The sequence below is a fragment of the Tauraco erythrolophus genome, chromosome Z (assembly GCF_009769465.1).
Source record: "Tauraco erythrolophus isolate bTauEry1 chromosome Z, bTauEry1.pri, whole genome shotgun sequence".
Lineage (NCBI taxonomy): Eukaryota > Metazoa > Chordata > Aves > Musophagiformes > Musophagidae > Tauraco > Tauraco erythrolophus.
The window spans coordinates 72,780,956-72,853,044 of record NC_141496.1 but is presented as its reverse complement, the minus strand read 5'-3'; the positions used below and the strand labels follow the sequence as shown (position 1 = coordinate 72,853,044).

General features: G+C 39.4%; 1 protein-coding gene across 2 annotated transcripts; it reads right to left on the bottom strand.

Annotated features, from left to right (window-relative positions):
- Window positions 1-22,666: 22,666 nt before the first annotated feature.
- SPTLC1 (serine palmitoyltransferase long chain base subunit 1) lies at window positions 22,667-63,887 on the bottom strand. 2 transcript variants are annotated; one of them, XM_086628735.1, is made up of 15 exons: window positions 63,819-63,887; window positions 61,746-61,853; window positions 50,267-50,361; window positions 46,203-46,296; window positions 45,667-45,739; window positions 41,106-41,238; window positions 39,225-39,354; window positions 37,297-37,386; window positions 36,446-36,553; window positions 34,932-35,027; window positions 34,534-34,630; window positions 33,289-33,343; window positions 26,652-26,769; window positions 25,714-25,787; window positions 22,667-25,234 (listed from the first exon to the last, which is right to left on the bottom strand). In XM_086628735.1, the coding sequence occupies exons 1-15, from the start codon at window positions 63,885-63,887 to the stop codon at window positions 25,141-25,143; spliced, it is 1,434 nt and encodes a 477-aa protein (XP_086484861.1). In that variant the 3' UTR covers window positions 22,667-25,140. The 2 variants fall into 2 exon arrangements, with proteins under 2 accessions (XP_086484861.1, XP_086484862.1); XM_086628736.1 differs by lacking the exon at window positions 34,932-35,027 and having other exon boundaries at window positions 63,819-63,877.
- Between the last annotated feature and the right edge of the window lie 8,202 nt (window positions 63,888-72,089).

The following is a 72,089-nucleotide window of genomic DNA, read 5'->3' as shown; positions in this document are numbered from 1 at the left end:
AATATTTTTTCCTGCCCCTCACTCCCTGCATTTTTGGCAGGCTGATTTCATCTTTCTCAAAATGGGTGGGTCGAGCTCTGTTTAGTATTGGAGAAGCTTTCTTGTAATTTCCTTTCTCTGCTGAAAAGACTAACTGATACATCCTGATGATTACAGCATCTTTCCAGCTACAGATATTCTATGAGGCATTAGAAAATCTACATCCTCTCTTTCTTCATCATTTCCAGCATATACCTAACAGCAGAGAACTGCATCAAAATTCTATATGTCTGGCCGCACAAATCCCTTCCCCTGTTTTTTTGTATCTCAAGTCATGAAGACCAGTTCTTTCTGTAAGATATCCCTGCTCCATCTTTTATGAAGAAAACCTCTTGGGTCTGCATCAGCAAAAAATTTGGCTGCACACTAATAACGTGTCCTAAGGCTTTTGTGAATACATTAAATCTATATTAAATATCAACAGTGAAGAGCGTCCCTCCACCTAATAGTTTGCAATTCAAAATTTCTCATTTTCCTCTCTTCTGCAGGCTCATCATCCACCTCACAGTCTATCGAGGAATCCCCATAAGCTCCATCTGAACTCGTAACTTCCCATATGGACATGTATCAAATGTTCAACTGAAGTTCAGGTGAGTGAGATCTCATATGTCTTTTGTTTTGAAAATCACTGAAAGGAAGATATTGAAGTCACCCGACATGGTATCTCTTTAGAAAGTTTTATTCTGTTAACTTCCATGAAGTTATTTTTTCTTCCAAACTCTGTTCCAGAGCGTTGTAAATTCCTGAGGCCAAACCAGTAGATCTGTAGGTATCTGGATGACTTTTTCTCACTCTTCATAAATATCATCTACAGAGCTGAACGCAGCCTTGATCTCTAGGGAAATGGGCAAGATCACATAGCCACATAACATGATACAGGAAGCATATGCAGCACATGAGCTAAGGATAACAAAAAGACTATATGTTCTTCTGCCTCTCTCCAAAACAAAGCTGTTACTTGCCACTGGCTATGTGTTTTTAACTTCCCAGCTACACGATAGTACACCTCCTTCAGAAGATTACATGGGAGCAGGAAAGGGAAAAAAAATGTAATGAGGCCTGCAGTTGCATGTATTCCTTCTCCTTTCTCCCATTTTTATTTTATTCCATAATTCTGGCAAGGTCTGCTGTCTTTTGTGATGATAAGCACACTTCTTATTAGGTATGGGATTAGTTTTCTAATGCAGGACAACAGATGAACTCAGTTTCAAGAACTGTGCCCAAGAAACTAAAGCAGAAACAGTGCTGTGACTTTTACAACAAAGTTAATTGGTTTAAACCTGTCACAGTTAGCTGCCTAAAGCCTTACAAGCTCTATGTTCCTCTGGAGCTTATGATTGTTCATCTGAGTTTCTTACCTTTCCAACATAATAGAGGAAAAAATTGCCTGCATAAATTAGTCTACATTTTGCACAGCCCTCCCAAGAAATAATATTTTGCTTTTTTTCTCTTATGGTCTCAAAAAATCTCACAAAATAACTAGGATATGGATGCGAATAATTTTTGCATTTGGGAATAAATTAGCATTTGATAGAAACTTCAGTTGTGAATTATTTTTCTGACTTAACAGGGGAAACTGGTCATGTTATGAAGGCTAAATGACTAGACCAAGTTAGCTATTGAGAATTTAAGTCTCTTTCATAGCCACACATGCTTTTGTTCACTGACCACAAAAATTGCCATTTCATATTTCACATTTGCAGGGAGAACCACTTGGCAGGACTGAGGTGAAGTCACTACAGTGAATAAACCGCAGTACAAATTCTTGTTCCGTATTGTAGAAAAATATGTCCAGCAGGCAAAGAAGCATGGACAACTGCACACTCGTGAGTTGGTTCACCCTACTCGTGTGAGCCATTAGAGCACTCATTTGTGTTCTGCAGCATAAGGTTCCAAACTGTTTTGTCACTATTTGACAAAGAAAAAAGCTGTGTGTGTATTTGTTTGCATGACCACACGGTACATGCTTGATAGGAGTAGTTGAGAGCAATGGGCAAAGCCAGAATACAGCCTGAACTTGCCTGGAAATCCCTGACAGAATTTGGATGGATTCCTTTTGCCATGTGCGTCTGCTTTCATAATAAATATAACAAAAGAAACTTTAAAGAAAATGTAAGACCAGATGTGGTTCAAACTTCAAGGTCTCAGTGTTCCTACAACCATTCTACAAACTTAGACTTTAATTGGTGCACTATCTTTATTCAAAAACTTTATTCCACATGTGATATTTCTATTCCTATGATGAAAGCAGCACAAAAAAAAACGTTATTTCAAACATTACCTACACACTTCCCACATGCAGCGTCAACTCTTGGGCTTTCTTCTACAATGGTAAAGTACGTCCCACAGAATACTGCTGTGGGCCAAAACTGAAAAAAGGATTTAGGCATCTAAAATAGGATTCAGACAGGCTTCGGACATCCAAGTCCAAATTTGTAACCCAAAAATATACCTGTTTAATTTTGAATGTCTCATTAGGTGTCTCCTGTTTGGTGAGAACATTCCTTGTATGCCCAGGCATTTATACATCCGTGATGGGTTTACCTGGTGGGGGTTTGGTAGCAGGGGAGGGGCTACAGGGTTGGCCTCTGTAAGAAGCTGCTAGAAGCTTCCCTGGCTCCAAGGTGGACTCATCTCTGGCCGGGGCTGAGGCAATCAGCACCTCTGTGAATAAACGTATTTAAGAAGGGACAAAGAAACTTGTGCCATGCAGAACCTTCAGTGGAGAGGGGGAGAAGGTGCAGGCAGCTGTCTGCTCTGGGCTGTCCCCCACCCCTCACCTTGCAGGGCTAGGAGGGTGGTGGCCATGGCTTGGAGCGCTCTGAAGCTCCCTACTCCCAGGGCGCCTGCTGGGCAGAACTTACCCTGCTGGGACAGCCAGAGTTTGTTGGGCCAGGCCCGGCTGCTGCAGAGAGAAGTGGGATGTAAGAGAAACAGCTATGCAGACACCAAGGTCAGGGAAGATGGTGCAGGAGGAGGTGTGCTGGAGCAGAGGTGCCCCTGCAGCCTGTGGAGATTAATGATGGAGTAGTCCATGCCAGAGCAGGTGGCTACACCTGAAGAAGCTGTGCCTCCGTGGGAAGCCCACACTGGGGCAATCAGTTGCTGAAGAACTGCAGCCCATTGGAAGGACTCATGTCAGAGAAGTTCATGGAGAAATGTCTGCCGTGGGAAGGGACCTCACACTGGAGCAGGAGATGAGTGTGAAAAGTCCTCCCCCTGAAGTGGAAGGAGTGGCAGAAACAGCGTGTGATGAGCTGACCTGCAGTCCTCCTGCGCCACTGGGGAGGAGGCGGAGCTGGGAAGAAGGGAGGGGTGAGGGAAGATGTTTTTAAAATCTGGCTTTGTTTCTCATTATCCTCTCTGAAGTGATTGGTAATGAATTAAATTGATTTGTCCCCAGATAGAATCTGTTTTGCCTGTGACCATAATTGGTGAGTGATCCCTCCCTGTCCTTGTCTCGACTCACAAGCCCTTTGCTATATTTACTCCTCTTCATCCCATCGGGGGAGAGGAGTGAGCGAGCGGCTGCGTGGTGCCTAGTTGTCAGCTGGGCTAAACCATGACTTTGCCAGAACTGCCCCAGCTATAGCAACCGAATGCCCAGTTCCACTGAGGTCCAGAAACTTTCCCAGTATGATGCTTGAGGCTCTTCACAACCTGTGCCTGATTCTGACCACCCAAACAGTTTTAGCTGCTGTCTTCTGAAAAGCACAGCTTGGAGGGAAACTGTCGTGATGGTACTCACTGTTATGCATTGGTCAGGCAAAGACCAGCCTAACATACGAAGAGCTGGGCTCTTGACTCTTCTCAACAATTAGGCCCTCAGGGAAAGACTCAGCCATAAGACACTATGCAGAAGAGCAGGACACATTCTGTCCCTCTTACTGAAGCTGTGCCATTGTATGTAAAGAAACATGAGAGTCTTGGGATGGGAATGAGAAGGCACAAGGGGAAGCCCAGCTGTATGTCTTGGGCACTGAGCAAGGTGTAGGACTGGTCAACCTGGTAAATGTTACTGTTAGTGAATCACTGAATAAAATAAAAAGTAGTTTTGGAGCAGCCACTCAAATTTAACTGTGTGTTCACAATCTACCTGCACATTTCTGATCTTTTTTTAATGAAACTTGTAACTATCAAACTAAAAAGCAAGTTAAAAACACTCATCAGAAAACCTTTTCCTCTACAGGAAGCAAAAATAGTATCAGGTTTTGATGCACGCTTTTAGATGATTATTTAAAATGCTTTAAATATACATGCTATTGAGATACATATATGTATATTAAAATAGCCACAATGAATATTTTGAAGGAAATATTTTACCTCCAGAAGGTAAAGCCCATTTCTAAATGTGCTCAGGAGTTATCTCCCTTCTTGCTTTCATTTCAGCTCTACACGTATGAACATATCAAGCAGTATTGCCACAGAAACCAGCTCACCACAGAATAAACAGATCTGACAAGTATTCATATCATCAACACCCTTTTTAAAAGAGGATCAGCAAGGGTATTTCTCATGCCTAGAGCCACAGGAAACAATAAACACAGCTTTTCATTTATTGCTAAAGTTAGGATGCAGACAACACCCACAAAAATAGAGCTGATTCCCCTAACTTGTAAGAATATACTCACTTGATGGCCTGAACAACATTCAGTGTCTTAAGACAGATGCCTTCTCAATCCTCTCAGTCATGGGGGAGAAAGCTGCATCTCTTTTCTCTGTCCATTATTCCTACAGGTAAAACAACTAGAGAATGACTTATGGAAGATCAGAATATGACTAGAGAATGAGATTTAGGTTTCCATTATACAAATAAAACAAGAACATGAATGTCTGAATTAATTAAATTTAGAGCTGAACTATTCCATGAAACTGTTAGGATTACACTAAACAGTGATCTTGGCATTTAGTCTCTCATACTCCAAAAAATAAAATTGAGGTTCTTTTTTCATGTAATTTTCATTATCATTTTTTGTTTGCTGTACTGAAATACCTATGTGTATTTATTTTAATTGTCTGTTTGTGTCAGCCAGGCACTAGAATGCTACAGTTTTGTAAACAACATGTGAACAAGTAACATTCTAACTATTTAACTTATCTAAACTCCAAAACAAGTTCTGGCTGTCAAACTGGGGCACCAACATTCAGACACTTGATGGATTTCAAAGTAAAAAAAAAAAGGTATCTATCTATCTATCTTAGCCCTTAACACTCTAAGTAACTTGCTGAGTTCATGCAGAACTATAAATCCATTACCCAAGATCTAGGCAGTGCTAGGATACCATGTTAAGTACTGCAGTTTACAAGACAACACCAAAAATACAACATTCCCTCAGTGAGGCAGAGAGAACAGTGCCAGTGGTGCTAGACACCAGAGAATGGTACACTATGCAGGATAAAAATATAGTTCAGTTTCAAAATGATCAGATCTTTGCAAGTGACCACAAAATTTTATATTGTTTCAGTCTGAAGGGTCATCATCTGGACATGAAGGTGTCAGACAAACAACCGAATGAAGAGTTTAAAAGCCAGCACCCAAGGGGTATTGACAACAGAGAGTGCTCTTTTGAGAGCATAAAGGACAGCTGTGGGGGAAGTTAGGAGAGGGGACAGAGGAGAAGGTGAAGATTTTTTGGTGTAGTTTGGGGTTTTTTGTTTTGTTTTGGATTAGGTTTTTAGTGGGGTTCGTTGTTGTTTTGTTTTTTAAAGCTAGCCTTAGCTAGAGAACAGGCAGTATTCAACATTGTCACGTGCAGGTTCAGGGCCACAAACAGGAATCAGAAGTTGTCTGCTCCATTCCCAAGAGAATTTAAGAGTACTCCAGATGGGAGACATCTCATTACAAGCTTGTCAAAAGTGCATCAAAGAATGCCTTGGATTTGGGAAAAAAAAAAAGAAAAAAGATGGATATACTTGAGAAAGAGGTGAAATCTGGGAGAAAACTAGAAGCAGTCAGCACAAGCTATTATTTCTTGTGCCACAGACATCAAGTTTCTTGTAACTCCTCTGCCTTTGCAGTCACAAAGAAGCCCCCAAATGGACAATAAATGCAGTTTAGCAGAGGCCAGCTAAAGACAATGCAATCTTGCACCAGGGATCTGTCATGTGGCAAAATTAAATTCCTCTCCTTCCCTCTTCTGCCCCTAAACTCAGGAGTATATATGGCATACACACATAAGGGAGCAAGAGCGAACAGGGGAAGAACTTCAAAGACAACACACAAACAGTAATGGGAACGTGAATACAACTAAAATCATTCAGCGCTGTTGTGTTCTGTGGCATGGAGCAGATGAATGCTGCCAATAGCAGTACTCTCAGTATATGTTCCCCAGTGTTTTCCCTTTGGTCTACAACAGAGGAAGATGGACTGCCACATTTTTCCTTTCTCTCACCCACAGTCTGAACTTTGAGACTTACGAAAAGAAAATTCATTGTATTGATGAATATTAAAATATTTGGGATACCACAAGCTAATAATGTATTCTACAGCGTTCACAGACCATAGTGCTTGAAGAATGGGAACTGAGAGAGTGACATGGACTTGAATAGATGTACAAGGATGAATAAAACAGCTTAACACACACTAGTCAACAGCATAGATATCAGAGACTTCACAATGATATACACTAAAGAAGATGTGATCACATTAGATTCTACTTTTGAAACATTTTAAAGACTACACAAAACCTTTTCTCTCTGGACAGATTTTCAAAGTCAATCAGTTGGAAAGAAAACAACCACTGGGTCTCCAAATCCCACATGGATCATTGAGGTTCTCTTCTATTAAAAGCAGCATAGTGCTAACAAGTAAAATTATTTTTTAAAAGACTATTTTTTGTTATATATAATTACAAGGTTGCCCTGTGTTTGGATGGGCTATCAAATGGTTTTGATCTTGCAGTGCTATTACTTGTTATGTAGTATTTTTTCCTTCATTGTTTACCTTCTCTTTGTCTGTGCACCAGTCCCACAAATACATAGTTTACAAAAAATAGAAAAGTGAGATACTTCTGTTCACTTAAAGAGGTTCTCTACCTCTTCTCATTACTTTTAATGGAATTGGAACAATCTGAACAGTTATTTGCTACACAACTACAAAAAGGAGTCTGCGTCTTTTTTGTCCCTCTTCTAGAAATTCTTCATTTTTATTTAAGTGGATTTTTAAATACCTAATTATCCCATCTCTTCTGTGCAGTTATGTTCTTTAAATTCTACAAGTAGAAAAACATTTTCTAAATATATTTTTCCCTTCAAAATCTTATTATCATCTTTTGTACATTCTATGTCTTTCATTCACAAAAAAAAAAAAGACACAACAAGATTGGAGACTAGCAATAATTAGAAAAATGATTCATGTTTTGTCTTAGGTTTAAGTTGCAAGCTCAGTCTGATCTGCCAAGGGAGATAGGTAGTTGCCTCAACCTATAGGCAGATTAGATAACTCTCCAGAATGAAAAGGTATTATCTCCATACAAAACACAGCGAGAAGAAAAAAGACTGAAGGCAAGTAAATTGTTTTACTTTTTATTAGGGAATCAAAGTTTTTGTACCTGGTCAGCTACTTTGGTGGCACCATGTCCTCTTTCACTTCAGGAATAGTTGAGAATATACTTCCTGGTTTGAGTCTCATTTATGCAGCTGAATTTTTGCCTAATCTGAGGCTCTGCTTACAGGGATCAGCACTCCTCGTCCGGCATCAGTCAACATTCCCCACTTGGAGCAAACAGGCAAGGATGGATTATCAGATCAGTCACTGCTGTTAGCCCCTAACAGCCACAATGTGACCAAGATCAAACAGGAGAGAAAACTTACTTTGGTTCCTGTATTGTTCAGAAATTGCTGAGCCACAGGTTTTGATGGAGGTTTACGTCACTTGCAGTAACATCAGCTGCTGCGCTACACAAGCATCTACCTGCCTTACGTGAAAGCCTCTTAAATGAACACTTCTTGATGTCTTTCTTTCCCAACCAACCATAGCAGTGGCAGCAATCATCTTCTTACAACAAATCTGTAATTAAATCAAATAGCACAGTTAAATTAGACTCAGATGTTCTGAGCTATTGCATAGAGTTGATGATATCTCTGAGACACCAGTGTCATTTTTGTGGAGAAGAGTTCATCTAAAAGGCCCCAGTTGCTGCCTTGTGCAACAGCTAATGTTACGCAATGTTGGCCCAGTGAAACTCAGACCCTGAGCACAACTGTCAGGTTCTCAGCAACTACTAAGCAGTAGGCAGTGCTGGGAATCAACCCAGATAAGAAAAATAGGAAGTGAAGAAAAGGGAGGGACAGCTTGTTTCCAACTCCGAGCTGGAGCCCTCTGGGAACGTCAAGGATAAATGGGGAAAGACTGAACAGCACTTTTTCTCTTGCCTTTAAGTTGTGGATAATAGGGAAAGCAAGACAATGGAAGATAGTAATATTTCTCTCTGTGGTTGGTTCTGAAGTACGCAATATTTAATAGCAGTTAAGTCAGACAAGAAGGCATAGACTGATTTGGCAGAAGAGCTGCTGTTTAGTCTGTAAAATAAAACATAAGAAGGTGGTCTGTTTAAACTTAGCATTTCTACACTTGCATAGCTTTTATTTCAACAAGAAAGGGGACAAGACAGCATAGATAACTGTACTTTTGAGAGGTTATGAAAGGAATCAGGAGACTTTTGATATACAGTGACAGGGCTGCTCGCACTTAAATGAACCCAAATGGAGAAGACTGCTTCTGAGCCACATGCAGCGCTACAAATAAAAACAACTACATAAATACATCTGGGTGGAAGGAACCATGACAAATAATTTTTATCACTGTAAAATGGGGAGGAAACTGGAATATTTTTTAGCAGAACTGTTGCTAGTGGGGCTGAATGTGAAACCTGTAGCTTGCCATGGATTCTAAATTCACTGAGGAAGTTTGTTTGTGAACAAGACCTTGAGTTCCTAGAACATGGAGGCTGTATATTAATGATACCACAGATGTGGCTTTATACTGATGTGTGTATATTATTGAAATAAAGAACCTTACAAGATCTCCTAATGCACCCAGCCACCAGTATCCAAACCCCACATTTCTTTTCCTTTTTGATCAAATCCTTTGGAAACAATGATATTAAAGTAAAATGAAGAAGACAGAATTAACAGTGCAATAAGAAGATAACTTAAAACAGAGTTCTGCATATATTCATTATACTTCCAGTTTCTGTTTACATTTGCAATTTCATAAAATAATCTGTTATTGTATTTTCAGACAGTAAAATGCCAACAAAAATTTAGCCAAAACACAAATATATTCCTCATATACATCATGACTGACTCAACGCTAACACTACTTTTTGAAATTTAATCTTTGCAGTTTACTTTTAGTTTACACCTTCAATATTTTAAAAAGCAGAAAAGAAGAAACTGCTGCTAAGAACTCCAGGCCAAAGCCTAATCAAAAAAATCTTGTCTTTAGCATTGATAAAAACATTGAATGACTGTGATGTTTAAGACCTTAAAGTTACCCTTCCTATTACCTGCAATAAACTCCACAGGGTTCATTTTGTTTATTTAGTGGTATATAAGGTCAAGGTAACTTCTAGGACTACTTGAAGCCATAGCTTTTTCAATTTTCACTAGCATTAGTGGGAACCACATACATGCATCTGTGGCAGGATAAACTCTGAAAGAATTAGTTTTTAAACCAAAAGGTAAATTTAAAGATAGATTTCTATCAGTGCCTTTTACATTACTATGCAAGGATTTTGATGTGATCTACACTCAGCAGGGGTGCCTGTTATTTAAACCATGTGGTATCCGCTTGGTATGCAGGGTATAATACTGCTGCTGTCAGCATTTGCTTTAAAATCTGATGCAATATATTACAAAGAAGATTTGAACAATCATAACTAAAATTTGTTGGGAAGACTTGAAACAAAAGGATTGAATGAAGTTGAAAACTTATGGAAACAATAAAATCTGAAATGTTATAAAAAGAAACTTAGTATCCACATGGGAACTATTCTACAACTTTCTTGGCAAATTTTAATCAGACATGCCTAACAAAAGTAATATAACTAACTTCTACATATACAAAAACATGCATACCTTCCAACAAAGGGATTAAACATTACAGTTAACATTTTTTAGGACTACCATATATAGGAATACTTGGTGCGATCTGATGGCACTGAACTTACAGAAAAATGCATAGCCAATTAGCAAAATAATTTCCTATACATACCTGTATATCAGGTCATCTTTCACTATTTTCCACTTGAAGACCATATTTACATTAACATTCATACAATGTAATTCTACCAGTTTTGTTCTATCTAGCTTTATTTGGTCTTATTAAAACTTAGGAGAGAGTTTTCTGTCCAAAACACATGCACTGATAACCATAACCTTCATAACTTGCCATATTTAAGCTTATTTAAAGTTTTACTATCAACGTTGCTGCAATTTGTTATTTAGACAAGTCTGTCAGATGTCATGAAGGACTTCAGATGAAACAGTTGTTTCCCAAAGCTTTGCTCTAAATTGCACAGCACAGAGGCTGAAGACATAAGACTTGAAAATAAGAGATTCATCTCATAATAAATGCTTTGTACTACACAACTTACCAGTTCAGAAGTTTTCAAGTCTTACAGAAACAGGAATATATGCAAACCAAAGTTAAAGGAGCTATGTTAACAACTTTTTAGAGGTGAAGAAACTAAAACAATAGGGAAATTGACCAAAATGTTATAGAAATTGTGACAGTGTGAGTAATAAAACCTGCCTCTTACATGATGATATGAAAACTCATATCACTTCGACTTTCAGTCTGTGCTTCAGAATACTCGCCTTCATCTACATGAAAAAACCCTTCCTTCTCAACTCAAGCAGTGAAATCTTCTCTGTCAAAATTTACTTGCATTACTTCTAACATCTTGAGAGCTAAAAAGTGATGTGGAAGCATAAAAGCACACTTTAATGTACAACATACAATGTTTCCAAACATTGAAGGAACTACAAGAAGGATATTTCAGATAGTATAGTGTATTTTGCATTATTCATAGTGACGTTAAGTAAAGAAAATGAGACCAGCACTACAGGATTTGTCTATTAAAGTTGCCTAGTGTTGAGTCCTTTTGCACATTTAAGATGATCAAGATCCTAAGAAACAGAAAGTATAATCTTAACTGAGGTAAAGCCATCTTTCTTACAGGTGTTCTCTAGTCTGCTGTAGACAGCAATCTGGTTACAAGTTCCTGGGCAGACAGGCCTTGATCCAGTATTGTTAGCCTTTTATTAACTGCAAGACTCAATTCTACCATCAGCTATTGATTTCATCTTGATTCTGCTTCAGAACAGATTACAGGGCCTTTTGAGCTCCTTTCAAAAATATTTCTTTTTTAAAGACAGCAAGATGGGTATTGTTGTTAATACAGAAAGTATTAAAAAACCACTGTGACCACAACAAAACATTAAGTTCTACCACAACAGACAAGTATGTTTCACTGACAAACACTGAAGTATCCAAACTTGTTTACGAAGATGAACATAATGAAGGTGAGACTTAACTGAGACATACACAGACATAGTATTTTGCTGTTACAAGTTATAGTCAGTACTATTTTTCAGAGTAAAGATTCTATCACAAATCATGACAATCACTTTTTTTAAGGGACATGTTAGTATTAACCAAGGATAAAGGTTCTGATGACAGTATGCTCCATTGTTCTGCTGGCAGAAGAAAAATGTATCCGAATCGTGCTTTTGTCACTTTATCTATCCTACTGATTGTCATGCACTTACTTACTTCTTCTTCTTTCTGGCTTCACCATAGCCACTTGTACTTGCCAAGTCTGTGGTGTTACCCTATAAAGATGTACACAAAAGGAATAAATTGAAATAGAAAACTCAAATATTTTCTTCAGTTTAACCAATGACAAAGATTCTACAGAAACTTTTCCATTCCAGTTTTCAACTCTTTCCCTTTTAAGAAACAAAAAGATGGTTTATTAAAAAATAATGATGGAGCAACAATAAGAAAACAACAATGTATTAAGAATATCAACTGTGCTTTATTCAATGCCTCATTCTCAGCTCAGGAAGCCAACTTCCAAGGCACAAAAGGACCAGCAAGATACAGCGATTTTGGACTTTCTTTTAAGAAATACTTCTCCCATCTATTGTATATCTGGACCACTTATGTAACACAGCAGACCTTTATTTTTGTGTTAGACAGATGAATGGTGGTATTAAAGTACAATGTTTCTTAAAAAGCAATGTTATAGGGACTTTATTGATCACAAAACACAGAACTAACCATCACACACGGTGCCAGAACGCATAGGTTACACGTGTTTCTGGCACTAGCTGTCTAGTCTATTTGACTACTGACCAACTCACCACCATACAGTAAGAAAGGTGTCCAAATTGTTCTTTCCGTAAGACAATACGTGCAAAAGTAGCCACTGAATTTAATGATATAGCATCCATAAGCAGCCATTACTATCTAGAACTACAAGCCAGTCAAACACTACAAAGAATATTTTTATTATATGAAAAGAGTATTCCTAAAAGATGTGGAACTTACCTCATCTCAGTTATCCATTCTGCACCAGTAACACACTTTCTCTCATTTCCTTACCTTAATTGACCTATGCCATCAGTTTTATCCCTAATACATGCCACCTTGTATTTCAATACATCATTCTTTATTTCATTGTCATTTCTGATGACTGCACTAAATCACCTAGGGGTAAGAATTGTGCCCATAGGAGGACAAAATTTGAGATCCGATTTCAAAGTCTATTAAGTATTTCAGAATATCAGTTTGATGAGCTGAGAAGGGAGTTCAGGCAGGAGAGACTTATATCCAGAGAGATTCTGAAGGTACGTGCGGCAGACTGGTTGAATCTCCAGCTTAGCAATACTCCACACTCAGATAGATACTGTACATTCCCAAACGCTACCACCAAACACAAATCCCTGAACAAGTGTAGAAGTTAGTATTAAGCACACTTTGTCTACTAATGTGATCTATGTACATCTCAATGCTGTCATAATATCATTTTTACCATTACAGATCTTCTTTCAATTCAGGGCCCTCAGAAGCTGAAGGGATGGTGGTAGAAGTGGTTCTTTAGGGAGTGGGTTTTTTTTTAAATCACAAGCACTGGGAAAAAACTACAATTGAAGCCATAGTTTAGGTATAAATAATGACTCAGACAAGTGGTTTTTATTTTCATTTTTGTTTTCACTGACTGAGAATGTAAATTGAACTTTAGTGCTATTGTGCTTTGTTCTCCCACTCTGTGAAAATGTGTTCTGCATTAAATTGCATGGATAAACTAGAACAGCTCCAAATATCACCCTTCAGCTTTTGTATAACACAAGAGCCAAGAAAAGATAGAGAATGTGGTTTTATGATCAACAGATGGTGTAATTGGTATCATAGATGTTTTTATGTCAGGGGGTCGTAGGTTCAGCCTCCATCTGGAGCCTTCTCAGATCTGCTGTGCAGCTAAATGATTAAAGAAGCTATATTGGGTCAAAAACACAACCACCTGCCTGAGGGTAAAAGTATTGCTTTCTTGATCTAGCTGGTATACTACAGTTGCCTCCTGTATTAGAGATCTCAAGCCAACCCGTGCAGCAGTTAATACCAACAGGATTCAACCAAATATTCAACTCCAATTTGCTCATACCCTTCAAGATTCTCAGTAACTTTTGATGAATCTCATAAAAGTAAGCCTAGTTTTGCTTACTTGAGTGAAAAGCTGTACTAGCTCAGACTGATAAATAATTGCAACAGGCCAAAACCCAAGGAAAAGGAAACAAGTACGATGGGTAGATCTTTAGCGATCCAGCACTGGCCAGTTGGCCAAGATGGCTCACATCTCCTAATCAGAATTAGGCATGTTTTTATTCTGATAGTAAAAAGCAACATTAATACTCAACACAATTGGTCTTAGCAACAGTTTCTGGATTAGGATCAGAATATCAACAGAAATGCTCTAATACTACAGTATTAGGGTTAACTACAGTATTAGGGTTATATATGGTCTAGCTGGATAAAAGGGTGTACAGACAGATCAAAATCAATAATCTATGAACACAACGAGGTCATCAGTTTACTTCCTTTACACGACGAGTATTAGCAGTAATAAACGCACAAAATCAGTGAAACCATCACTTCAGTGGAAACCAATATTCTCACTTCCATGAGGCAGAGATTCTACATACTCTTAGTATTATCATTACATGGTACACCAAACTTGCCTGGGATACCTCATGATTTAAGTGCTCTCAATAGTATTGATGCTAGAGAGCTTACCTGGCTAACACTGGAAACAAGTAAAATATTTCTGTCTGGTTAAAAAAAAAACCCAACATTAAAATTACTATACTTTCTTGCAGTTCTGCCACAAAGCATCCTATCACTTTCTGCAAACTCTGGAGAGCAGTACTTCTATGCCAGACAGAAACGGTGGTCCAAGATGTGAATTTTAAAGATAACAACACAGGTATGAGTCAAATGCTTTCCATTATCTCATCTCATTTCATGTGCTTGTACATAAAAGAACAGTAAAGTCAAAACTCCCTTTCAAAATGTCGAAACACTCCCTTAAATTGTGTTTTAAGGATTCTCTCATGCTAATGAAAAACTGGGTATTTATTAGTACTTTAGAGTAAGTTTTAACACAAATTAACAGCTAATGTTAAATAGACTGGTTTATTTTCAAAATTTAAACGCAAACTCTATAATTTTAAGTGAATGTTAAGTACGATAAAAACAACATATGATCCCATTACTAACTTCGAAAGTTTCTCTTTCTCCGTATGGCTGAACTGACAGGATGCTAGATCTCTGCAATCACTTGCTGAAGATTTCTCCAGCAAACTCACATAGCTGAGGTCGAGCTTCAACATAAGAAATTTCAGATGTTCATAACATGCAAGATTATGTGCTATTTGCAGATCTCTAAACAAAATATACATATACGTATACATATACATATGTCTTCATAAAACAGTTCCTTAGTAATGGCAGGCGAAGTTTTAACCAGACTTTCTTCAATGCTAAACATGCTTTTACATAGGGGATCATTTGTATTATATGTCCCTGTATCAGAAAAACTTGAGATACAAGCGAGGTAAAAAAAGATGTATTTTCTCTTTCACATACACAAAAATTACACATTTCTATTTATTTTCACTTACCAGAAACAGTGAAATATTTTCCTTTAACAAAGGAAACATATTCTGTCTGTTGCAGAGCACTTTTCCTACTTGGCTGTACTATGGGAAAGATAACAAACACCATATCAAAGTAATAAAATATATTTCCATTCCAGTAATCTCTGAATAGTTGAGACATTTCAAGCGGATGCAGGATTTCTGAAAATGAGTAATTTTAGCTGACCACACCAAAATATTTATACTAAGTGCCAAACGTATTGCCTAGAGATTTGAGTGCCTCTAAGTGGGAAACATCATCAACATAGTTATTCAGCACCTAAGAAAACAAGTCTGTTAATTTAAGTACTTCTATGTGAATTCATGTAGCCTGTCTTCATGGGTATAGTTTGTCCCTTGATTACTGCTCAGGAACATCCCACAATTTCACGTGTTCTTGGAAAAAAACCATATTGAAAACACTTTACAAAAATAAATAGGCAGAGAACTGCAAATAATAAGGAGGTCATACATCCTGAAACTGTTGTGAAACACAGCATGATGCTCCTATGCTATCTGAGAAATCCAGCTTGCTCTTGCCTGAACTTCAGAATCATTTCATAATGTCAAGGCAGTGGACCATTTCACAGGAAAAGTGATAATAAGAAGAAAAGACTCACACCTAGATCTTCCTAGAAAACCTGAAAACTAACCCCCTTTCACCTCTAGGTTTTTAGGTAAACACATGAACACTTAAAGTTATCCATTCGTCTAGAATTTGCTCTTCCAGTGTCATCTGTAACACAGATGTTTCAAACCTCTCTTTGCCATTAAGGCCTGGCAACAGCAATACTGTCATATCTGTGAAGAGTAAGAGGGCAGGACTAACCAGTGGCCCTTTGGGCTATGTTCTGTTGAATGGAGACACAGCACCTAGAGCAGAGTCTGCTTCCACAGCCAGATGCTCTTCCTCCACTTGACTCCTCAAATCCATTAAGATTATCCTTAAGGGACCATAAACAAACACACAAATGTGTGTACTAGCAGCCTAAGACTCTTCTGAGGCTACTCGTGTTTTCTGGAAGTAAAGGGCTGTGTCAATTCCTTCAGTAACCAAATAAGATACTCAAATGCTATAAACAGATTGGGCACTGTCCAAGTTTCATGCTACCCATCAACGGTTCCACAGTAAACTATCCCAAAGGCAAACATTGCTGCCATTTTTCCATTTGTGACAATAAGTACTCCTTCACCCATGAGTTAGTTTACTGCACCTTCCTTCTGCCCTGCTGGCTGCACAAAGAATCTCTGTGGCCAAAGCAGTACACATATCCTGAACCTTTTTTTTTTATCATTTTAAGATTTGAAGTAACCAAAACTTGTTCAAACCTTGTCATTTGATACCATCTCTGAGCTCTGATCAAAACTATTTAGAGGTTATTTTTTTTCACCTAGCTGTTTTCAACTCTCCTTAGCCTAGCATAACAAGCTCACCATGAGCCGGCAGTGCACTCATGCGGCCCAGAAGGCCAACCGCATCCTGGGATGTATCAAGAGAAGCGTGGTCAGCAGGTCAAGAAAGGTGATTCTCCCCCTTTACTCTGCTCTTGTGAGACCCCACCTCGAATACCGTGTCCAGTTCTGGTGTCCCCACCATAAGAGAGACATAGATCTGTTGGAGAGTGTTCAGAGGAGGGCCACAAACATGATCCAGGGGCTGGAGCACCTTTGCTACGAGGACGAGTTGCGGGAGCTGGGATTGGTCAGCCTTGAAAAGAGAAGACTTTGGGGGGACCTAATAGCTGCCTTCCAATACCTGAAGGGAACCTACAGGAAGGCTGGGGAGGGACTTTTTACAAGAGTGTCCACTGATAGGACAAGGGGAAATGGGTTTAAGTTGAAGGAGAACAGATTTAGATTAGATCTTAGGAAGAAATTCTTCAGTACAAGGGTGGTGAGACTTTGGAATAGATTGCCCAGAGAGGTTGTGGATGCCCCTCCCTGGAGGTGTTCAAGGCCAGGCTGGACAGAGCCTTGAGTAGCCTGGTCTAGTTGAGAGGCGTCCCTGCCCATGACAGGGAGGTTGGATTAGATGATCTCTAAGGTTTCTTCCAGCCTATGCCATTCTATGATTCTATGATTTATAGAAAGATGTGTGTACACATAATAAATTCCCTTTGTTATCACACATTGAACTCTTGCCCCAGGTTGCAAAGGGTATATACAACTTCATTCATTTCTCTGGAGATTCATTCTCTTCTCTGGAAATGTTCAAAACCCGCCTGGATGCGTTCTTGTGTGATCTGATCTAGGTGGTCCTGCTCCGGCAGGGGGATTGGACTAGATGATCCTTTGAGGTCCCTTCCAACCCCTAACATTCTGTGATTCTGTGATTTGCTAGTTTCTATGTGATTTCAAAGTTGCATCTGATTTTGCTGTGAGGTGAGTCACTACTGCTATTCTTTCTTGCAAACACAATTTCTGATATGCGACAATTTCCAGTACTCAGAACAAAGCCCATTCTCGAATGTGCATTGTTACTCCCCAGGCTTGGGTCGACCATCGATGGCTAAGTAACAATTCTGGTGACAATTACATTCTGTAACCTAGTCTTATTACCCATGATAGCTAAGATCCTGCTGTCCATTTTCTACAATGCATCACCACTGCAGCACTTTGCGTTCTTGTATCTTATTACTGGCAACCAGCACTTAAGGAGCACTTTGTGATTCTATGTTGAAACTCAGGGCCCCTCAAATAATACCAAATTCCACCTTTTAAAAAATGTCACTATCTTGCTGTCTCCTCATAGCATTCAAAAACTGTTTCAATTTTTGACCTGTAACTCCAGCATGTCTGATACTGCAGCTGTGATATCTTACCCACACTTAATTCTATGGTTTCAAACAGTAAAAAGTTACTAAAATGCCAAAAAACTGGCCTTTTGTACTTAGAAGTGATCACTGACACGTGAACCATTATGCATTTCTACAGATTTCAACTTATGTTTCAAACCTCAAATATGTGTGTATTGTAAATTGCACAGCATTCACCAGCACTGTGCACCAATCACAAACGAGCACTGGAACTAGACTGAAACTGAGTCATTACGTTTTCATTGGAATCATCACTTAATAAATCCAATACATTTGTACCATCATATTAACACCACACCACACCCACCCCCCACCCCCCACCCCCCGCCTCCGATTTAATGCAAGTTTCTGCACATCTTTTGCCTCCCACCAGACAACAGCAGTATGTCTCTGCATTTAGGAAATGTGGACATAATCACTAAAACAAGGTCTACTGTATACCAAACACTTTCGCAGCTTAAATGTGTTGTTACATTGTTTAAAAATTACTTATTTTTGGTGGCTATCCTGGAAAATGAAGGGAAAAAAGCAGGAAGATGATTGGAAAACAAAGGTGTAAGTAATAGACAAAGCTTCAAGAAACAAGAAAGCAACTTATTTAAAAGTTCTGACCTTTTAATATCCATAAACATTTTAACATTCTTATTCTCAAGATAGCAATTCAGGTATAAGCAATTAAAGTATTTAAAAATTTGCTTGTTAATGAAGTTTGAAAATCAGTACATTTCATTAAAATTGCATACTATCATCCCTATTGGTTTAACTTCTTCTGTGTAATTCTTTTACACATGAAAAAGTCAGGAAATTATTGCAAATGCTGATTACTTTTTGCTAGCAATTCTTTGTGTGTAGCTTGACCATGGAAGTGTAAAGATAGATCAAACTTAGATCCATAGTCTTTCACCAATAAAATATTCTGTCTGAACAGTCATAAATAGGAATTTTGTTACCATCCAATATTCCATAATATCAGCTACTTTAAAGGCCTCTTAAATACTCCCAGATTTTAAACCTAAATGGTGCATACAGAGGTGAGGGGTATCATAGTCTGTTTAGATTCTGTAACTAAAGTTCACATTCACCATTGACACCATGTCAAAACTTTGCTCAGTACAAACACGATAAACACGACTGAAGCTAGCTTAAAAAAAAGATACTATCTTGGATAAAGTTAAAACAAAGAACAGCCATTTCATTATCTTGTTATGTGAAAGAACAGAAAAAGTCTACACCACTGAAAATAATGATAGGAAGCCAAAACTACCTCTCAGATTATCATAAAACGCTAGTGTTACTTCACATTTTTTATCCTCTCTCTTCAGCATCAGTCTAACTTCTACTTACTGTAACACAACAAGTTTAAATTCTTTCTCTTGCATTTCCCCCATCACTTATTCCTACTGTGACATTCTTTGGTAATTAGCAGAGGAATTGCTCCAAAAGAAACCCAATTTTGAATAGTGCAAGTGTCAAAAATTATTGCCACTTCATCTCGAGTCATAATCATGCAACCAGAGAATCACAGAAGAGCCCAGGTTGGAAGGCACCTCAAAAGGTTGTCTGATCCAATCTTTCACAGGAAAGGGAGCCTAGATGAGATTACCCAGCACCCTGTCTGGTTGCATCTTGAAAACCTCCAGTGACAGGGACTCCACCATATCCTTGGGGAGGTTGTTTTCCAGTAAATTACTGTTCTTCTTACTGTGAAAACTTTCTTTATGTAAAGATGAAGCCTCTCCCAGTGCAACTCATTATCTATTGCCCCTTCTCTTGTCCATGTGGCTCCTTATGAAGAGAGAGCCTCTGTCCTCTTTGTAGATGCCCTTTAAGTAGTGGAGAACTGTGATGCGGTCCCTCCCTAAGCTTCTTCTTCAGGGTGAAGAGACCTGAATCCTTCAGTCTTTCCTCACAGGGCAGGTTCTCCAGCCCTTTGGTCATCTTCGTGGCCCTCCTTTGGACCTTCTCCAGTCTGTCCTTGTCTTTCTTAAACTGTGGGGACCGGAAATGGACACAGTACTCCAAGAGCAGTCTGACAAGTGCTCAGTAGAATGGGATGATCATGTCTCTTATCTCTGTTAGTAAGGCTCCAAAGTGTTCTCATCTTTGGCCTGCATCAAATATAAGTTAACTAGTGGATTATACACTTCCAGTTCTACTTAAGTTTTTCCTCTGATTTCAACACTTTCTGGGTTTTTTGCCAACACTGGATCCCTTGTTGGGAAACGCAGCTGTTATCAAAAGAGCGTGCAAAATCAAGTGGTAACACCTTTAATAGCAGGGGTAAACAAAGAAATCTTATTCATATAACATCGCAGGCAAACTTGCATTATTTTCTTCCTTAAAGGTCTTTCAAAGTAGGGGCATATTTCATCTGGACCCAAGAGTTTGTTGATACATCAGAAATTCTATACTATGTCACAGCAAAACTGTAGCTGGCCCAGTGTCTATTTTCCAATAGCAGTTTTCCTTAAATATCTGCTACCTAAGTATTAGAAATTAGTCATGTAGACAACTGTCCTTCCCTGAGATATTCCAGCAGTCTGCAGCTCAGCTGATGTATTACTTTATGTGACTTCTATTATCCATATTTTGCAATGACCTAGCACACACTGGACAGGGAACTAAAACCTGAAAAATCCATCAACAGCAAGACAGACAATGTCCATTATCTTATTAGCATGAAGACTGCCAAAGAACATAAAAATACAACAAGAAATGTTATCCAGGCATCTCCTTTTATTAGGACACTGAAACAGTTTAATATACAAATGCTTGGTGTTGGTTGTTAGTATTTCCTTTAACCAGCATTTACAGTTCACGTACAATTCTCAAGTCATCTTAAGATGCAAGACACTTTTGCGGTAGCAACTTCATAGATCAGTGAATGCCAACACTCCACAACCCTGTTTAAAATAATAAAGTCCAGATGGAGTGACAGAAAGGAGACAGTACACCATTCTGTGCAGTGACTGGGATCGTATTTCAAAAGTCGTGGTGGTGAGGGGGAGGAATCAAAGTTATTCAGCCATACCTCTCTTTCTTTCTTAATACTCTCCTTATGCATTTCCCCTTCTATCCAAAAGTAATGATTACTATAATAAACAGAAAAGGCATCTGTAGGTTTTCCTATTAAAACAATAAACCCACACAAATAACAATCAATTATTTTTAAATATTCAAGGACAATAGATCTCTGTTTAAAAAGAGACATGTAGACATGTTTCTTCAAGCCGAAATACCTTCAAAGTATAAATTCTTTCCAGTTCATCCCAGTTCCCACATATTGCAAACAATTGCTTTCATCAGGATCATTTCAATAAATGGCCACTTTACTACAGTTAAAATACATTCCTTCTCAAGTACCAGATACTAATCTTCAGTAAAAATAAACAAACAACATCTATTTTTGGTCACTATTTATTATCCTGATGTTTCCACTTAGCTGAAACTCTGTTCCACTTACTTGACAAGGGAAAATACATAAATTAGTAGTATTAATCAAGAATCCAGATATTTATTCTCAATAGAAACTCTGAAGTTCAGGATAAGGCTCTTATGTGTTTCACTCACCTCACAGTATCCTGTTGAACAGCTTTCCATTTATTTACTAAGACCCTAGCCTTGCTCCTACCTCTAAAGAAATGGATGAAAATGTCCTGCTTCATCCAAACATAACCACAAAGCAAATGAAACAGGCTTATTCATATATTTATCAGCCTAGAGCACTGAGAACTTAAGCACCTTAACAGGCTTCTGATTTTTGTAATGTCAGAAGTTTAATCAGAATCATCTGCTGTCTCCCTAACCCCAACCACCTTCTTTCCCCCCAGAGCCATCCTTCCCTTCATCTGCTTGCCATGCCAGATACATTTATTAAAAACGCCAAAACGAAGAGGGCCAGGCTTGCTCAAACTGGCCAGGGATCTCTCCACCAGCTACATCTCGCAAGCCTCTTAATTTCGCACAGAGACCACGTATACAACCTGTAAGTAAAACACGTATTATAACAGGGACAGAGTTAGCTGTTCTTTTTAGCAGCTAGAAGAGCTCTGTGTTTTGGATTTAGTCTGGGATTTGTTATGAGAAGAATGTTGGTAACACTGATGCTTATAGTTGGTACTGAGAAATCATGGAATTTTTAGCATCCCGTGTTTTGCCAGTGTGCAGGAGCAGAACAGGCTGGGGGGGAGTATAACTGGGATAGAGGGCCCACAACTCCTGATTTATGGTTTGGGCTTAGATTTAGGATTGAGGGCCAATGGAATATTCCATATCATGCAGCGTCAAGCCCAGTACATAGATGAGGGCTGGCCAGTAAGTTTGGATTCTCTCGGATTTCTCAGACTCTCGAGTACTATCTCTTGTGCTGTCTTTTTGATACCTCTTTTCGGGCCTCTCACTCTTCCGTGATTGTGGTTTCAGGACTTCTCTGTTTCGGGATTGCTTGCCGGTACAGGGCGGGTGTTGGTCACTGGGTGGTGAGCATTTACATTGTGCATCATTTGTCTATATATATAACTATAATGTTATATATTTAATTATTATTATTTTAATTATTTTTATCATTATTACTTTTAATTTTATTTCAATTATTAAACTGTTTTTATCTCAACCCACAAGCCTCCTTCCCTTTTTCCCTTTAATTCTCTTCCCCATTCCCTGGGGGTGGGAGAGGGTGAGCAAGCAGCTGTGTGGTGTTTAGTTGCCAGACAGGTTACACCGCACCATATGCTCACTTTGGTGTGATCTAAAAGCTTCTTTTCTATAAGCTTGTAAACAACAAAAACGGACAAAGACAGTTTTACCAATGTTTTAATGTTGGGTATGAGTTTGTCAAATGAATCAGATTATAGTATCTTTTAGTGACATACTTGTAGCTTTTGTTTCATCAGAACCACTTAGTCACAGCTTTGAAACGGCCAGAAATTCCACTCTGATGCCTGCCAATTTTGGTGTGATCACTTCATCTCAAAGCAAGAAACAAAACAACAAAACAAACTCGTGTATCTAAAGATTGTTGCTAGTTCTCGAAAGTGCAACAAAAAAACTCCCCCCGTTTGCAGACAACCTAAAACAAAACGCAAAAATTGACTACGGATTCTGCAACCTAGTTTTCAATTGGCAAATTGCTTACCTTCACAGGTTTACCTTGAACTCCAAAACCATTTATTATGTTGCATTGGAATTCAAATATTTCATTTGTTCCCAGCTTATACATCAAAGGCTTGAGTTTACGTGAACATTCAGGTTTCACTTATCAAAACAAAAATGGCTCACAAGCTCAAAGTAGAGCAATAAGTTTTAATTTCCATTTCTTGCAGTCTCTGAGGGTCTTGAAAAGGTTGATTGTTCTGCACTTTGGTTCCAGTCCATAAAATGGGAATCAGCTCCCCTCCCCACATTTTTGCTCTTTTACATTTTTGGCTTCTCATAGGCTTTTACTCACAGTAATAGAGAAAAATGTAAATGTCAGTGAAATAGGAATACTCTTTCACATTGGAATGAAAGTTTCTCTACATTGCACAGATAATGATTTGACTATTCCAGATAGTCAAGCAACAACCCCAAAAGCGCCCCAACACAACTTTAGCTGGTTTATCTGAAAGTAAGCAGGTGAGAAGTTTTTAAAAGTCAGTGCAGACAGTCACTATGAACTGAAGGAGGCAACATAGACTATACTCATGTGATGCAGAATACTAAAAAAAATTATGGCTTATCATGCTAAAAAATCTAATTATACGATAAGTAAAAATCTGATTCAAACATGAACTTTTTATTTAAACAATGATGTTTCTCAAAAATAGTCCTGTAGTCCTTGTAGCAGCAACCAAAAAGGCACATAAGTACAAAACGATCCAGAATACAGATCAAGCAGAAAATAAAATTTTCATATGGGCATTCTTAAAGCATATCCTGAAATACATAGCTATAGTTTTTATTTTATAAAAAAGGACATCATACTGTTATTTTTCCATAGCAGTTTACTCTGATTAGTGTAATCTGTCCCTCTGCATAGTGCCCACCTGTGCTTACTGAAAATCCTGACAGCATAACCTCCAACTATTACTATCCAATATCACAAGGATTTTATGTGAACATATTGAGTTGGATTTCAAGAGTATTTGTACCATGTAAACTCTTTTTAGCTCCCTGTGAGTCTTCTCTCTAAGCTGTGTAGCTGTTTAGAGATAAAACTCAGCACAACAGTTTAGTGCTTCAAAGTAGTTCGACTAAGCTAGTATTTAGTTGCTGTTTCAAAACCTTGGTTCCTTCTTCATGTTGCTTATGACTCCTCTTCCAAACTGGTGCAAAGCCCCTCCAATTAAACATACTATAATGGAATTACACCATTTTTCATAATTCAGAGGTTTCAGTTTAGATGTTTTGAAGTTAATAATACAAAAAACTTCACCCATAATATCAAACATGCATATAATACCATATGAAATGCAGGAAGCAAATAGTATTTAATATGAATTTAAAATTTAGACAATGGAATTCTCTGGCCAGGCATTCTTAAAAAATGGCTTCCAAAAGTGGTTAAAGAAAGACATAAACAAAAAAGAACTGAAGTTCCTCCCATAATTCAATACTAAATGACATAATAAAGCACAAAATTATCTCTTAATTTGTTATTTTTGAAGGAAGGGGGGATAATTCCTTGAAATTTATTTGAAGTTCCTATATTCTGAGAATATGCAGAGAAAACAATACATTTCAAATGTTTTTTGGGAAAACTGAATGTTTATCTACATTTTTGAAAATATTAAAGAGTTTTAAGAAATAAATTTAAAAATTTTAAGATGCAACTTATGAAAGAGTTCTGTACGCAACAGTGATATCCCATTTTAAGGAATGCTAGTAACTGGTAGTTTGAATTGGAAGTACATTGCGTCATTCACCAGTTCCAAAATTCAGCATTCTTCCCCTCACTGCATTTGTACCATTCTGGAACAATCTTGTTACTCAGTCAGGTTTCAACGCCATCAGTGGAAGAACTTGAATATCTGAAGTGAAGTCGCTGTACAGTGTAAAATATTTATCCTGACAATTTGGGGAAAAAAGAATCCAAAACAGCACTCTAATTCAATACAGACTGTGCAGCTTCCTTAAGAAGTGATGCAGCTTTGTCCAGTTCTTGTTCTGTTTGTTCCACTGTTACCACTACTCGAATACTAGAAAAAGAAAACCAGAACATACACAGTAAACTTTACTCCTTGCCTTCAGCTTTCGACTTTTCTTGTACCAGTTTTAACACATTCAGATCACTGTCTCTAGGGAAATCACCATGAATTCAAATCAACCAGAAACAAGACATATGACTGAACGGAAATGGTCAGACTATCTTTTTCCCCCCATACATACCACAAAAATTTGATTGTTTTCTTTTTTACCTGCAGATGCGCAGCTCATGGAAATGTGCCTGTTAACAGGCAACGTGCTAACCACTGAGATTCAGGTCGTTTTGATACAGTGATTTCAGGGTATTAACATCCTGTAACAATCACTGAAAATATACTTCAAATGTAGCCTTTCCTATTTCTACAGGGCCAACCATTAAATCTGGTCTACTGAACAAAACCCCAGAACTGCATGAAAAGAGATAGAGTCTCATATCCGGTAAAATGAAATAATGTATTGACTTTCTACTAACCTGGGTGGAGGAAGACATTTTTCTTCTTTCTCCAGATAGCGGGCCTGAGTTAATGCAATACCACTATTCATACACTACAGATAAAGAAAATACAGCAGTTGTCAATCTAGGAACTTCTGATGGCATATCCTTTTGATCACCAAATACACATAACTAACTTTTATGAGTTTGATGTCAAGATAATGGTAAGTTCTTTCCCAAAAGGAGATTTTGAAGGTTGTGCAAAATCACCTCCAATTTTAATACAGCATAAACCTATGAAACACGTTAAGGCGTAGCTTCTTTACCTTTCAACTCCAAGTAATCAGACAAAAATACTGTATTAAGTTGGCTATTAAATCATATTTAAGAATATTTTCAAGGGAATCAACTTCAGAGTTTCTTTTTGTTGCCACCTGAAATATAAAACTTCCTCATCAACCTTCATCTCCTTCATGTGACAGAAAGAGAATCAATGTATACTGAAGATAGAAAAAATGCTACATACAAAATAGGAGATTCTTCTCACAAAAAAGCAAGTTCATGGACTCAAACAAGTAAAATTACAGAAAACTAGACCTCTAATTGTTAAAATACACCACCAGAACTCTGTTCAAACGATACCCTTTATTCTTATGAACATCATGAAGTTTTCTAAGCAAGTTTTATATGGAAATATAACTTCAGTTTTGAAGTATGTAATAAGAAATAATTTTTTCAAGTAAAAGGTTTAATATATATTTTTATCCAGTGCTACAGACCTAAACACCTGCAGCAAGAACTGGTCAGAAGATGGTCTTTAATATAGTCCTATAGTCAGCAAAGAAACTGAATTTCTTGCAGCTTTCTTGCAACATACTGTAACAAGTTACCCAAGAAGCTTCCCTACCCATATGCATGTCATTCATTATTCACATTCAAAGGCAGCAATATATTTTAAATGCTATGGGGACACTTACATAATCCACAACTCTTTTGAGTAACTTCACGTCATTTTCTCGAGATCCAGAGCTCTCTTCCAACTGCAGGTGCAATGCTGGAGAAAAAGATTCTCCCACTACTTTTAAGCCTGAAATCCTAAAACAAATAAAAAGCCTACTTGAACATGTGTGTTAATTTTCTAGATAGTGAGTGTTTCCCCTTTCTGGGTGGTGAGCCAGAAGAGAGGGATGTTTCACTTTACTAATACTAATGCAGATAAGACATATGTACATTTCAGCTTGCAATAGGTAAAGATAACCAAAATTATCAAGTGAATGTCTTTCTTAAGGAGCTTACTGAACGTAGTTTCAGCAAGTTTGTGTAACGATAGTGACTCCTCCTTTTGCAAAAAGGATTAACAATTCAGAAATTTTTAAAGGATCATTATGAAGATATAGGAGAAATGTGAGTATTAGGCCTGTATGTTGCTGATAAAAACACAGCTAAGTCAGTCAAGTCTTTGGAGTCTATATTAAGAAAATAAATAATAAATCTTTTTAGCCACTTATATGATAAGGTTTTTTTTTTTTTGGCAAGACTTCTGATTTTAAATTATTTCCAGTAGAAAAATCTTTACAACATCGTCTGTCACTTAGAAGCTCCTCTAAAACTAGCTGCATTACTAGAATTGTTCCCACATCTGTATGTAGGGACAGTTGTTAATTGGGTTCCTAAAATGTGATTGAACGATCAACCATTTGATTGTCATTGTCCTAACACATCATACCATCATATTCAGGAGTGAGAAATTCTCCTCCAAAAACCGTATCTGATACCCAAGCAAGACCTTTGGTCTCCAAAATTAACAGGTCCCATAAAGACATTTCTACCACCAGTCACAATTTGGATTTCCTGACTTTGATGAGCTTGCCTCACACACATTGTAAATTTATACCCCCGTTTTCAAGTAAGTTTTCTATTTTTACAAAGTTCAAGACCCAATCAGAGCAGAAGAGACATTAAATCTATAAACACCAAAACTGAAGCCTATAGCAGAGGGAACTGGCACTAGAAACACAAATTATAACCCTGAAAAAATTAAAATTACACTCTAGTAAGGAAAGCGTCTTGTATTATTTCTACAACACTATTTCAATTCATAGTTCATTCCAGAAAGACAAGTCAAACTGATATTCCTCTTCAGCCACAAAACTGCAAACATTCTTGTGTCATTCACCTACACTTGCAAACTAACCGAACACGGGTGATTTTTTTACTACACAAGCACAGACGCTGCATTTGTCTCACTAATGCACATATATCTAGGGAGTGTGGATATCACATTTGGTAACAGAAAGGACAAGAAAAAGCAGTCCAAGGTCCAGCTACAAGGTAGAAAGAAAATACACACTAGAGCCATGTAACATATCTGTTCTTGGTTACCTTCCCTAGGAGTCATCTGACTTCTAAGAAGTAGCGTTCTACAAGTAGGTAGATGAGAACAGAAGTCAGATGAAGTAATTTAAATCTATTTGCTGGAGAATAGAGTTTAAGACAAGCTACTAAAACAACTACGTTTTGTTTAGAGAGACACAGTATTAGCTTCTAGTTACAAAACAGACGTAATTCTATAATTGAAACAGATAATCATAAACTGCCCCCCTCCAAAGAGTAAATGAGAAAAGATGAATAGGAAGTAAGCTTTGTACCACTTTCATTCAAACTGACTCTCTGCCTGAACAACATGCTTTGTATTTGCTACACGCTTACTCATAGCGGCTGCTTACACGTTGCAAACCATATTTCAATCTTAAAACTTTTTCTGTCAGTCACAGCTGTACGAGACTGAACTACGAAATTCAACTTACCCACCTATTTGAAGAAATCCAGGAGTTTAACATAAAGTCTTCCGATGGCAATACTTTCACTTTCACGTAAATCACAGAATCACAGAATGTTAGGGATCAGAAGGGACCTCAAAGGATCGTCTAGTCCAATCCCCTGCTGGAGCAGGACCACCTAGATCAGATCACACAAGAACGCATCCAGGCAGGTTTTGAACATCTCCAGAGAAGGAGACTCCACAACCTCTCTGGGCAGCCTGTTCCAGTGTTCTGTTACCCTTCCTGGGAAGAAGTTCTTCCTCATGTTTAAGCGGAACCTCCTATGTTCCAGCTTATATCCATTTTCCCTTGTCCTATCATTGGATGCCACTTAGAAGAGCCTGGCTCCATCCTCATGACATTCACCCTTTACATATTTATAAACATTAATGAGGTCCCCCCTCAGTCTCCTCTTCTCCAAGCTAAAGAGACCTAGCTCCCTCAGCCTTTCCTCATAAGGGAGATGTTCCACTCCTTTCATCATCTTTGTGGCTCTGCACTGGACTCTCTCAAGCAGTTCCTTATCCTTCTTGAACTGAGGAGCCCAGAACTGGACACAATACTCCAGATGCGGCCTCACCAGGGCAGAGTAGAGGGGGAGGAGAACCTCTCTCCACCTACTAACCACACCCCTTCTAATACACCCCAGGATGCCATTGGCCTTCTTGGCCACAAGGGCACATTGCTGGCTCATGGTCATCCTGCTGTCCACCAGGACCCCCAGGTCCCTTTCCCCTGTGCTTCCCCAACAGTTCAGTCCCCAACATGTGCTGGTACATGGGGTTCTTCTTACCCAAATGCCAGGCTCTACACTTGCCCTTGTTGCATTTCATTAAATTTCTCCCACCCAACTCTCCAGCCTGCCCAGGTCTCTCTGAATGGCAGCACAGCCTTTGGGTGTGTCAGCCACTCCTTCCAGTTTAGTGTCACCAGCAAACTTGCTGACCGTGCACTCTATTCCCTCATCCAAGTCATTGATGAATATGTTGAACAATACTGGTCCCAGTACCAACCCTTGAGGGACTCCACTGGATACAGGCTTCAAACTGGACTCAGTCCCATTGACCGCTACTCTCTGGCTTCTGTCCTTCAGCCAGTTCACAATCCACCTCGCTATCCAATCATCCAGACCACACTTCCTCAGTTTAGCTGTGAGGATGCCGTAGGAGACTGTGTCAAATGCTTTACTGAAGTCAAGATAGACCACATCCACCGCTCTACCATCATCCACCCACTGGGTGATGTCCCCATAAAAGGCTATCAGGTTTGTCAAGCACGACTTCCCCTTAGTGAAGCCATGCTGACTGCCCCTAATGACCCTCTTATCCTTGATATGGCTAGAGACAGCACCAAGGATAAGTTGTTCCATTATCTTTCCAGAGATGGAGGCGAGGCTGACCGGTCTATAGTTACCCGTGTCTTCCTTCTTGCCCTTTTTGAAGACCAGAGTGACATTTGCTTTCCTCCAGTCCTCAGGCACCTCTCCCGTTCCCCACGATTTAGCAAAGATGATGGCGAGTGGTCTGGCAATGACATCCGCCAGCTCCCTCAGCACCCGCGGGTGCATCCCATCAGGGCCATCCATAAATCCACAGGTCAGGTTGCTTAACTGGTCCCTAACCAAGTCCTCATCAACCAGGTTAGACTCCTCCTCTATCGTGACTTCCTCAGGAGCCTCAGGGTTCCGGGGCTCATCAGGATAGCCTCCAGCAGTATAGACTGAGGCAAAGAAGGCATTCAGTAACTCTGCCTTCTTCTTATCCTGACTTCTTCTATCCACCCTCGACCTTCAGCGCTTCAACCAGACCCTCCTTATTAGTGAGAATAAGATCCAGCAGCACTCCTCTTCTAGTAGGCTCATTCACTATTCGCATCAGGAAGTTATCATCGATGCACTGAAAAAGTATTAACTCTTTTTTAATGCACTGCAAACTATTAACTATGTTTTTCTGAGCCTCTGCCAAACTAGGATCCAATAAATATTTGAGAATCCAATGCATGCACACTGTAACTTTCCTGAAATCAGAATTCATTTTCCTAAGAAATGCTGGGAAAGTTTCATTTCCAAACAAAAACGTACACCTTCCATACAAAAAAGAGACCAGTCTGAAAGATCTGATTTTGAAGTAACAAAGGAACAAAACTAGCCTCCTGAAATCCAACGCTCCTTTTAAGGCTAATTCTATATTAGTACCTTAAATATGCCTTGGACTGTTTTCTGGCCCTGTGGTGAATGGGTACGGAATGACTCACATCCATACTTTTAAAATGTGAGTCCCCATGTCAGGGTGGCCACATCCAAACGGACTACTGGGAACAGCTCCTGGCTCATGCCAACTCTTGAACTGTATCCAGAAGTCTTTTCAAAGCACATTGCTTGGCCTGGGCCAAACCAAGGCCACAGATCACTCCAACAATTTGACAGAGTAGACAATCGAGATCCAGTGCCCAGAAACACTTTCTGATATTGACGTCTCAGTATAGATGTAGCCTCAGGGAGGTCCCTCCTCACAGCTCTCTGCACCCTAGCTACAAGGCTGGGCTGCAGAACTGCGTGGCAGGACCTGGCTCTTGGTGGTGGGGAATCCTGCGTAGCCAGGCTGCCTGATGATTGAACACCATAAAAGTTTCCATCAGTTTTGCTAGCAGAAAACTAGAATGAGGTCTCACTGAAAAAACAACATTCAAAAAGAAATCTGCTTCTCCCAAATGAAAACTTGCCTTATTGGAAAATTCTCAGCCAGGTTTAGGATATGCAATAAGTAATGAACTATTTACGGGATACTACCTACTACTGTCATGCTTTTTAAAAAAACACAGAATTCTGCCCCGTCCATCCTGTCTCCCTGCAATAGAGCTTCTTCATTTCTATTTACTAAGACACTAGATATTTTTAAACACAAGACAGAAATCTTCTTGATCTAAGGTTGTTGAGAAAGCTAAGAAAATTACTTATTTGTGTTAATCATCCCACCTCTTACTGCATTTTTTAATGTTTTATAAACATAGACAATAAGAAAGTAATTCTACGCAGGATTCAGAAGAATTCTTCCATTTCTTCCACAAACTGGGACTTGGCTTGTACCCGGAAGAGGAATAAACACCAGTCATTCCTCCAGCTTACCACACTACGTTTTTTTCCCCCACCATAGTCCATATAAAGGCCAACATTTTTTTTGAGTGCTAATCATACACTAGTCCTTATATATCAAGCTATAAATTTAATTGGTTAGTTACACTTTGGCTAAAAGAAAGATTTCCTTTACTTTTAATTTGTTCCAATCGTCATATTTGTTCTATTATGAGAAAGGAGAACAGCAGAGTATTCTCTCCAACATTCTTTGTGTATAGTTCTATCACCATTTTACACTCTCTTTTAAACCAACAGTTAGATCCACTCCATCATAGTGAGCACATCAAAGAACCAAGTCAAGCAGCAGCCATGGTTAGTTTGGGAAGGTAAGCGCATTTAACATCACAGCACTAAAAAAAGCTTTTTCTGGAAACTCTTCCTCCTCTTCAAACCACCACACACTTTCTCCAGTGTGGTTATTAATTAAAAAGACCACACTGGATCGAGCAAATAATTAGTTTAAATCTTCTCTCTGATACTGCTTTATGCAATTGTTAGGATAGTTTTCCTGCTACAGGGCTGCCCAACTCCCTGGTGCTGTTAAATCTTTCAAGTGCTTTCCCAGTATGACCTAGAAGAAGCATTCCCTTTGCAATTTTTTTGGACCTCTATATTACCACACTTTTCAATACGGCAAAAATACAAAAGTCCTATTACAAACACTCAGGCATGTTAACTACTTGTTGATTGGTGACTATACTAAACACTGAATTTAAGTGAAAAAGCAGAATCAGTCACAGGACAGAAAAGTACCAGCCACGCCTTATTCATTTCTGGTTTACAGCGAATACTAACAAAGTAAAAGGTTGATAATTTTTCCTTACATTTTTTCCCTATATTTTAAACGTAGTTATAATTATCACCTAAAAAAGACAGGTAGAAAAGAGCATTACAATTACTCAATCCTATCATTCTATACCAGCAAAGAAGAGACGTTAACAGTTTTCAAGTTACTCTAAAATTTTACTTTCAAGTGTAGAAGGATTTGGGTATCTTTGACTTAAAATCCTATGCATTTTGAACCTGTGTTGAAACACAACACAGGACAAGGATTATTTCATGGCAGGATTATTCAAAAGAAGTTGAAGGTAGCTAAAGTTCTAACACAAAACATCAGCCAGGAAGGAAACTGCTTATTTCAAATAACAAATAACTCACACAGAATAAGTAAGGGACTAACACTACAAAAATATCAGCTAGTATAATCAATCGTGCATTATAGATTTTGTGTTTAAATGTTGTATTAAAGGAGACTGCAAGCTGCATTGAGTTGTCTGAAGGAGTTATCTGCTAAGCTACACTCCAAACACTTTCAGTTAGTTTTTTTTTCAAAATGCGTATCAACACTTCCTACCGTTGAAAGCTATCACACTGCCCTAATGATTTAAATGCGTAAAGGCTTCTAAACATGCTCAGTAGCATTAAGGTATAATCTCATCTAAATACCTGTAAAGAGATTTTAAAAACTTGGACTCTCTGTAGCAGCATAACAGAGACAGTTGGAAAAGGATGACTTTCTTCCTTTAATACATACGTATTCCAGTCTAAACGTCTGTAAAACCAGAAATAGATTTGGGCAAGAAGAATTCTTTAAAGTTGGCATTATAAAGGCATGGTCAAATCCATAACAGCCAAAAAAAATCCGAAAAGCACACTTACCCCTGTAAAGATTTGTGAATTCGTTCACATTTAGCCCGGAGAGTCTGAAAAATGTCTACACAGAAAAAAAAAAAAACAGATAAAAGAAAAAAGAATGAGAAGCTTAGTTATCTTGTTTCTACTTTACATTTCTAAGATTTCAAAAAAGGCATTTGGAAGGAAAACTAAGATATACATATCTACTGAAGTACTAAGTCTCTTCACTACTCTTCATAATGTTCCTGATTCCCATTTCTGCCAGGAAATGACAGGCTTTTAAGATCTGACAAATGTATTACCTCCCTTTATCTCGTTACTCCAGCTGCATTGGTTCATGATCATATGGAAAGGATGACACAAACACTTGGTAATGGGACTGAAATGGGAGGTCCAATTTATTTATATCTATAAAATATCTACAGCCGTGCAGTCTCTGCTCCCTCATCCTTTCATGAACTCACTGCAGAGTGTTTAACAGGAAACCTTGATTCCTGGATCTGCAAACCTTAGTTCTTTTCCTTGGTAAAGACTGACCATCCACTAGAGCTAACAGTCCCATAATTTACTCATTTTTTTCTTGCTTTTGCTTAACTTCTGAGGACTAGGCATGGGCTACCTAGTAGTTTTAATTTACTTGTGATAAATATCACATCTCTCCACGGATTTGGCCAATTTTGTCCTTCTCATGTGCCTCTCACGCCCTCAACCAAATCTTTGACTCCTAGAGACTGTCAACTTTATCCAAATGTCCTGTACCTGGTCCTGTCAAAATTGCAGGTGTTTGCACCATAATCATTCCTGAAACTCTTGCCTGGATGCTTACTTGAAGAAGAAAAAAAAGTATTAAGTAGTGCAAGTGGAAAGGAAAGGGTTGTTCAGTCCTGAGGAAATATATTCCCATTTGTTTCTCTTTAACCTTCCCTTCCTCCATTTGTCTTGAAGGAATTTGTTTTCAAGGAAGAAGAATATCTCTAGGCTATAAAGCAGAATAATAATTTTTTATTTGCTTAGTGATAACCATCTCTGTCCCTCCTAGCCTCAACTAAGTCGTTCATTGTCAGCTGGAAGGAGAGGGGAGGAAATACCAAAGAAGAAAAGCAGGATGAGAAATCATATGAAGAAAAAATCATGCATGTAAAATTATGAACTGAAAAAGAGAGAGGACTTAAAAGAGCAAAAGGGTGAGGAATCAAAGCAGGGAGAACTATGAGTTACTAGTTTTGGGTGGAGAAAGAATTAAGAATAACGTTTCCCTTAATTAAGTACCTGGCTTATCTTCCATAATATTCAGAGCCTCAATAGCAGCAGCAGCTAACAAAGGAGGTAGGGATGCAGAAAAGCAGTAGCCTTGACCAGACAATCGCTATGGAGGAAAAGGAAAAAAAAGAAAAAAGTAATTTTTGTTTATAGCAGTATAGGCAATGTTTTAAAAGTTAATTCACGTACATTTAAACAACCTCTCCTCCACACTTACAGGTTCACGGAAGGATTTAAAAATAGGTCTCCAATTCATCTACAATATTTCAAGAATGAAAGAGCTTCTGTATGGAATCAAATGTTGCATAATGATTTATATCATAACACTTGTTGCAAACTGATTTTAGTAACTCTCATTTCTAAGTAACTAATCCTGCCACACCATATAAAAATGAGACCTGGCTTACCTGATGGTCAATAATAAAAGATCTTCCACAGCAAAATCCTCCAATTGAAGCCAATGAATTTTCCATGTTTGCACTAATAAGATCGATATCATCAATCTGCCAGTTAAATTAACAAGTTATGAAGAGATGCTTTTGATTACATCAAGATCATTCTTAGGATAAATATATTCAAGATGTATCTTGTTTCACAAATACTAGAGAAGATCCACCAAACTATCACATATTAAAATGAAGCCACAATTGAAATAACAACTTAAAGTAATACAAAAGGACTTTAGAAACTGAGATTTATGGATCTGTAGACAATTTACATAGGATCACTCTTCTCCAAGCATCGCAACATGAAAAATACAAATAGAAAAAACAAATTATATAGATGCTGGTGACAATAACTCAAAGCACTCAGTGTGACAGTGTCCTTTAAGATAAGTAGTCCCATTGCAGTCAGTAGGAGTTAGAATGTGATTAAAATTGAGCGTAAGCTCAATCAGAGCTAAATCAGAGCTTGAACCTTAGAGACATAACTGTCTTATGTCATTTGATAGTTGCAAATATATTTTTTGTCAGGCTCTGTAATGCACTGATGACCACTGCTACGAATTCCCATTCTGAGCAGACAAAAATGAAAGATCATGTTTGTAAATGAATTTAACATACAAGCCAATTAATCAGATAGCACTTGGCAAGCATTACAGAAGCACTGTTTGTTTCTTTTTCTAAAGCTGTTTAACATTCATTTCCTCTTTTCCGCATTTGGTATTAAGACACTTAATGTGAAAAAAACAAAAGACAGGGGAAGAGACAGAATGAATTCTCAGAATTTGATATTTCACTTCCAAGCTGAACTCAGACACTGTCAGAATGTAGTGAGAGATGCTCCACACTAAGACACTGGCAACCAAAAGACCGCTTCTTCCTTCCCCAGCTCAGGTGGCTGCGGTAGCAAACAACCGCAAGGATATCATTTTGGATTTCCAAAGTACTCCTCAGCTGAAAAAACACCACAAAAGGTAGACTCTTGGAAATACAGTTTGACTTAATATGCTGGTGAAGTAGAAAGACATCATCTTTGAAAGGATCATCAAAAACTTTATGCTATTTTTCCCCTGGAGTAAAAGGCAATAGAGCAAAGTAGGCTGGCTCTATATACACTGAGAAAATTTTTCTGACTTGCCCCTAGCTCCCAAATATTTCTGTGTAAGCATGACACTTTTAAGCGTATGCAGCTGGAAAATACTGCAATCATCATCTCACTGAGTGTCCAAAAAAAGGATAAAATCATACATTGTAAAAATTCTTTTATCTTCCTCACTAAAGATCAGTAAAATTATTTCAAGTAAGCATGTGAAAGAAAAGTGCCAAGACCTGAATGCTTTAAGACCGAGAAAGTATGTTTAAATTTCTGTCATACACTATGCAACATTGTTAATGCCACAAGTATATGAAATCAACTGCGCAATTTGCTTCTGTACAAGTCTCTTGTTCACAACAAAGCTCACCAAAAAGTCACTTACATTTATTCCAAAGTGTTCAGTAATTCCTCTTCCATGTTCTCCAAGGACTCCAAAGGAAAGGCTCTCCTCCAAAAATATTCTAACTTTGTATTTATACTTCAATTTTATCTAAAAGAGACCACAAGATACAAAATACAAGTCAAGTCGATCAGAATTTGGTAACAAAATGGGTGGGGAAGATAAGGGAAAGACAGACAAGTACAGTACCCTGAACACTGCAAAAATGTCAGCTCTAGAGTTGTGGTCTGTCACAAGACATTTTAAAAGCCTTCGAAACTCTTCCACCATGTAAGGCTAAATTTCATAAAAGTTCACATACCAAAAAAAGGTTTGTTTTTTTTTTTTCCCTTTTTTTTTAAATAGGCTATCAAGTACTTTCAAGATGATTCATTCTCACAGAATTTCTTCCAGTATCTATCAAAATATAGCCTGTACAAAAAGCCAACTTATGCTGAATAGCAAGTGTTTTCCTTGAAGTCATTGATTGTGACAGCTGTGAGAGGGTTTCTTTGAAGCTTCGTATTTTTTTTAGATATAACTTAGTTTAATGACTTAGTACCATACAACATAGCTGAAAATACAGTATATTTTATAGGTTAAAAGCTAAGACCATAACCAGATATTCATTTGTAAGTCTTGTTACATATAGCTTCAGAATCCTCATACTGATCAGAAGTTTCAACACAATGTAAGACTTGAGATCGCCATTTCATGAATGTTTAACAAAGCAAGAAGGTAAACAAAAAACCTGCATGCGGACCTTTTCTAAGTAGTATCATAAAGTTAAGCCTACAGTTTCCTTAGCCACATGTTTCCATGTACAGAGTTTAAAAGGCAAACAAACCACTTACCAATTCTGGAAGAGGGCACACGTCTCCTGTGTTCATATACAATCCTTCCACTACGATAAACCTTCGAGTTACACGGGCCTTGCGAGGGTTCTTCAGAGAAAGATATGGTTTTAATTCATATCTATTGTTACTAACAAGCAAAGCTCTGAAGACTTATTGATAGGGAAGGGCACTAATGTGAGAGGAAGAAAGATAATGTTTCTTTTTCAAGAAAGCTTGTACTGTAGTTTAAGCTTGGTATTTATCATTGGTAACAAAAGTTGAAATGCCTCATTGGGTTAGTTTTTCTTTGTTTTGCAATAATTTTAAAGTCTTTAACTCTTACACAAGATTTAAGATGCCTTATTTTCCAACAAATCATAACCAATCCATTTGAACTTTATGAATAAAATACAAATAATACAACTACAGAACAAATACTGCAAATCTTATTATATTCATCATTAGTCTGCACATTTAGAAGGCTTTTCAACAAGTGATTTGTGCACCAGGATTCTCAATGCAGCACAAACCTCTCACAAGCAGTGTCTTCATAAAACACAATCCAAAAGTATTGATAACATTCAAGTTACAATCTCCTTGTCTGATCTTTGGACAATACAGCCCATAAGAATATTGCGCACTGGTTTCTGTTTAAATTTCAATGGTATGATTTGAGTTTTGTTGTTTTAAAATGCCATTCCTCTGGTATTTACTTTAAACCTGAGTCATATACTCTGATCCAGGTTATTAAGTCATGCTTCTTACCTTCTTCAGTTTCTGTAAGAATATTCGAAGAGCATCTATTTAACTTTTCTGAGCGGTAGGTACTAAAACTAGGCACAGTCCACTCCACAAGCTGGACCAACTCTAGTGGTAAGATCTACCCCTTCCTAGTCAGTATGTCTTAGTTATACACACATGGTCTATATTAAGCTCTTGGCTACGAACTTTATGTTCACGTTCAGCTAATTACATTAAGAAACTTTAACTGTGTAGGTAAATCAAAGCACTCTGCTCCAAACAAATCAAACGTGTTACACACACTGCATCACTCGTCTGTCAACCACATCTAAAAACTCACGTAAAGATTATCTGACAAAATGTATTTTCCAGGTATATTAACTATTATGTTGTCTATAAATTTGCTGTTAATCAGATCCATTACTGATTTAGACTGACATTAAGCTGCTTGGCTTATAATTAGGCAGTTTATCTACTTTACTTTTTTCTGTGTGTTAGCACAAAATCAGCTTTCTTCCAATTATCAGTAACTTTCCAGCATTCTGTGAACAAGGCACATAATGGTGACCGCTCTCCAGCTAATTGTTTTAAAATTCATTTAAGCAAGTTATCTGTACTGATCCTGACTTTAGTAGCTGCTGTTGGAATGAGATGCAAGCCATCAAACTAACCCAAATTTTCCAAGAGAGAGAACATCTTAAAAGTTGAGTGCAAGATAGGGGAAGAGTCTAAGAAAAAAAAACAGACTCATGTTGATTATATAAGTTAAAGGGTTAAGACTAGCTGCCTTTGTGTTGATTATACAGTGTGGTATTCGAATTGAGAATTAACTTCATAATTTATTAGGTAAATGCAGTTATACAAATTTCTAAAAGCTCACCAAAAAAATCTGTAACAGTATTTTAAAAAGATAAAATAATTTCACAGTTCAGTCATCTGTCCATAACAACATTCCCCTACCACCAATGACTGTGAGCTTGCTTCCAGTGGTTACACAGACAAATGCAAATAAATACTTTTTTTTAAAAAAAGAAAAAAATCTATCTTAATTGCATAAGCAACATTAACTGCTCAAATTTATGAAATTTATGAAAACCAAATAACTGCCTATAAGCATTGCACCCATTCAGTTACACAATTCAGTAAAAAAAAAAGTGGGGGAGGTGGCACAAAAGAGTACAAATCTTTCTTCAAAGGAACAGTACCTTTTGATCTTCAGTCTCTTGTTCTTTCAACAGGCGTTCAAGGTCAGCCATATCATTATGCTTAAACAACTTGATGTTACTACGAGATGCTTGTAATCCCTTCTGAATAGCAAAGCAGGCAGCTTCATCTCTGTAAATACAGCAAGCCCTTGTAAGTTTGCACTTGGTTTAACAATCATTCAAAGAAAGCTAGCTATTAGAACTGTTCTGCTTTTGAGTAGATATCTGTACTTAGGTGTAGTTAAAACCAGATGTATTAAAGCATCATACATTATATTTGCATTTGGAAAACTCATTTCCAAAGCTTCTGAACCTTCGCATGCACTATAGCCACTAAATGAAAGCCAACAGGTTTTTTCTTGAAGTGTACGCTAGTCCTTTTGTTTGTACAAGGCAGCAGTTTATTTGGGCACGGCATTCCATGGACCCAGTACAATAACAGAGCAATCATCCCAGAAACCTCTCACTCCCATTTGCTCCAGGTCTTAGAAGAAAGACGCAAAGGTGTGCCTTTACAGCCATCCTCCAAGTATTCAGAACCTGCTTTTCAATATCTTTCGGGAACTACTAATCTCGGTGTTCAAAGAACTATCTGTCATTTTTTCGTGTTGGAAAAGCAAATCTCTGAGCATGGTAGGGTATGCAATTTCACTGCTGCTTAAATCGAGGAATCTTTTTAAAAGGGCAACTAAGTCAAACCTTCTGCACAAGCTAAACACATTAATTTCAACCAAGCTGCTTTCAACTATGGTGACATCTTTTGTCAGTGAGAAGCTGAAACAGTACAAAATGGCTAAATCCAGGATACACTGACATCTTGAATAGTGTGCACAGTCCTGGCCGTTTGTCTCAAAAAAACTGACTTGGAAGATGTTCAAAGATGATCAACAAGTACGATCAAAATTATGGAAGAACTTCTGTAAAATAAGTCAATAGGCTGCAAGCCTTACACTTAGAAAAGAGAGCACTGAAGAAAGATTTTGGCTGACAAATGCAAAAGTGTCAGTGTGCTGCAGCTTAACCCCAGCAGGCAGCTAAGCACCAGCCAGCACTCACTCACTCCCCCCGTGGCAAAAATGCATCAGTTCACTGTCTAAAAATCAAACGCATCCATTGAAATTGGTAGGCGTTATATTCAAATCAAGTATTTCCTCATGTTTTTTTCATAAAATGTTCAAGTTAAACTGTGAAATTACATGTCATAAGAGCACTGTGGATATTAAAAGATTTACAAAGGTACTAAAAGAATAGGAAGGCCTAAGAAAAATCCATAAACTGCTACTAAATCCAAAGTCTCCTCTTTGGCTTGGAAAGTTTTGAGTATTGTCACATTGTTTCTCTTGTTTTTTACTTTTCCCTAGACAAATTGTCACTCTCTCAAGGATAAGACACTGGGCTTGCTGAACCCTTAGTTTGACCCTGCATAGCAGTTCTTGTGTTATTTTACTATCTACCAATACTTATCCAACCAATCCATTGCAAACATGCACAAGGAGAAGAACTGGCATGCAAGAAAGGTGAAAAGCCAGCAGTAAACAGGAGAAAAGCAAGTATGACTGTACAGTTTCTTAAGAAGAAAACTACGTATCAGACTTCTGTTAGCTCTTGCATGCACAAGTTGAGGTTTGTTTTGGTTTTTTTTTTCAGCTGAGTGCCCAAGTCTGCTCTCACATGATAAAAGCAGTAACAGATTTGATTTGGAGTATTTCGCAACGAAAAGATATTTGAGCTTTGTACAACGAAATACTTGATCAAAACCAGCATTATTTTCTAATTAACTGATTTTCTAATTAACTTAATATGATTAACAATAATGAAGAAGAAAAACTGAAAGGAAAACTCTTTAATCTGGAATTTCCCTAGTAGAAAAATAATACTTACACAAACACAATGTCCCCTCTTTTCGAATATGCAGGAATAGCACTGGCGATTGTTGCAAATCCATATGAATATATAATAGCTTCCTCTGTCCTCATGAATTTTGCTAGGCGTTCTTCTAATTCTAAGTGTACATCTATTTGAGAGAAAAATTGAAAATATCTTAGGCGGTTTACTTGTTTTCATATCAGAATGAATATCATTGCTTTTAGCAATCATCTAATTGAAATAAACAGAACGTTTACTTCTAGAAAGAGTGTTACAACAAATAACTGCCCAAAAAAACAGCTGCAAACAATCCATCCTTATTTAAACTGACAAGTAATCCAATATTAATCAGAAGCTTTGATAGATCTGAAAATATTTATGTAATGTGGTTCTCTCGTGTTCTTATGCAATGGTAATGAAAAGCTACTTTTGATTAGACCACAAGTAAATGATGCAACGTTCCTGGACTGGGACTAGGGAGCACAGTTACTACAGCCAGACAACAAACAGCTATGTAATTTATGGCCATTAATGAGATCTTGTTGGCAGGCTGTCAGTTCTTCCAAGCTGATGCTTCCACTGCCTACAGCACAGCTACCATTACAACAGAAAACGGCTCGTCAGGCTGCACTCACACACCACCTCCTGAACGCACTTCAGTCCATGGAAAAGGTCACCATCCTCACGCCAGAGATTACTCATCCATAAAATAAACTGACACAAGGACACACACAAGCACTTCCCAAACCAAGTGGGTCAAAGCGACCCATGTTAGAAAAAAAACTACCACTAAATCAAAAGAAAGGTAATACCACATGGTGAGTGGATTGTTGCTGCAGAAAGGTGACGACAGCTTTAAGTATTCTGCCCAATCAAAATAGTCTGTATTAGATAAACTGCTGGTTTAATTGTGCAATTATCTTGGCACTACTTGCTTCTGCTAGCACGTTAGTCACAGAATTATGCCTGTTATCGACTGGAAAGAAGATTAACGGGCAAATAGACATCCTTAGTGTGTGACTTGAAAGATCACCATTGGCCAAACGTTACTTTTTTGCAATTATTGAAAATTCATTGAAACTAAAATCAAATGAGGCAACATCAGTTAAAAATAGACTCTTCAATAGTCTATGAGGCATGGTTATGCCAATGTTGCTATTTCTAGCAGCGCATAGCAAAGAAGGACTCTGTAAAAAGTTATGTCTTCAAACAACAGCCTCCCAATCAGTCAACAGCAATTATATCCATAGACTGCAAACTATGTATCTTCAACAATCCTTTCCATGTGTTTACCTGAACATCAAAAAATGGAAAGGAAAGGAATTCTTTTATTTGGTTTCCCCACTGGTTTTAAATGGAAACAAAAAGTTTAATCACTTATTATTTGAAAGTTTTCTTTTGCTACAGATCACTCTGATCCAGCTGTATTAGACACACCAAACATTCAGAGAAATCTAGAATAGCCTTTCTTCTCCAAAGTTTTTGGAAGGAAAGATACTGATTGGAGTTATCTAATCTAATTCCTGATAGAGATTTTAAGTAGTCCTTTTTAGAATCTGTGTATCTTTTTCTTTATTGTTACATGGACTTCAGGACCAATGAAGCAATCTCCAGTCAGGCTTCCACGGAGGATGGATGAACTTCAATTCATTTATTGAACAAAAAGCCCAAGCAAGCTATTTTTCTGGTAGCAAGCACCAAAAAAAAAAAAAAAAAAGAGGCCAGCCACATGGCACTTAAAATATGCAATATAAACAACACTCAGCCAAAAATGTTCTTTCGCGAAGCCCTGCTAGTAGAGAATTACAAATTGGGGGAAACAAGGACTGACTACTACTTTGAGTGCCCAGCTATTGATACCTAATGGGAAAAAATGTTTTGTTTGAGTGTAAAAGACCACCTCCATCCTTTAAATAAAAAGCTGAGAAAGATGATGAAACCGGTTAAAAATGAAAACTGGCATGCTTCTCACAGAGCTTCACTCAGCAATAACCACCACTATACTGAGCAAGGGCTAGGTAAAAACAGCGGGCAAAAGAAATCCTATCAGCAGTAACAAGCTAACCAATATAATCAGATTTGTGTTAAGGAAAAAAATTTACAAGCCTGGTAAATTTTGCCACAGGCAGGAACATTTAAGTTCAGAGTGACATACAGCATACACAAATTTGGTACATCCTTACATAAGAGAGTGAATGCTTTGTATAATTGTAAGATTGAAAAGCTTAAGACAGAGTACTATCCAATCTTCCTATTCTTTATTGCAATGATTTGCTTTAGTTTGGTTACATCACTTGGATTAGCCTAGTTTAAGTGAAAACTGCTAACACTATCTAGAGTACAACTGCACAAAAGAAGGTACGACTGGAACAGCTTTCTATGTAATTAGAAACCTTAATAAAGCTATTACTGTCAACAACTGCTATGTAGCGCCAGTTTAGTGTCTAGCATGTTCTTCACATGCAAACCAAAAGCAGAAGAACTAAGACCAAATCCCACATCATCTTTTATCTATTTTATCAGGTAGCCAGTCCTGGTCCTCACAGTAGTACCGAAATTGTGGCTGCTAGGCAATCATGATAGCCTTAAAACAAAAAATCCACCACCAAAAAAGCGATACATCCCTCAGCTGTCAATATGGAGAAACATAAAGGTTCAACTATGTGTGAACATACTAGTATTTCAAGTTTATCATAGGATAAGGGCATGGATGCAGTTTCAGGGATACAGCACAAAGCAAAAATGTCTCAATAAGGATTCACTAAATCTACAAAATCCCTTCAAACAGGCAGCGATATGAAGAATGAAGACTCCATTCAAAATAAATTATAACATGATATCTATGTTTCCAAATAAAGAGATCTCTAATATTGATATGAAATATCAGCCCCTAAGAGGGGACAATTCTGAGTGACAACAATTGATAATCATCAATTAAATCCTATACAGTTAAGTAAGACGAAACTACGTAGTTCTGGACATGACTCATTTACCAAAGTCACAGCAGACAAAAAATTCTGTGAAAACTTTGAGGCACACAACTTCTTACTGATGTAAGAAGTGTTTCGTATCAGAGATTCATAATCCTGCAATACTCAAATGATTAAAGTCAAGGGAAAATGGGAAGCCAGTTTGGGATCCAACGAACAGCAGGTGTTTATCTCAAATTCTAAATCAATTCTTCATTACTTTATCTGTAAAAGATGGTATCTCGAATACGTGAGTATAACATTATTTCTTCACTAGTCATGTCATGCAGCAATACCACGGATTATATCTCGTGCTTTGTGAAACGGAGCATTTACACAAAAAATCCAGAAGTCAATAAACAGCAACCAAACTAAATGCAAAAGCTACACAGTTTGGATCTTAGGATTAGACCTCCAAAGAGGGACGGAAACAACGCAAAGAATCTCCCACTTACCAGCCAAAAACAACTTTTAATGAGTCTGTTTCGAGTAACTACTAGAAAGAAGCACAGTGAAAGATTCCACAAAACTTAAAATCAGCCTGGACTCAAAAGGCAGGAGGCATTAGTCCACAAATTTCTTTAAGCTTTTCAGTGCTTTTGCACAAAAAAGCCTGTATGAATTCCAACAGATCACTGCTGAACTGTGACCAGTGAGAGAATCTAGCTTCCTAAAAGCTCTCTACTAATCAACGGGCTACCATCACCTTCTTTGTTCATTAGCCTAGAACCATAATTCATTTCAATCTGTAAGACTGGTATCAAACACTCGACTTTGTTCTGATACACAGACTTCTAACAAATCAAAATAGGTACAGCATCTGGTTGACAACTTAAAGGACTAGCTTGATTAACTAAGAAGAGTTCAAGTTAGTCTTGAATTCAAGTCAAGGCTGTAGGAAGCTAAATCTAGGAAATCATTTGAGTACAAAATGCCATCAATCTTGTCACATCTGGGAAGAGAGCAGAAAGTTCACAAGACGGTGAGCTGATGGTTTTAGCCTGCAACTGTGCAGCTGTTCATGTATTACTTTTTGGTTTCCATGCAGTATTTCAAAATACCAATGCCTGTAAAGAACTATTTCCAGAGGCTGACATTCAACAACTTACTACTTCTTAAAAAGAATGAAAAATACCTCAGTAACATCTGCTTATGTCATAAAATCTCTTAATTACAACATTAAAGTTATCAGTAAAGGAAAGCTTCATTCTGACTACAGCATTAGATATCAGACTGCCCCTTTTGGTCTACCTAGAAACTTAATATTAATTTACACTTAAATTCACCATGTATGATTAAATTCCTATATGTTTATTTTATCTTTCTACGATTGTGAAAAACTAAAACAGATTATTATTTAACCTCACAACTCTACTCCAAGACTACCACTAGGAAGAATAAGAAAACACATAAAATAAGTAAGAAACAAAGCTATGAACAATAAGCACTACCAATCCTTAACAATTACAGTAAAAAGTGTGTTAGAGGGCTATTAACTGCTCTTCACAGTGATAGAAACAATTTGCTGGTTATATATAGAACTATTTTGGCTGACTTACCAAACTTGTCTGAACACCTTTAAAAGCAGCTCAAAGAAAGTTACTCACCAAAAGTACCATAGAATCCTCTAGGTCCACAAGTGCCAACACCATATTTCTTCAGAGATGCCTGGGCTGCACTCTTTAACAGAAGAGAATTACATGAAATATTTGTTCCTACACTAGATGTCTAACTCTTCTATATGCTTCAAATTGACAACTTTATACTGATAAACACAGGCCAGCTCCTGCATCATGTAACATGACCTGTTTTACAGAAAGTATAATCATGTACTGAATTCTATGAGTTTTTTTCACATTGAAACTATTTTAGACAAGTGCTCAAGCATCATTCATTGTATTCTAATGATTAAGGATATAAGATCCTAATCTAACTTGATGGTCAGCTAGCACACAGTAAATACATCAGATGAGACTTTAGTAAAAAGTCAAACTTAAAATAGCACAAAATTACAAGGTTTTTAATCTTCCTTGTTGCTATAGAAGTATACTTCCTTGACAAAGTTTGTGCTTTCTGAAGTCATTCTTAACATACAAAGTAAAAGAGGAACAATCACACAAATACACTAACTGGAAGAACTCACCTTAACCTTTTCATTATCCAAAAGTCCAAGAAAGTTAAACGATGCAAAGTTTATACATTCCTTGCCATTAACAGTGATTATATGGGTGGGAGGACTGAAAAAAAATTACAGACATATTGTTACGAATAAACAGTTGGTGTTTCCGTAAATGGTTAAACGGTACAGGAGTTTCGTCTTTCGACAGTAAAAAAGGCACAGAGCTTTTTCAAGATTCCCTCTTTCCACTTCTTCCTTTGCAGCTGCCAATCAATATACCACCATACTCAGCAAAACCTGTGTTCCTGTAGTTTAATAAAGAAACCATAAATATCTTCCTGAGATATTTAGTTTAATGATTCCTTGTTGAAGAGTCATATAACGATGACTCCTGAAGAGATAAATAAAGCTTCTCCTTTAAAAGCAAAAGCAATGTCTATTTGAAAGAAGCAATACTACAAATAAAAAGGAAATTTCATTGCTACTTACTTCCATGATAAAAATGAATTTAAAACCAACGTTTTTGTCCTAAAGCAAACCCACAAAACCCACAATACTAATCCTGTACTGAATAGGGTTCCTGAAACACAGGTACTAGCTGTAAGCAGACAGAAGTATTGCATTATCTGTCCTCTCAGGTTTCCAATTCTGTTTAACCTGTAACAGTTTGAATAATTCCTGTAATCAGGAAATACAGAAAGTGTGAAAACACCCAATGTTAACAAATAAACCAGAGCACAATATAAATGAAGCAAAGGGCAGAGAAATTTTCTGCCCTAAAAAAAAATTATTTAGATAAACAGTTATTAAAAAATTGAAGATGATACTAGCTATTACCCCTTAAACGTAAGGATCACATCTGTGTGCTGTATTCTAAAAGTAATCCTGTTCTGGCAATTATGTACGTCAATATTACAAAATCAAAAGTTCCAATTAATCACTTGGAGTCCTGAGAAGTCTCAAAGCTAAGCCAAATACAAAACCGTATGTCTGCCCATTTCTGCATGCATCGTCAAATGTTACAGTTGAGATCCTATACTATTCCTCGAACACAATACTTTCAACAAGCTTTTCCCATGTGGAAACTAGCACTTAGCAATTTTCACAATCAAAATTAAACAGGGCTGCTCAAATGTTAAATGCCTGTGCACAGCTGCTCCAAATCTGGTTGCTGACAATATTTCAATGGGTACATCGGGTGTGCAAAGCACATGAAGTTTTTTAAGTCCAAGCTATTCACTACGAGTTAAGAAAAAATGGTGAACTGCCTGAACTTCACTTTAAAAAGCTCCATGACTTTATTTTACATCTATTGGCTTTAAAAATTAAACACATGTTCCTTCAACCAAGCAATTGCAAAGCTTCTAAAACAGCTTCAGAAAGCTTTCTGCTAACACAGCGCATGTGCTGTGCATCTTTATCACTGTCATTCCATGGCATTAAACCAACACAGGCTGAACCTGACTCGACAAAGGACCAGTCCTGCATCAATGCAGCACATCTTCTGCACCGTAGTAGCATTATACGAACGTGCAGCAAACTGTCTTGGGGAACTGATTGCCATTAAAAAGGTACCTGAATCTGTTCCTCTGTCTTGCTCATCAACGAGCTGTACCAAATGTTGGAAGTCCTGTTAAGTGAAACAACCACTTACATTCGCAGATATTCACAAGAACAGACCTATACCTATCTATTTTGGCACAAGGTTCAGCATACTATTAAACCTAGTAAATTTACAACAGTATGCCCCCACAGCTCCACCTCTCAAACCCAGAAAATACGCTATTGCCCCTATCAAAGCTGCAGCCCTCATGAAAACATGGCCACGCCTTGCTATCAGAATTTTACTCTACCTTCTAAAGGAACGCTCATGGTTAGGAGGAAAACACTCCTAGAAAAGCTTATTCCAGTGAATAATTACATCCAAAACAGTATAATAAAACCTTTCTTGCAATGTCAAAATCAACAAGTTTTTGCAAAAGGAAAACAGTGAAACACTCAATTTCTTTATAGTTTCATGTATCTCCCTTGCCGTAGTGGCACACAGTTTGCTAGGTATCACAGTTAGGGCCAACAGTTATGAGATACTGAGTGATCCAGCTGAAACTGTAAATAAAAATATAATTTCAAGCTATATTCAAAGAACTGGCAAGGAAGCACTTCAGAAATTGTGTCTTTTAAGGACTGAAAGCACTTCATCTGTACTTGGATCTCTCACTTATCTCTCAAGTGTTGCAAATATTGGAAAACCAGTCACAGAAGATGATAAAAGCCAGATCTTTAGTGCCTTTTTATTCTAAAGCAAAACAAGAATCTGCACTTGAATTTTGCAGAGATAGTGTTCTAGGAAATAGGTTTACATTTTCTGAATGAGATCTCACACAGCTATCTTGCATAAATTAGTTGACTGCAAGGCTACCGCAAGAAGTAACTAATTTCTGGACTGTGACCAAGGCGTCACAGGTAACTTCTTCACTGCTGATTCAAGATTGGTCACTTATTTTTGTTTGGATAAATCTCTGCATTATTAGCTTTACTTATCATTTGGCAACATTACTGGGATTATGCAGGTGCTCAGCAGGAAAGAGCATACTAACATAAGGCACAAACTACCTTGCATATTGAGGGAGGAGGAAGTCTGCCTTCTCTGACACACTGGGTGAAAATTTTTCCTGGAATATTTACTACTTCCTAAGTGGTTATGAGCCTACATAAATCCTATCAACACATTACTGCAAATATGCAATATTATACCAACATATACTAAGATAATTAAGATTCATGTAAATCACCATTCACAGTAGACATTACCACATGAAAATCATTGAAAGATGACTACCTCATTAGCATCGATAGGGTCCCACTAAAATACTAATTAAAATGGGGATAGAAACAGTCTTGAGCTGGAATTAGGATGCAGAGACTTACATTTCTGTATTAATTCTGAAACATGGGTTAAGTTTATAGTCCAAACAACAATCTCGTAGCTGTTTAGCCACTTATGGGAAGGTAGCTAGTTGCAGTTCAAACCTTCCAAGACAAATGCCAAATTTTCCCCATAGCCACTGTCGAGTTTAACAGCCACAACACATTAACATTCTGTCACAGTACATACCCTAGCTGTAAGGACTGTAAACTTCTAAATAATTTAAACATTTTCTGAATCAATCTGAAAGATGTATTTGTTCAGATTTTTTTTAAAACATCCAACACTTCCTTTAATTCCACAGTACTGCTTGTTTCAAAATTCTGAACAATAACAGAAGGATTGTTCACCACACAGTTGATTAAAATAGGCATTCCTTTTCCAAGGAAGACTTTTCCATGGTGGCAGAACCATCAAAATGGAGCTCTCTATGACAGCAAATAATTGCGCTCTGTGACGAAACTATTTTAAATTATTAGTGTCCCTAGAAGGATATTAAGAATGTTTATATAGTAAAAGTTACCGATATAAATCTGAAGCTTGTGAAAGAAATTCCAAAGTAATTTCTGAAATACTGTGACTCTTGCCTAAGTCAGCACACAATTTAAAAGTCTCGTAACACACAAGAAAGTAACGCTGAGCTACAATTTCCTCACAAAACAACTTTGCAATCAAGCATCTCCACTTCTGATTGTCCACAGAGGAACTTTTCATGAAATGCCAAGTGGCTAGCCACAAAATCAGTTTCTCCTGAAGCGATTTGTGATGACACAGTTTCCCCCAATCCCTACATAGAAGGTGGTAACCACTTTTGGAGGTCTAAGTCTACGTATTCAGAAAAAATGAAACAAATTATTACCAAACAATGCAGACCTACCATGAAGGCAAAGATAAAGTGTCCCTCCCCTTACTTCCAATATTAAAAAAAACCCAACTAATTACAACATTTAATGTAAGAAAGTTTGTCTTAATAATACTCGATAATGCTGCAAAACCAAGATCATCTCTTCAGAGGCAAATTCAGTCCTGCTATGTAAAAATCTAATTCATTTATGAAAAGTTTTAAGGATGTGGAAATGCGTAGTGAGAAATAAGCTCAAAAATACGGACATCAAGTATATGAGCTGAAAGAAAAACCAGAATTTATTTTGTTCACATTTACCCTGAAACGATGTTGTAGTTGAGAGCTGGGTGATCTTTTGGTACGGGAGGTACAAGAGGCTCTGGCTGCCATTCTTCAATCAACTCTTCTTTTTCCTGAACAAGAGAAAAGAAATACTGCTCAAAAAGAATTTCCATTAGAAAATGCATTACGTGCTAATAAATAGCTGGTAATAGTTGCATGAGAAATGATGTATGCTAATATGTGTCACCTTTCTCAGACACTTAGAATTGATACTATTTTAGTATGTTCAACTGAGGGGCTCTGAATTCTTCAAAGGGAAGGAGATTTAAAAAAAGACAGCCCAGTTCTGCCTATGCATTAAAGATCTCATGATATGATAATCAAGAAAAGAGATACTAACTTGGTGTCCTTGCCAAATTTTAATCAATTCTGTTCCATTCAATCTATTAATTATGAAAATCCTCCTCTACAGTTTATGCAATTTAGTACAAATTACGTAACAATTGAACATAAGTTGACTCACTTTACATTCTCAAGTCTTCAAGCCTGCTGTTTAAAAAACTGTGGCATTAAAATACCTACAAAGTAACACACACGTGGGCAGGACACAATGGAGAAAAACTGCCGAATGCAACCATGTATCCTCCACCTAACCATGGAGGAGTGCTGGACATTGCTCATTTTCAAAGTACTTTAAATCGTTTGGAAAATATGGTTAGATGATTTCCCAAATGACATGCAGTGGACCAGCATAACAGATGCATTAGACTAGTCCCCCACAAATTAGCAACCACTCAGGCAAATCACCAGTACCATCCTTCATACCATGAAAGCAGAACTTTCCTGGAGGATTATTTACTCGTACAGCGAGACACATCTGATAACATATTTGTTAACAGACTAACTTTGAATGGCATGACTACAATCATAGAACCATGGAACGGTTAGGGTTGGAAGGGACCTCAAAGATCATGTAGTTCCAACCCCCCTGCCGTGGGCAGGGAAATCCTCCACTACACCAGGCTGCCCAAAGCCTCATCCAACCTGGCCTTGAACACTTCCAGGGATGGGGCATCCACAACTTCTCTGGGCAACCTGTTCCAGTACCTCACCACCCTCAATGTAAAGAGTTTCTTTCTTATATCTAACCTAAATCTGCCCTCTTTCAGTTTAAATCCGTTGCCCTTTGTCCTATCACTACACACCCTTGTAAAAAGTCCCTCTCCAGCTTTTCTGTAGGCCCCCTTTAGGTACTGGAAAGCTGCTATAAGATCACCCCAGAGCCTTTCCAGGGTGATCTTATAGCAATATTAACAATGCATTAATATTTCCCTAGTATTTGAAAAAGCAGTAGAATATTTACTTATTCCAATACCAAAATATAAATTCTGCAATTAATTGTTGAAAACAACACTGCAACATCTTTTTCCATTTTTATTTTTTCCAAATACACTCTTCAAAGCCTTCAAAGTACAAAAACAAATTATGATATGAAAAAATCAAAAGGAAACTACAAGCAACAATACAATCAGTCTCCTGGACTTTCATCACTTTCCTTTTACTAAGATAATGAATAACTTTGTTTCTAGGTATTTCCAGAGTATAAATTAATATCCCAGGAGCTCCACAAAGGTCTATTTCAAAGCAAAATGAAAATTTCAATAGTCCTGTGTTTCAGAAAGGATCCTTTTTATGTGAGCATATTCACTTTTTTAAAGTATATCTGCAAAATATTAGAAACACATCTTCTTACTTAACTTTCTCGTGTTAGATTTCTTACTGAAATTTAACCCATAGGGCATGTATTTTAAAGGAAATAAAATGCCATTACTATGTGCAAAAGAATTTAATATATTCAATATCTTGAAGTGGCTACACTTGAGTTAGAAAAAGTGCTTAGTTTCTTCAGCCACCCTAGGACAGACCCCAGCCGGAGCCTTGCACGCAGTTGTGTATGCACTGAAATGCTGTTCCACATATTAAGGAAAACATTGAAGTAGGGAGTTTTATTAACTTATCCTGCACTAGTGCCATTTATAGTAAGCCAAACAGCAGATTTTAATGCTTCAATTAAAATAAAATCCAAACAGATAACCAAGCACGAGAGAACAATAAATTAAGCTGTGTGTAAACACTATTATTCATTACTGCATTGAACCTCATGTTTGACATAACTTAGTAAATACCTCAAGAACTCTACGGGAGAAGATTACCAGATGATACGTCCTATAAAGATTAACATGCAACACAGTACCAAAATGGTGGAAAAGTAGTACACTAATTCAGGTTCATCTCAGAGTGGAATCATGTTACTGATACTTAGAATTTTTGGTAATTAAAGTTTAATCAATAGTTTCTTTAAATATAAACTAGTTAGTAGTTGATTTTAATAATATAGAATTATAAGAAATCTTTTAATGAAAAGTATGCTCGTATAGTAAACACATGCTGCTATGAAACTGCTGCTATGAAACTCCTATAGCCCTGTACCAGGACCAAAGGGATCAGTCAGAATCATCCAGTAAGAACATGTAGTACAAAACACAAGTTGATTTGTAAACTGATTTATGATACCTACATAGAACTAGAAGAATGCATGTAGCTATCAAGGTCTAGATTAATGAAGATGAGTAAAGCCAACCGTAACGGTTTCGTAATGGTCTATGGGTACCTGCCAGAAACCGTGAACTTAAGCAAAAGGTAATTCCGGCAGGGGGAGATCGCGACCACCGATTCACAGACCACCTACCTATATTGCACCCCAGACTCATTTCTCGATGATTCTAACTTTGATGGCACAGAATCAGAAATGGGAGGAGAATATGCTAATGATTTTTGGGAATTTGTATGTTTATGTATGATTTCCTAATGGATTTGCATATGTTAGCTCTATATAAGAAGTTTGATTTCGGTGCAAGGTGCGCGCGCTAGGAGGAGATATCCCCCGTGCACCCGGCGCCGTAATAAAGAAGTGTCTGCTTATCTACATCCCATTGGTGTTGATAAGTTTCTTATTCCGGATTTTCGGTAACAATCACAAGCATAACACTGTATGCTAAACCCTATTGATCCAAGACAGAGAGTGGCAACTCCATCCTTGTCTCAGAATAGGTACTAGTGTGCATCTCTATAATGTATTACTATTTGGAGAAAAATATCAAAGACGTAATTTAACCCTAAGTGTGACAACCCACAAGCAAGCCAGCAGCTGGTACAGTACAGTCCTGTCCCAGTCACAAATATATTCCTGTTCCTTGTGTTGGCATAGGCAGTTACAAAAACAAACAATCATCTTGTTCAAAAAAATGATCCAGATGGAAACTAACTCAGCAAAAGCAGGATGGATATATAGCTAAACTAGATTCCACAACAAAGTAGTCCCAACCTAGATTGGCTGATGCTACTGGGAAACCATATCCTGAGTTACAGTTGCCCAGTAGTATCTTACTCCTTTTCGCAAGAGTTCAAAAAGACTTCTGAAAATCAGAAAGCAGGATGTATGCTCATGCAGCCTTCACTCTGCTCCTACAGCAGTTGGTGTCAAAAGGCCCCAAATCCCTGATGTATGGTGTAGCTTGGACCAACAGTTTTGTGTTCACTTTAGAGCACAGGCTTGGGTGCTTGTTTGTTTGTTTTCTTTGTTTTGGTTGTTGTTGGGTTTTGCTTTAATTAAGAAGTCAAATAAATCAGGTGAGAAGTGGCAGAGCCTGTCAGTTATAGAAGGATAAATAAGAAAAGCACTAGACAAGTGCCTAAAGATGAAGGACTTGGGAAGCATGGTGTTTCTTCTGAACGTAAAGAACATCTGAAGAGCTTTTACACAACATAGTCCACAGGCAGAGCAGGCAACATGACATACCTGTTCTTCAAAGAGAGCAGAATTAAAGCTGTGCAAGCAGGTACTTAGCTTTTACGTTTAAGCCTAATTTTTTTAACTAAGGGTACAAAATATCATCAAGCTGCTTAGCAACTGATAAACAAATCCAATTAAAATCTTTCTGTTGCAGAGTCTAGCAGAAAAATAGTATTTATAGAAGAACACTAACTACTATAAATCAATACAGTGCAATTGCAGTTGAGATCTTTGAACATAATGAACAATTCTTAATTAGTACATCTCTCCCCTCTTCATACAAAGTTGTAAGAAGTTTCCATTCTTCCCTTTGGAATGTTTCCAACTCACAAACTAACAGCATAGATGACAAGCCACAGACAAGATGTGGCAATATCCTGATTTTTTTCTTAACACAAAAGGAAATATAGGAGAAGACTAATCCTCACTTCAAACAACACCATTTCACGAATTCTAGCTTACATTCATTCTCCTCATTTGTTACACAGCGTTTTGCTTTTAGACGGACATCGGGATATAAACAACAAACAACTGCACCTTCACATCTTATGTCATCTGTTTCCACGTATACTTAACATAGGCAGTATTTACCAAAAGCTTCTGTGATAGAATTTCCTTCATTATGCTGGGGGATTGGAGATGTTGGTGAGTAAAATGAGTACCAATCTCAATCTAAAACAGCCATCTACACTGCAGACGGGACAGTTCACACCCCTTTCTCCTTCCTTTCTCCGAATATCTCAGGACACTGGCCTGTCCTGCGGACTTTTCACAGTAAACGTGACCATCTGCCTCTGCCAAAAACACAGAGCAGAAGCAGCCTTTCATACAGTGACGACGCATTCAGAACAGCACTTCTATTTTCTAGCTCCTAAATAGGCACCAAATTTCAGACCAATATAAAGAATAAAAATGTTAATTTTCAAACAGATAGAGAAACCAGATTTTAATTCTCAATGTAACACCCTCAACATATAGTTGATTCACTTATTCCCCAGTTCACTGTACTGAAAATATCCACTTGATGAAAAGCATGAACTCAAAACCTTCAACTTCCAGTCTCTTGGGCTGTAATTGGCTGAACTCATTTCTCAGCATTTTCTCTATCCCTTTTATAATTCTTTTTAATTTATATCAACATAAATGATAAATAAAAGCTGAATATCAATATAAAACTTATATGTATTGGGTTTATGACTAATACAGAATACACATGAAAATACAAAATATAAATGTTAATAAGTATGTTTTATAAATTATAATACACCCATTTATACATATATAAACATTTTAAATACATTTATCTAAATACGCACACACAAAATGGTTTTGGGTGGTTATATTTTGTTGGTTATGTTTTTTACTTTTTAAGTGCCACATAATTTGGGTGAGAGAAATACTTGGGTGTAAATACATCCAACCCAAATTATTTCAATCAATAAGTTGGCTTGTTGACTCTGGTTTTTAAGAAAAGTCAGCAGTTATGTTATGAAGACAGCTCTTTGCTAGCACTAGTGTTTTGAAACAGTGTCATATATACATCTGTGTCAATACCTAAAGCTTAATAACATTTTTGTATTTGTTGGTCCTCAAACAACAGGTCTTTAATTTCTCATTATTTATAGAATCATATATCAGCATGCCATAAATTGGTACAAACAGTGGGCATGCCAGTTAGAAATATCTCTCCTTCAAACTATGCTAATACTTAAGAGAATCTTTACCTACATAGGGAGTCTAGGCTCAAAACGACTAAAAATCTTTACAGGAATGGACTACATCCGCTCTTCTCTGTAGAACAACATCTGACCAACCTCTGAATGCTCTTTGTATAAGAGAGAGCTCTTGTGGCCTACAGTATTTCTCAGCCATGCATCAAACATTTGTCTCTGGCAAGAACTTTCCACCCTCCTGACTAATATCCCTCTAATAAAACTGTTCCCATGCTACTACTGCAGTGAAAATTCTAAAACCAAAGAAAAGAACTATTCCTCCCATCCACAAATGGTAAGACTCGGCTCCTAGTAAGGCTTCAGAGATTTTGAGAGAAAAGTTCAGTAGCTTTTACTGCAGAGTGAAAGACACATACATCTGGAGGGCACCTTCCCTTCACACAAATGGTTGTTGGCTGGAGAGTGAGCTTGTAGCTGAAAGATGCCATGCAATCTCCCAGAGCCCTCTCCAGTCTTCAGTGGCACTTTGCCACTTTTCTATAGATTTTCTTTTCAGTGAAAAGCCCACAAGAATATATGTGTCTAGCATCTTGTCTGGCCATAGACTTGTCAAAGTTTGTCAAAGATTTCCTAAAATACCAAACTATCGGGAATGTATACTCACAGAGAAGTACTCCATCTTTTTAGTCAATGATTTGGGAAATTTCATTATTCTGGAATAGAACCAATAGGAGTAACTACGCACACTGATATTAAAGGACAACAGACCTCAGTTGAAAGCTGATTCCTGCGCTAGATTTCATAGTACTCTTGCTACACATTTGACTAAACTCAAAAGCCACCTTCGGGATGGATTTCTTCACTGTTTTAGAAGTGCGACTCCTAAGTGCACTAGGTTGCACTATGCATCACCTACTTCTGGTTCCCCAGGACAGACTAGTCCTGTCAGATCACAGTAAGATGGTTGTGCAATAGTGATATTCTTCAGCAATATTTGTCACGCAGAACCAGCTCTGCTCTGGCAGCGTTCCCAACAATAATTCACAGAGAAACTCCAAGTATCATTACCTGAGTGACTGACATAAAAATAGCCTGAGCTCCACCACCTGTTCTGGCCTTCCTCCAGTGCCTGTACCTGAGCAACCTAGCATGTCCTTCTGCTGTGGTAAAGACTGGACACCACAGCATGAATCAAACTAGAACAAGCGAGAACGCAAATTAGCGGTCTCCTTGCCAAACAGCCTGCATGTTACTACACGCAGCTCAACACAGACACAGGAGCCTGGCTTCTGTGGGGAACACTATTGTATGAAACAGACTGCACTGAATCTGGCTGGAAAGGTGTTAATTTTCTTCACAGCGGCTAGCTTAGGGCTTTGTTTTAGATATGTGACCAAAACAATGCTGATAACACACTGTTCTTTTGCACAGCGTGAAGGCACTTCTCTTTTTCACTCCGCCCGCATAGCGAATAGATTGGGGGGTGCACAAGAGCTTGGAAGGAGACACAACCAGGCAGATGACCCAAATCAAACAGATACTCCATATCATGTAACATCATGTTCAGCAATAAAAGGCAAAAGATGGGGTTTAGGGAATTAGCTGTCTTTTGCTCGAGAACTGGCTGGGTGTTGGACCACCTACAAGAGGTGACAAGCAATTGCCTTCACATCACTGTCTTGTTTCTCACTTCTTCCACTTGATCTTAGCTTATTAAACCATTTTATCTTCACTCACAAGTTTTCTTGATATTTCTCTTCCTTTCCTCTTCCCCTGTCTCACTGGGGGTGGGGGAGAAAGTGAGTGAGCAGCTGGGCAGTGCTTAGATGCCTACTAGAGTTAACACACAACAAAGACCAGTGTCAATTATCTGTAGATTTTTAGTGAAGATTAAGATGTTGGGGTTTTTTTTCCCCTCAACAGCTATTCTACACAAAATAAACGAGCTCTTTTCAAAGCAATTACCTACACTGTAGAAAAAAAGAGATGGAATCACTCCACACCTCTGATTTATCAGTCTGCCACAGTTCTCCAACTGTAGAAGACGTATTCACACTTCCACTTCACAGTTGTATTTATGCTTGCTTTCAATAAACTATCTGTAGACAAGACACTCCCTTCCAAATACAGTTCTTCCTGTGGAAAACACTGCTGTCATCTTCAGAGGTCAATGGTAAAGCCAACTAGACTAACTTAAACCTCCTTCATCGTCAGCCAACATGAACATACCATCAGACCAGAAACCATTCCCCTATACTATTCTTTTTGCCAAAAAGGTAGATGTAACAAAAAACTAGAGGTGTTGATGTCTGTGGTGGTTTAGGCCACTCCGGCAACTAAGCTCCACACAGCCGCTCGCTCACCCTCCCCCACTCCCAGGGGATGGGGAAGAGAATTAAAGGGGAAAAGAGAAAGAGACCCATGGGTTGAAATAAGAACAATTAAATACCACTACTATTAGTATATGACTACGTACATATGTATAATGATAATAATATATACAAACAAGTGATGCATAGTATACTTGCTCACCACCCGGTGACCAAGACCCGTCCCGTCCCGGACTAATGATCCTGAAACAGGTAAGTCCTGACACCACAATGCTGGATGAGTGAGAGGCCCGAAAAAGAGAGCGAGAGACAGCAGGCACTTCAACAGTCCAAGAGCAAGAGCTCCTGGAAGAGCAAAAGCCCTTCTTTCCTGTTAGGCCTCATCTTCATACTGGACATGACACTGCATGATACGGAATACTTCATGGGCCAGTTTGGCCCTCAATCCTAAGTCTTAAGTTCAAATCATAAGTGGATCCTTTGTCCCGGCCATGCTCCTCCACAGCATGTTGTGCTCCTGCACACTGGCAGAAACATGGGAAGCTGAAAACTCCTTGAAGTCTCAGTGCCAACTACAAACATCAGTGCGCTATCTCGTAAGGAGTCCCAGACTAAAACCAGAACATAGAGCTCTTCTAGCTGTTAAAAACAAGAGCTAACTCCATCCCAGATGAAACCAGGACAATGTCTTTAACATATCAAGTCAAACACTTCGCTGTAATCCAGCTTTCTGCACTCTGCAAATTTTTTTCTTCTGTGTCTTGCAACCGTGAATCAATGTATCCAGTATTTATACAATGCAATTCTTGATGACTTTGGATTTTTGCTAGTATTCACATTCCTTTCCACCCCTTAAGCTCAGTAAAGTTTGTACAAATCTCATGAGAAGTATCTCAGCAATAATGCATTTGCATGGAGAAGGCTGAAATTTTCAACAACTTTTTGCCTCAGTCTTCACTGGCAACCAGTCGAACCACACCACCCAAATCACAGAGGATGCTGGCTGGGTCTAGGAGAGTGAAGAACCACCCAGGGTAGGAGCAGATCAGGTCCGGGAACACCTAGAGAACCTGAAGGTGCACAAGTCCATGGGACCTGATGAGATACATCCACAGGTCCTGAAGGAACTGGTGGCTGAAGTTGCTAGGCCACCAGCCATCATATTTGAGAGGTCCTGGCAGTTTGGTGAGGTTCCTACAGACTGGAAAAGGGCAAACATAATCCCCATCTTTAAAAAAGGGACCAAGGACAACCCGGGAAACTACAGACCAGTCAGCCTTACCTCTGTGCCAGGTAAAATCATGGAACAGATTCTCCTGGTAGCTGTACTAGGGCACATAAAAAATAACCAAGTGGTTGGTGACAGCCAACATGGCTTCACTAGGGGCAAGTCGTGCCTGACTAAATTAGTGGCCTTCTACGACAAAGCTACAGCGCTGGTTGACGTGGGTAAAGCAACGGATGTTGTTCTCCTGGACTTGTGCAAGGCGTTTGACACTGTCCCACATGACATCCTTGTCTCTACAATGGTGAGACACAGATTTGACAGATGGACCACTCGGTGGATAAAGAACTGGCTGGATGGCCGCACTCAAAGGGTTGTGGTCAACGGTGCGATGTCTAGATGGAGACCAGTGTCAAGTGGTGTCCCTCAGGGGTCTGTTCTGGGTCCAGTGCTGTTCAACATCTTTGTCAGCGACACGGATGACAGCATTGAGTGCACCCTCAGTAAGTCTGACGATGACACCAAGTTGTGTGGTGCCATGGACTCACTTGAGGGAAGAGATGCCATCCAGAGGGACCTTGATAGGCTTGAGAATTGGGCCAGTGCTAACTGCATGAGCTTCAACAAGTCAAAATGCAAGGTCCTTCACCCGGGTCGGCCCAATCCAAGGCACAAATACAAACTGGGCACAGAGTGGGTTGACAGTAGCCCTGAAGAGAAGGATTTGGGGGTGTTTATAGATGAGAAGCTCAACATGAGCCGGCAGTGCGCTCATGTGGCCCAGAAGGCCAACCGCATCCTGGGATGTATCATGAGAAGCGTGGTCAGCAGGTCAAGAGAGGTGATTCTTCCCCTCTACTCCGCTCTTGTGAGAACCCACCTCGAATACTGCGTCCAGTTCTGGTGTCCTCACCATAAGAGAGACATAGATCTGTTGGAGCGTGTTCAGAGGAGGGCCACAAAGATAATCCAGTGTCTGGAGCACCTCTGCTACGAGGACAGGTTGTGGGAGCTGGGATTGTTCAGCCTTGAAAAGAGAAGACTTCAGTGGGACCTAATAGCTGCCTTCCAATACCTGAAGGGAACCTACAGGAAGGCTGGGGGGAGGGGCTTTTTACAAGAGTGTCCACTGACAGGACAAGGGGAAATGGGTTTAAGTTGAAGGAGAACAGATTTAGATTAGATCTTAGGAAGAAATTCTTCAGTACGAGGGTGGTAAGGCTTTGGAATAAATTGCCCAGAGAAGTTGTGGATGCTCCCTCTCTAGAGGTGTTCAAGGCCAGGTTGGACAGAGCCTTGAGTAGCCTGGTCTAGTTGAGAGCCGTCCCTGCCCATGACAGGGAGGTTGGATTAGATGATCTCTGAGGTTCCTTCCAGCCTATGCCATTCTATGATTCTATTCTTCAGAAAGGCTGCTACTGCTGTCCTGCCAGTGAACTTTACTACAGTCATCCTGCAGAAGTCGGACTGTTATTAAACATGACCATTTCCAAATGTTTTTCCCCCTTTTGACCTCCTTGTAAAACCCCTGCTGCCACTGAGCTGCAGCAAACCAGCTACACGTGCAATCTCCCAATTGCTCATTGGCCCCAGTTAAGAAGATTCAAAACAATTTTCTTCCCTGTATACCACTGCTCCAGATTTGTTTGAGCACCTCCTTAAACACCTCAGCTTCCACAAAATGGTCTGTCAGTAAATGAGGCAGATGACCTGTAACCAGATGATAACATTCAAGAGGCATATAGCAATATCTGAGCAGAATCCTTACTCCGTAAGGAAAAGTTAGGTTTCAGCTTTTTCGGGTCACCAAAAGAGCAGCAAAGAGCCTTTTCCCACCATCTACTTCAGAGAGAATGAATTTTTCAAAAGAAAAAAGCTATCCTCCAAAATACCAGAGATCAAAACCATCTGATGCAGACTTCACAAACAATTACAGCTTTTCTTTTTTTTCTTTTTTTTTTGAGACAACTACATTGCAAAAGGAGAAAACTGCTGCTAAACTACAAAGCTTTCTGGAATCCACTTAATATTAATAACTCTCACAGTTATTACTCACAGATACCACACGTACAGATTGATCATTTTCCTACTCTGTACACTCTTATAGTTCATTTTCTTTGGTGGGATTTTTTTAGTATAGCTTCCATTTTTAAAACAAAGCCATCCATTGGGTAGAGCTAATGCCAGCTTTTCATAGCTTAGCAGTCGCGGTCACATCAGTTCTTTTATATTTCTCAGACTCTCACACGCAGTATTACTTTAAAAGCACAAACTGAAGCATCTAAGCAATAAGCAGTTTCTCAGTCCAAAGTAAGCTTATTCTTTGAAATCCTAAGAAAAAACAGCACAATTTGTGACACAGCTGTGGTTCAACAGCCGAATATATCAACAGCTATAAAATGTTTCTCTAAAGAAAAATATTCTTCCACTATACCTTAGGTGTTAGATCAGATCGCTCTTGAAGCTTGTATGTCTTGGAAAAAAGAAGTCTGACTATCCATAGAATTAGAATTCCTTCCAAGATGAGATGGTATGCAGGAGCCTGAAAATAAGAGCACAAAAATAAGTCTACAGAGAATTCTATTTAAATCAGTGTGGCACTATGCAATAGTTTTGTGTCTACCGGTACACTCAGAAAAAAACCAAAGCTGATCATCAGCTGATACGTATTTCTAAATCAGTAAAAATTTTAAGAAAGCGGATTGCTTTGCAACTACTACTTGCAGCTGTTAACTTGAACGGATTTATTCTGCTGTTAATAAACAAGGCACACTCTAAATTGATAAGTTGTTTCAGTTCCACACATGCATATAAACTGAACATTGAGAGTAAAGGCAGATAAGCCATACCGGTTGCACCAGTAACCATGAAGACAGAAAGTTTTCACAACAAGGAAAAGTCGCTGAGAGTCTGAAGATCTGTATCATCTGTACACACCTACTTCAACCCTACATTCTTATAACTTATAGTCCACCCAGAGCAACAGCCACTATTATTTACAAAGAAACCTAATCCTGTCCTCATAGCTCATTTTTGTTAGTTTCACACACATTTTGAGCAGATATAACCCAACACAGTCACCAGAAGCAGTTTCACCCATGTCACTTACTCTCTTGTGTGGACACAATATTTAGGAATATATATAGCAAACAAGAACAAAGAGTTAATCCAAGTTAAAGTTAGTCTCTTTGAGTGTTCGGAGGGAGGAAAGGTAGTCAGTTTCCTGTGGCAGCACCTCTAGTTTAAAATAGATGTGGAGTTATGGCATCAGCATTTGACATCTAGTTTAAATTATGGGTTTAGTTATTCCATTTCAGAAAGGCTCCTGTCTACACTGTGGATCCCTACTGTTTTTAAAAGACTCAAAGTGTACACACACTAGTGCACTCCCTCTTCAACTTTATGGAAGAGCTCCCACATATCAACATTTTCTGGTGGGATGTGACCTGCCAACAAAGGAAGTGGAATGCACCACAATTCAGAAACTAAAGGAAACTGAACACAAGTTTTTCAAACCATGGTATATCAAGCTGCAAATAACGAATTTATCATTTGCAGATTACTTTTCAGTTCACCAAACATATTAAGAATACACATGTACACCATGACCTCTAAACAACACATCCTATAGTAGCAGTAGAGGTCCACACAAACTACTTCCCTGTGATTTCCAGTGCCTACAATTACCCTGAATTCAGGATCCTGTGCTACCAGCTTCAGCAGCTAAGCTCTTCTGTATTTGTACTGCAAACCCTAGGATAAATTCTTATAAAGTTACCAGCCTTTGCCAAAGAGAGGGAGGGAAACAGACTGCTGATACAAGAATCCCGCCTATCACCAGGACATCCTTCCTAATATCATAAAACAAAGCCTGGAGATAAATCTGCCATGCTCATCCCTTCCTGGAGAGAACTCCAGCATAAACGCTGTTGTTCCTTCCTTCGTAAGTAACACCTGCAAGTCACAAACCCTGACCTGACACTCAAAGAGCACTAAGAATCTCACTAAAGTTTAACGCTGCGGCGCACACCCTAAATGCAGCTTTATAGACTTAAAACAGGGAAAAACGTGAGCACGTGCATCTGTTTTCTCAATATTTATATACCGAGAAAACATTCTCAATATTTACGTACATACCGTATTTACACACGGTGCACGGACACATATTCACAGATCTGCGGGTGCAGCCCCACACGCAGCACCGACCCGCAGCTCCCGACTCAGCGCGGGCGAGGCACGGCATCGCCCCGAGAGCCACCCCCTTCCCCGGCCACCGGGCCCGCCGCACCGGTCACCGGGCTGGGGCAGGCTCGGCTCTGCCTTCCCGCTCCCCGCACCCGAAATCGGCGGCCCAGGCACAGGCCGCCGCCACCCGAGCTCCGACAGCCACGGCGCGACCGGCGGCGGTGGGACCCCTTCGGCGACCCTTTCGGCACCCCCTCCTCTCCCCGCTCCCGGCAGCGCTCCCCGCCGCAGCCGCCCCGCGGCACCGGGCCCCAGACCGCACCTCGTAGAAGGCCTGCACCATCTCCACCAACACCCACTGCTGCCCCACGCCCGCCGCCACCGCCGCCATGGCCGCGCCTGCCCACTTCCGCCTCTGCCGTCCTGCCGGGCGTCGCCGCCGCCGCACGCCGACGTCAGGGGCGGGGCGGCGGGCGCGTGGCCGCGAGGGGCGGGGCGGCCGTGGCCGTGGCGCTGTTCCCGGTGCGGCGCAGCCCGGGCCGTGCGAGGCGGCGGCTCGGCGGCGGCGGGGAGGGCGCGGGTTCGGGCCCGGTTTTCTTACACTCTGCAATGGTGGTTTGTAAAGAAACGTCTTTCCTGGCGGTGCGCGCCGCCGCCCCGGGCTCCCGCGTGATGGCTTCGCGGTTAATGCTCCCCTTTGCCGTCACTAAATGCTGTTTCTTCTGGCGGCCCATCATTAAATAGGTGAAATCAGCTGTAGGTTAAACTTGCGCGAGAAGATAAGCTTGGATGCATCCATGGGTACTACCTCGCTGGCATCTTTGGTGGCACGCTGTCCCAGAGCCTGCGCTTTGGCATCTCACCAGCACGCATTACCCTTGCTGCCTTTATACCCGCAACTGGCAAGTTCGTTGCTGTAAGAAACAGTTGTTGAGGTACTTGGCTCATGAGTTGAACGGCAAAAGCAAAACCAGAGTATAATGGGAATAATGAGTAAATTCAAATGAGAAGAAAAATTACGGATTTAAGACTCTTGCCAAACTAAGCAGCCGTAAAAGCCGAACATGGCTGGGGAGGGATAAACCCCTGAAGAAAAACAGTAATGGTGAAGACCTTGGACAGATGCCCCTGAGTGTGGGGAGGTGACTGAGTCCTTGTGCACAGCTGCATAGGACTTGAGCGACTGCCTAAAAGGCAGTGAAGAGGTGGAGGAGGAGCTGGAAAGAAGTTTTCTTAGGAAGTAAGGTAGTACTCAATGGAAAGGGAACAAAGGGTGTTGCTGCTAAAGGAGACATTTGGGAGCTGCTTCACTGAAGCTGAACATCTGTGGAGGGCTTCTGATGGTCTTCTGTGAGAGCACTGTGGAACTGCACTCCTTGAGGCTTCACTCACTGGTCTTCACTATGGTTAGAGGAGAGAAACCTGGGGCAGCAGTTGATTAAACAGATAATAGTGAAAACCGTGGGTGCTGTGGCTAACTGCAAGCAAACAGTAAGCTATGGTTTTACAGTAGCAGATGATTAAAATCAGCGAACGTCACTTTCACACTGATTGAAATGCATAATAGTTAATCTCCCCTGATTTCTGAACTTAATGGTACACTTCTCAAATTCCAGGCTCTACACAGTAATGAGAAAAAATGTGGTTTGAGGGTATCTGAAAAGTCAAGATGTGTCTGTTATGTTTTTTAGCTGCTCAAAGATTATTCTGATCACTGTTAAGTATTTCTGTGGCCACTGCATCGTGCTGGAGAGGAGTCTTGGGCTCTTGGGAGATGGCTGCTACTACCAGCCTCAAGGAATGTATCTGGTATGCATCCCAGTCCCAAACTGCCCCCAGAAGTGGGTCACATTAGCTGTCTTCGTTGGCTGCAGATTAAGTTACGCCCCTGCTCTCAACATCAGATTCTGACTTTCAATGTTTGACATATATGTGTATGATTGGGAGATGAAGAAATTAATTTTGTGAAACACTGGATGAATTGTTTCCAGCTTGAAACACAGTGAAATTAATAATGTACTAGCCAGTAATTCTTCTGGCAGTGAATTCAGAGTTCCTGATCTGGATTATCATAGGGCTTGGTCTCTCATAACAATGAGCCTTTCCCTATTGTTCAGCAGTTTCATTGTTCCAACACAAGGCAACTGCTGCTAATTGCTTAAGGCTGCTATACTTTTGACAGTGAAAAAGAGGGGGAGGTGAAGGAAGAAGTCCTTTGTAATGGCAGTTTATGGCTGGGAAGAAAAGGGAGAAGAAAAACATCTTGAGTCTATCTCTGAACTTAAAGTCCTGACGAAAGCTATTGAGATAGTGCCGTATGGAAATTGCTGCTCTTGAAGTGTCAATTTTTGTCTTCCTCCCATATTCTCCAATTCCGCAGTATTCCTAAACTGCTATTATTCTGGACCTTTCTCACCAACCCACTCATTTCACACACCCTTCTTTGAATTCCCAGCTCAATTCCCCTGGGTCAGTAGGAATGCCAGTTCTTTGCAATTGTTCTTAGGTCATTCCAGAAGCAGAAAAATAGGACTTGGTATGGCTATCAGTAATTTTATTTTTCCTAAATACCACAGAGGTAGCCAGTGCCTGTTGTCTTCAGTCCTCTTTGCTCTGTTAGCTCTTCTTCTGGCTTCTTTATTCTTACTCTGTCGAGTCTGAGAGAGACAGTAGGAGCTGGAAGTGAAAGTGAGGGAATAGAGACAGACACCCTCTGTCTGCACTGCTGGGTCTTGCCTGCAGCCTCTTTTGACCTAGCATTTTATCAACTAGGGTGGGGTGAGAATGGCAGTAGGAAGTGACACATAGCTACAAGGGGATGGTGGTGGTTGCTACCATCCTACTTGTATTGTTGCATTGGAGATACGCGTATGAACGGCATGGTGGGAAGAGAAATGTAGGAACTGGTGGGGTCCTGAGAGTTGTTCACTTCCCCTGTCTCCTCCAAAAACACACAACGGAAGGGAATGACGGCCGAGGAGCTTAGGGACATAAAGGAGTCTTCGCAACCATTCTCACATGTTCTGGGTGCTGGAAGTCTACCTTATATTATTGTGGTTGTAGTGTTGGCTCTGTGGCTACCATCAAAAAAATAAAGCAAGCATTGGGAAAGCAATCCTATACTGGCAAGGAGAATAGCAGGATAGTACTAGTTAGTCTTTTATAGTTTTTGTTGTCTCAAAACCTGATGTTCAACCAAGATGATGCTGGCAGCAAGTACAGAAAATGTCCAAAAGTCAGTTGGAAGCTTAGTATTAAGCCCAAAAATTGTTTCCCAGCTCCTAGTGGGAAGCTGAAAGATGTTGCAAGAGTATTGTGCAAGTGCCAAGAAGAACTTGAATATCAAGTTCTGTAATTTACCTGATATGCGGAGGATTAATTGTTCACAAGGCAAGTGAAGCACAGGATAAATTTAGTGTTATCTCAAGCCATGCACCGCTGCGTCTTGGAAATGTGCTTAATCCTAGTTCTATAGTGAATTAGCTCTGGATTTTTTTTTTTATTTTATTTTTTGCCTCAGTCTTCACTGGCAAGTGCTCTAGCTGTGCTGCCAAATCGTAGAAGGCAAAGGCAGGGACTGGGAGAATGAAGAACCGCCCACTGTAGGAGAAGATCAGGTTTGAGACCACCTAAGGAACCTGACACAAGTCCATGGGACCTGATGAGATACATCCGCAGGTCCTGAGGGATCTGCCAGATGAAGTCGCTAAGCCGCTATTAATCATATTTGAGAAGTCATAGCAGTCCAGTGAAGTTCCCACCAACTGGAAAAGGGGAAACATAGCCCCCATTTTTAAACAGGGGAAAAAGGAAGACCCAGAGAACTACAGGCCAGTCAGTCTCACCTCTGTGCTTGGCAAGATCATGAAGTACATCGTTCTGGCAGCTATGCTAAGGCACGTGGAAAAGAGGTGATTGGTGACAGCCAACATGGCTTCACTAAGGACAAATCATGGTGAAGAAGGGAAGAGCAACTGACATCATCTACCTGGACTTGTCCAAATCATTTGACACTGTCCTGCACAACATCCTTGTCTCTAAATTGGAGAGACGTGAATTTGACGGATGGACCATTCAGTGGACAAGGAATTGGCTGGATGGTCACACTCAAAGAGTTGTGGTCAGTGGCTCCATGTGCAAGTGGAGACCTGTTGCTCACCAGCCTGGGCTGCGGCACCAAGGACACTGTTGCATCTTCCACAGCCAGGAGGAAATGGCCTGCCTCTTGTAGGCAGGATCGGTACCATTTTTGTTTTCACGAAGGCTTTAAGGTGAGCAGAGACCCGGTCCATTCATCCAACTCCAGCACGCTTCCCTCCCGCAAATACCACGTCGGGGCTTGCAGCTTTACCTTCTTCTCCGAAGGACTCTCGCTCGGGCTCCCGGCTCCGGCTCTGGCTCCGGCTCTTTTGGCTTGGGCTCAGCTTGGGCTCTCGGCTCCGGCGAGGGAGTCGGGGCTTCCCAGGGTCTCGTGGATGTATCACATCAGGGTCACCAGTTGTTGCTCACCAGCCTGGGCTGCGGCACCAAGGACGCTGTTGCATCTTCCGCAGCCAGGAGGAAATGGCCTGCCACTTGTAGGCAGGGTCGGTACCTTGAGTTAGTTAATTAGTTTCATTATCTTTAACTCAGTCCAGCTGGCTAATAATGATTGGTTGCCATAATTCCCCCTTTTTGTTTTACAATTTTTGTTTTCACAAAGGCTTTAGGGTGAGCAGAGACCCGGTCCATTCATCCAACTCCAGCATGCTTCCCTCCTGCAAATACCATGTCAGGGCTTGTGGCTTTACCTTCTTCTCCGAAGGACTCTCGCTCAGGCTCCCAGCTCGGGCTCTGGCTCTTTTGGCTCAGGCTCTCATCTCAGGCTCTCAGCTCCAGCGAGGGAGTCAGGACTTCCCAGGGTCTCATGGATGTATCACGTCGGGGTCACCAGTTCTTCCTCACCAGCCTGGGCTGCAGCACCAAGGATGCTGTTGCTCTTCCACAGCCAGGAGGAAATGGCCTGCCTCTTGTAGGCAGGGTTGGTACCTTGAGTTAGTTAATTAGTTTCATTATCTTTAACTCAATCCAGCTGGCTAATAATGATCGGTTGCCATAGAGACCAGTAGCAAGTGGTGTTCCTCAGGGACTGGCATTGGGACCAGTGCTGTTTAACATCTTTGTCAGTGACATGGACAGGGGGATTGAGTGCACTCTCTGCACATTTGCTGATGAGAACAAGCTGTGTGGTGTGGTTGACACACAGGAGGGAAGGGATGTCATCCAGAGAGACCTTGACAGGCTGGAGAGGTGGGCCTGTGAGAACCTCATGAAGTTCAACAAGGCCAAGTGCAAGGTCCTGCACATAGGTTGGGGCAATCCCAAGCACAAGTGCAGGCTGGGTGGAGAATGGATTGAGAGCAGTCCTGAGGAGAAGGACTTGTGGGTACTGGTTGATGAGAATCATAGAATCATAGAATCATAGAATGGTTTGGGTTGGAAGGGATCTCAAAGATCATCTAGTTCCAACCCCCCTGCTACAGGCAGGGAAACCCTCCACCATTACACCAGGTTGCCCAAAGCCTCATCCAACCTGACCTTGAACACTTCCAGGGAAGGGGCATCCACAACTTCTCTGGGCAACCTGTTCCAGTGCCTCACCACCCTCAGAGTGAAGAATTTCTTCCTTATGTCTAATCTAAATCTGCCCTCTTTCAGTTTAAAGCCATTGCCCCTTGTCCTGTCACTACATGCCCTTGTAAAAAGTAGCTCTACTGATTTCCTGTAGGCCCCCTTTAAGTACTGGAAGGCTGCTAGAGGGTCTCCGTAGAGCCTTCTCTTCTCCAGGCTGCACAGCCCCAACTCTCTCAGCCTGTCTTCATAGGAGAGGTGCTCCAGCCCTTGGGTCATCTTCATGGCCCTCCTCTGGACCTGGTCTAACCGGTCCATGTCTTTCCTGTGCTGAGGACTCCAGAGCTGAATGCAGTATTCCAGGTGGGGTCTCACAAGAGCAGAGGGGCAGAATCACCTCCCTTGACATGTCCCAGCAATGTGCACTTGCAGCCCAGAAAGCCAACCGTATCCTGGGCTGCATCCAAAGAAGTGTGGCCAGCAGGTCGAGGGAGGTGATTCTGCCTGCTGATAAGAGCACTGATGCACTCTAGCTATCTCGAACTGTACCATGGTACCCTGAACAACTCTAGTGACAAAGTGGTTTAAAGTGGGAACGCTGTTATGGTTTCCTGGCATACAATGGGGACAAAATTTGAACTAAACTGTTCGGAGTTAATGGCTATTGTCAGTGAGTGGCCAGAGTCCTCTTTTTAAAGCATATTCAGCCACAGATGGACCTTTGGAACAAAAAGCTAACTTATCATAGAGATGTCTGTCTCCTGCTTATGCTTCTTTTCAGCACCTGTTCCCCAGGTGGGCTTGACAGCGCTGGTTTAAGCACCTAAGCTTCCAATACGTGGCAGAACTAAATGTCCTGAAATGGAATTGACAACAGATAGGCCCAGTTATGTCATGACTAAAGAAAATTTGCATTAGGAACTTGTAAGAGCTGCTCAGCCAGGCTGCTGGGACCACTAACAGAGCAGATGCTGTTTAAATGGGAGTGTTTTCCTTGCAGACAGGCAACTACCTCTTTGTAATGTTGCAATATTTCTATTGCAGAGCTAGATTTTGTATCCTGTGTGGTTAAATCCCACATATCTCTGATTCCAGACTTCAGAGGTATTCGAGTCAGGAATTTGCAGCCCAGAGCTTTCTGCTGGGCTTGTTGTCTGTAATACAGAGGAAACAGATGAGTGGCTCACCTGTTTCTCTTCCCCACCTCAATATGTGGCTGAACTGGTGTCCACCTTTTTCTCCAAACCCTTAGTCCAAACAGCACTTGACTTACTCCAAATTGCGTCTGTTTAAATCTCATTTCTTTTAGAAACACAAGCAAAGCACTGTATTAAAAAGACTGCTTGGAATTTGTGTTCTTCACTTCTTCTTCTCCTACTTTTTACTCACCCTGAATTGACTAATTGCAGTTTCCCATAGCATGTTTGGATTAGAGACATGGCAGACATGATGGGTAGACTTGTACCCGAAGTCATTCTGGTGCAGGTAAAGCACGTTGACCACAGTTTGGATCGCTTCAGGAAAAAAGTAATTCAGTCAAAATAAATAATGCAGTATATTGTGAAATACTGTCAGCTCTTCACATGCACTAGATTCAAGTGTGCATTCAGAATGATATGTCATAAAGGTATGTGTCTGCATGGGACTGGAACACTTTCTAGGCTGAAAAGTAAGTTTCATATACTATTTTTAAAAAGTGATCGAATGGGTTATTCTGACATGAATTTTAGGTAACACACAACATGTGTCATATGCAAGGTAGAGCTCATAACCTGCAAGATGAGAAAGAAAAACACAATTGGCATGAATTCTAGCCGTTGTTAAGGTAGCCAACAGAAGCTGGTGAGGTTTGGCTCCGAAGGTTCACATTCCATACCTCCTTTAACTACCGCCATGCAGACCTCCTTTCTTGAGAATGAAACTAGAAAAGAAGCAAAGGGATATTAACCCTGAGTCAATTCAGCTTCTTTACCTGAAGATTTGGGCTCCAGTCTGAAACAAAATGTCTAAGAAGCTTTCTTGTCAGCAGTGTTTTCCATACTTATTGTTTTGTCATGGAAGTTTGAAGGAGGACTTAATCTCCTGATGCTCTGACTGGGTTAAAGACTGTCTCCTAATGAGCCTGAATAGCCCTTTAACCTCTGTGTGGTTACATAAAAGTCACACTGATTTGTACGAATACCTCTAGTTTTACAGTATGGTTATCCACTGGCTGTCTTATGTAAAAATGATGTCTGTAATGAGTGCTTTTATGACAACAAGCAGTGGAACCATCATTTGCAGGTTATTCTGATGCACAAAGCCCTGGACATTGCAGTACTGAGAAGTACGGAAGTGTGGTGTGTGCAGCCTTCCCTTCACTTAGTTGCAACTGGATGCCTCAAAAAAGGATCCATTAAAAAAAGTAAATGAGCATGAAGCTACCTATTTAAAGTTGTGCAGGTAGCAGTATGCTTTGAGGCCTAGATGGCGGAGAGAATTTGGTTGTTCTAGTCAGATATCAAAATCTTCTGAAGATAATTCAGTCCATTTTTTTGAAGATGGAGCAGTGTGTACTATAGATTTCATTTGCCTGCAGAGAATAAGCAGAGGAATAGGCAATTACACAGTCATGCTGTTATAGGTAGGTGGCTACCTCTTACTTCGGTTTCAAAAGAAATCTTATGCAGAGCCTGTAAAAGGTTGTGTCCATATGAGAGCTAAGCTCTTCCCTGCACTGGACTGTGACTGTTAGTGTTCCCCAAAATTTCAGGTTTCGAGTGCGGTGCAGGTGCAGTGAACCTTATGGGAACAGTGTGTACTGGATTTAAAGCTGCATTTTTAAGATTAAAATAGCAATTTTGTCCTCTTGATGTAAAGAAATGCAATAGAGAACTATCTTCCAGCACCAACCTTAATGAATTGGCTTTGATTCAAGTACCACAAACCCAGTTCCTAGTCTTAAATTTGAACGCATGTTAAATCCATGCAGGTAGCAGATCAT

Bases quoted from the DNA above. Each gene is read 5' to 3' on its own strand.
- SPTLC1 (XM_086628735.1), bottom strand. From the start codon at position 63,887: ATGGCGGCGGTGGCGGCGGGCGTGGGGCAGCAGTGGGTGTTGGTGGAG. The intron at 45,740-46,202 runs GTGAGTTCTTCC...CTTCTGTTAAAG, and splicing joins TGGATAATGAAAAGGTTAAG to AGTGCAGCCCAGGCATCTCT. The intron at 36,554-37,296 runs GTAAGTGGTTTG...GGTCTCTTTTAG, and splicing joins TGTGCCCTCTTCCAGAATTG to ATAAAATTGAAGTATAAATA.